The 72,089-nt window shown below is 37.6% G+C and overlaps 5 protein-coding genes and 2 pseudogenes across 5 annotated transcripts; 2 read left to right on the forward strand and 5 right to left on the reverse strand.

The window, feature by feature from the left end:
• Window positions 2,612–3,585, forward strand: LOC102185648 (olfactory receptor 2H2-like). Its single transcript, XM_018038644.1, is given in 2 exon segments — window positions 2,612–3,485; window positions 3,488–3,585. Coding segments are annotated over 2 exon segments (972 nt in total).
• On the reverse strand, window positions 10,955–11,605 carry LOC108633424 (annotated as a pseudogene).
• Window positions 15,445–17,467, reverse strand: LOC102186204 (olfactory receptor 2W1-like). Its single transcript, XM_013976957.2, is given in 3 exon segments — window positions 15,445–16,448; window positions 16,451–16,478; window positions 17,369–17,467. Coding segments are annotated over 3 exon segments (1,131 nt in total).
• LOC102186474 (putative olfactory receptor 2B3) lies at window positions 25,453–26,394 on the reverse strand. The gene has a single exon (XM_005701548.2). It carries the CDS (start codon window positions 26,392–26,394, stop codon window positions 25,453–25,455), a length of 942 nt encoding a protein of 313 aa, XP_005701605.2.
• On the forward strand, window positions 44,710–45,654 carry LOC102186760 (olfactory receptor 2H2-like). The gene has a single exon (XM_005701549.2). The coding sequence runs from the start codon at window positions 44,710–44,712 to the stop codon at window positions 45,652–45,654; it is 945 nt and encodes a 314-aa protein (XP_005701606.1).
• On the reverse strand, window positions 50,603–51,550 carry LOC102187043 (annotated as a pseudogene).
• On the reverse strand, window positions 61,062–61,999 carry LOC102187312 (olfactory receptor 2W1-like). Its single transcript, XM_013976958.2, is given in 2 exon segments — window positions 61,062–61,825; window positions 61,828–61,999. Coding segments are annotated over 2 exon segments (936 nt in total).

Raw genomic sequence — 72,089 nt, forward strand, 5'->3', positions numbered from 1 at the left:
GTCGACAGAGGATGAGATGGCTGGATGGCATCACCGACTCAATGGACATGAGTTTGATGTCAACTCTGGGAGTTGATGATGGACAGAGAAGCCTGGCATGCTGTGATTCATGGGGTCACAAAGAGTTGGGCACGACTGAGTGACTGAACTGAGCTGAACTGATACTGTGTTGTTGTTGTTCTTTCTGGCTTATTTCACTCTGTATAATAGGCTCCAGTTCCATCTACCTCATTAAAACTGATTCAAATATTCTTTTTAATGGCTGAGTAATACTCCATTGTGTATATGTACCACAGCTTTCTTATCCATTCATGGACAATCTGATGGACATCTAGGTTGCTTCCATGTCCTGGCTGTTATAAATAGTGCTGTGATGAACATTGGGGTACACATGTCTCTTTCACTTCTGGTTTCCTCAGTGTGTATGCTCAGCAGTGGGATTACTGGGTTGTATGGCAGTTCTTGTTTCCAGTTTTTTAAGGAATCTCCACACTGTTCTCCATAGTGGCTATACTAGTTTGCATTTCCACCAACAGTGTAAGAGGGTCCCCTTTTCTCCACACACTCTCCAGCATTTATTGCTTGTAGACTTTTGGATGGAGAAGGCAGTGGCACCCCACTCCAGTACTCTTGCCTGGAGAATCCCATGGACAGAGGAGCCTGGTAGGCTGCAGTCCATGGGGTCGCTAGGAGTCAGACACGACTAAGCGACTTCACTTTCAGTTTTCACTTTCATGCATTGGAGAAGGAAATGGCAACCCACTCCAGTGTTTTTGCCTGGAGAATCCCAGGGATGGGGGAGCCTGGTGGGCTGCCATCTATGGGGTCGCACAGAGTCGGACACGACTGAAGCGACTCAGCAGCAGCAGCAGCAGCAGCAGACTTTTGGATAGAAGCCATTCTGACTGGCATGAAATGGTACCTCATTGTGGTTTTTATCTGCATTTTTCTGATCATGAGTGGTGTTGAGCATCTTTTCATGTGTTTGTTAGCCATCTATATGTCTTCTTTGGAGAAATGTCTGTTTAGTTCTTTGGCCCACTTTTTGATTGGGTCTTTTATTTTTCTGGAATTGAGCTGCAGGAGTTGCTTGTATGTCTTTGAGATTAATTCTTTGTCAGTTGCTTCATTCGCTATTATTTTCTCCCATTCTGAAGGTTGTCTTTTCACCTTGCTTGTAGTTTCCTTTGTTGTGCAGAAGCTTTTCATTTTAACTAGGTTCCATTTGTTCATTTTTTGTTTTATTTCCAATATTCTGGGAGGTGGGTCATAGAGGATCCTGCTGTGATATATGTCGGAGAGTGTTTTGCCTATGTTTTCCTCTACGAGTTTAATAGTTTCTGATCTTACATTTAGATCTTTAATCCATTTTGAGTTTGTTTTTGTGTATGGTGTTAGAAAGTGTTCTAGTTCATTCTTTTACAAGTGGTTGACCAGTTTTCCCAGCACCACTTGTTAAAGAGATGGTCTTTTCTCCATTGTATAATCTTGCCTCCTTTGTCAAAGATAAGGTGTCCATAGGTGCATTATCTCTGGGATTTCTAGTTTTGTTTCATTGATCTATATTTCTGTCTTTGTGCTAGTACCATACTGTGTTGATGCCTGTGGCTTTGTAGTAGAGCCTGAAGTCAGGCAGGTTGATTCCTCCAGTTCCATTCTTCTCAAGATTGCTTTGGCTATCCAAGGTTTTTTTGTATTTCCATATGTGAAATTATTTTTCTAGCTCTCTGAAAAATACCATTGGTAGCTTGACAGGGATTGCATTGAATCTATAGATTGCTTTGGGTAGTATACTCACTTTCACTATATTGATTCTTCTGATCCATGAACATGGTATAGTTCTCTATCAATTTGTGTCCTCTTTGATTTCTTTCACCAGTATTTTATAGTTTTCTACATATAGGTCTTTTGTTTCTTTAGGTAGATATATTCCTAAGTATTTTATTCTTTTTGTTGCAATGGTGAATGGAATTATTTCCTTAATTTCTCTTTCTGTTTTCTCATTGTTAGTGTATAGGAATGCAAGGGATTTGAGGAAGAATTCGAGCTCAGAAATCCAGAGAGTGGTAGGAAGGCTGAGTGAGGAAGAGAAAGGGAGAAGGAGGAATGAAGATTGAGGTATGGGAGCAAGGTATTCACACAAATTGCAATACAAAGACACAGAGAAATAAGAGCACAAAATGAATAAAGAAGTTGAAAGAGAATATGGTTGAACTTTAAGGTGTATCGAAACTTTATGATAAATGTTATAAATGTATGATCTTTGAGAGCAAAGATGAAATGATATTATAATATTTAATAAGGTTAATTTTACTAATACATGTTTAATATTTATTTTATACATTGTTTCTAATGCAGAGTTCTAAAAATGCATCATATGAAGAAGACATAAAGGAGGAAGAAAATCATTGAGTGATGAGTATCAAAGATTAAAACAGATCACTAAATCTTGCATTGTGTTCCCAAAATAAGGATGCAAAAATCTCATTATTTAGTAAAAAGAATCAAATAATTCATACTGCCCCTCCTCCTGTTTCTGTACTGGAACATCACAGGTCTTTGAGCAACTTCATTTGAACCATTCCTTGAAGAGACAATTGCTCTAGAGGCTATGTTAACAATTTGCAATGACAGCCACAGTGATTTCATCCTTCTAGGCTTCTCTGACAAGCCATATTTGGAGAAGATGCTCTTTTCAGTAATTCTGATCTCTTATTGCTTAACTATTACAGGAAATATGGTCATAATTCTTGTCTCTGTGAACGATCCAAAACTCCACAGCCCAATGTATTACTTTCTTTCCAACCTATCTCTGCTGGATCTCTGTTTCACCAGCAGCTGTGTTCCACAGATGTTGGTTAATTTCTGGGGTCCAGAGAAGACCATCAGCTACACTGGCTGTGCCATTCAACTCTATGTCTTCTTGTGGCTTGGGACCACTGAATGTGTCCTGCTTGTGGTCATGGCTGTGGACCGCTATGTGGCAGTGTGTCATCCACTAAAATATACCACTATCATGCACCCAAAACTTTGTCTGCAGCTGGCCATCCTAGCATGGGGGACTGGCCTGATTCAGTCTCTGATTCAGTCTCCTGCTACCCTCCAGTTACCTTTCTGCTCCCACCAGAAGGTGGATGACATAGTGTGTGAAGTTCCAGCCCTCATTCAGGTCTCCAGTGCAGACACCATCGACACTGAAATCCAGATACTCATAGCTGGTATTATTCTCCTGGTGGTGCCCTTGCTTATTATCCTTTCCTCTTACATTGCTATTGCTAAAGCTGTGCTGAGAATAAAGTCAACTGCAGGGAAGAAGAAAGCATTTGGTACCTGCACGTCTCATCTTCTTGTAATGTCCCTCTTCTATGGCACTGTCACAGCTGTTTATCTTCAACCCAAGAGTCACTATACTCATGAACAGGGCAAGTTTCTCACCCTTTTCTACACTGTTGTAACCCCGACTCTTAACCCACTCATCTACACTCTAAGAACAAGGAGGTAAAGGGGGCACTAATAAGGCTGGGAGGAGGATCTGGAATATTCAGAATAACTAAAGATGTTGACATATGTTGGATGTTTGCTTAACCTAAGAAAGAAAATAACTTTATCATAAAAAGCTGAAGATATACCTCCCAACCTTAGAGTAGTAGAAAAGGAGCTGCATTTTGCTCAAGCTGAGATTTCAGTCCTATTCATCAATCACTGATTAAGCCTTATTTGCTTCATGGTGCTGATTTAGGCACAGTATATGGTAGAAATGAATATATTTATTAGTCATATTAAATAGCACATAATATAGTTGCATTGGGGCAACAAAAGAAACACAAACTTGCAAAATAAAAGACTAAGTATAACATTTCATGCCTTTCCATTATTTCTCTTTCCTTTGTTCTATTTTCCTCCACTATAGTGTTTCTATTTCCCAACTATTACTTCCATCTAAACACCTAGTCCCAACAAGCCTCCTAACATTTTTAGAGAGTGTTCAAGAAATACTTAGGTAATCTAACCAGTAGTTCTAGTTTTGAGTTACTTCTGCCTTTTTGCCTCAGTCTGTCTTTTGTTGATGTGTGATGTGCCTAGAAATCCCCAGTACACCAATGTTTGCCAAGCAGAGGTCAGTACTTACTGCTGTCTGGTGCTACTGCTCTACAAACCTGTACCCAAGTTTCTTAGTTTGAGCCCCAATATTCTGGGCCTTCAATTATAGGAATTGTCTTCATTTTTCCTCTTTCTGAGTCTCTGTCATAATGAAATGGCTTTCTTTTTATCAAATCCAAGTCCCTTGTGTCTCAGTTGGTAAAAAAATCTGCCTACAATGTGAGAGACCTGGATTTGATTCTTGGATTGGGAATACCCATGGAGAAAGGAAAGGCTACCCACTCCAATATTCTGGCCTGGAGAATTTCATGGACTGTATAGTCCATAGAGTCAGACATGACTGAGCAACTTCCACTTTTCAAGACACAAAAAATCATCCACATCATGGAGCTTATTGTCCAAAGCTGTATAGAGATATTAACCAAAATATTTTTAATTTATTTTCTTAATGGGGAGAGACTTGCTCTTCAACTCCTGCTTTGGTCTGATTACCATGCCTCATGCCTTTTGACCTTTGAATATTATTCACCAAAATTTATTTATTGATTTTTTTATCTACCACTTATAAGTGTTCACTACTCTAGTTTGTTTCACTGAAATCAAGGGTATAAACTTGATTCTCCTGTAAGATTGTCTAATCAACTATACCTCCCATCTGCTGATGCCTGTTGCATGTACAGGTGGAAATAGTATGAGGCTCTATTCCATCCCATTTTCCTATACTAATAAACTGTACCACTTGTTTCTGATTTGGAGATTTCATATCAAATTTTAAAAATGAATTCTTATCTGTGACCTTTTTAAAATATAAATTTATTTATTTTAATTGGAGGCTAATTACTTTACAATATTGTACTGGTTTTACCATACACCAACATGAATCCGCCACGGGTGTGCACGTGTTCCTCATCCTGAACCCCTCTCCCACCTCCTTCCTTAAAAAAGTATTAAGTAACTCAAACCAACATTAAACTTGTAAGAAATAACAATACAATTCTCACTGTTGATAAGATAACAATGGTTGTATAAGCATTTTTTATCTTTCCACTCTATTCTAAGATTAAAGGAAGTAAATGAGAAGGAATCTAAAAGGACAGAGGTTGTTTTGTGACATATTGCTTTAAGATAGTAAAGCTGGAGCAGCTCTAGGGAATGTTGAGGTTTATGATGTGGATATAGTAATGAGTACCTGAAATGAAAAGTGGTATCTACCTTGGAGATGCAAACAGGGATGCTGGCATATTCAAAAGTTCATCTTACTTTTGACATAGGCTGCAATGATACCAGGTCTTTTAGTAAGTGAAAAGTTGTGCATCTGATCCCAAAATGTAAATGCATGGGGAGAGAGGTCATGATACCAGTAAATGACAGCAGTATGAAGGGAAGAAGGTATACCGTTCCTCAGGCTTTAGAATTCATAAGATTCACATGGTGTACTTGTTAAAAGTTAAAGTACTTGTGTTTCATACTCAGAATTTCTGATTTAAAGCATTTGATTGTGCTCTGGGATGAGCATTTTAAATAACACCATGGGTGATTCTGATGCAGGCTGTTTAGGACCACACTGTGGAAAGTTCTAGTCTAGATAGTTGCTCAGCTAAAATGACATGAGCTTCAAATGAATCCATGTATTTTAAAAATAGGAGCAGATGGAATGATCTAGAAATAGAATAAAGCCAATAGCTCAAATCCCACTTTCTGAAGTAGTGAGTGTGGGATTATTTTCTCATAAGGGAGTTGTGGTTGAAATACTGTCTTCAAGAAAGAGTCTCAATTCAATTAACACTAAGAGGTATAAAAAATGTTAAGTAAATTATTTGAGGATACAGGTAAATTATTAATTATGGGACAGGAGATCCCAATGGTACATAGGAAGGATAAGGTTATAGGAAGGATAAGTGCAGATGTATGGAAAGGAAAGAGATTCTACTATGGGTCTAATAGCACAGAAAATGTTTGTTGTTGTTCAGTCACTCAGTTATGTCTGACTGTTTGTGACCACGTGGACTGAAACATGCCAGACTTCCCTGTCCTTCACCATGTCCCAGAACTTGCCCAAACTCATGTCCATTGAGTCAATGATGCCATCCAACCACCTCATCCTCTGTCGCCTTCTTCTCCTCCTCCTGCCTTCAATCTTTCCCAGCATCAGGGGCTTTTCTAATGAGTCAGCTCTTAACATCAGATGGCCAAATTATTGGAGCTTCAGCTTCAGCATCAGTCCTTTCAATGAATATTCAGGATTGATTTCCTTTAGGATTTACTGGTTGGATCTTTTTGCAGTCAAAGGTACTCTCAAGGGTCTTCCAACACCACAGCTCAAAAGCATCAATTCTTTGGTGTTCACCTTCTTTATGGCGCACTCTAACATTCACATATGACTACTGAAAAAAACATAGCTTTGAATATACAGACCTTTGTTTGCAAAGTAATACCTCTGCTTTTTAATATGCTGGCAAAAATACATTCACCTTTTGGGAGATGACTGAAGGAACAGTGATGAGAAGCACTGTGGACTTAGCTATGTCCTGACTTATTAGTTGACATGATTTTTTTTTCCCACCCTAATCACAAATTTTTGTGGAATGTATATTGAGAGCCAGGCATTGTTATAAAACCATAAATAAGTCATAAAATATTGACTCCTTCATAGATATTCTAGATGATAGTCAATGTTTCCTTGGATAAGTGACTAATTCAGGAAAAGGCTGACTATATCATGCATTCAGGCATTCCATTACTTTTAAATCTCTAGAATGGGGAGGGGCAACATTTTCTGGCACATGTGTTGTATATGGTGGCAGATTGAACCTTCTGATGGTTGCAAGGTAAGTTCTGTGTATATATTGGTCTGTAATCCACTCAAGTTCCTGAACATAAGACCTGCCACAAGACAGGAAAACATGTTCACCAGTATAAAACCCATGATCAGTGGTATGTGCATTTATGTACCTATATGTTTGCATGTCTGCCTTTTTTGTGTGTAGCCATGGAAAATGAATCATATATGAAAAAATAACACTTAAAATGTGGCTATTATAAAAGTTATAAAACTTATCCCTTTTCACATGGACAGTGGGAGAATTCAGTAAGAGCAGTATTTGAAAGAGAAAAAAAAACAATAAAAGCAAAAGTCACTAATCATCAGAGAAACATTTATGAGTGTAGAATCCACAGATTTTAAAAATTGGCTTTAAATTTATCTTCTGGATTCTTTTCTCTCTTACCAAGATAACCTATACTTTAGCAGTGACATTATTATTCTATAAAAACACTCAAATGCCTATTCTATCTGCCTTTGAATGTTATTGGATTTTTGTATATGTTATATATTGTTCATACTTAAAACCAGATTCAACTGTTAAGATGTATTATGCCCTTCTCAATACATTTTATTCTTTTATTAATGTACTGCCTAGATAATTTTGTAAAAATTCACATGTTTCTGTGATGCTAGCTTTAGGATAGAATCATCTTACTCATACTGTGTAGCCAGTGCTAAAATGCTTTAGCCTATTGATAAAGTTGTTGAACTGAATGATAAAGAAAATCCTTAAAGAATGGAACATGAGTTCATAGAATAGGAATGATGAATAAAGTTTTTTTTAAATTTTTCATCCATTTTTTAAATTGAAGTCTAGTCAATTTACACCATTGTGTTGATTTCAGTTATATAGCTGCATGAGTGACTGAACTGAACTGAACTGAACTGAGCTGAACCTATATTTTAATAACCTAGAACACATATAAGTTCTTGCCTGGAGAATCCCAGGGACAGGGGAGCCTGGTGGGCTGCCGTCTTTGGGGTTGCACAGAGTCGGACACGACTGAAGCGACTTAGCAGTAGCAGCAGCAGCAGAACACATATACCACAGCTTCTTTATCTATTTTCTGTCAATGGACATTTAGGTTGCTTCCATGTCTTCAGTTCAGTCGCTCAGTCATGTCTGACTCTTTGCGACCCCCTGGACTGCAGCACACCAGGCTTCCCTGTCCATCACCAACTCCTGGAGCTTATTCAAACTTATGTCCCTTGAGTTGGTGATGCCATCCAACCATCTCATCCTCTGTCATCCCCTTCTCCTCATGCCTTCAATCATTCCCAGCATCACGGTCTTTTCAAATGAGTCAGTTCTTTGCATCAGGTGGCCAAAGTATTGGAGTTTCAACTTTAACATTAATCTTTCCAATGAATATTCAGGACTGATTTCCTTTAGGATGGACTGGTTGGATCTTTTGCAGTCCAAGGGACTCTCAAGAGTCTTCTCCAACACCACAGTTCAAAAGCATCAATTCTTTGGCTCTCAACTTTCTTTATAGTCCAACTCTTACAACAATACATGACTATTGGAAAAATCAAAGCTTTAACTAGATGGACCTTTGTTTGCAAAGTAATGTCTCTGTTTTTTAATATGTTGTCTAGGTTGGTCATAACTTTTCTTCCAAGGAGAAAGTGTCTTTTAATTTCATGGCTGCAGTCACCATCTGCAGTGATTTTGGAGCCCCCCAAAATAAAATCTGCCACTGTTTCCACTGTTTCCCCATCTATTTGCCAGCAAGTGATGTCACCAGATGCCATGATCTTAGTTTTCTGAATGTTGAGTTTTAAGCCAACTTTTTGACTCTCCTCTTTCACTTTCATCAAGAAGCTCTTTAGTTCTTTCTTCACTTTCTGCTGTAAGTGTGTTATCTGCAGTGTTATCTGCATATCTGAGGTTATTGATATTTCTCCCAGCAGTCTTGATTCCAGCTTGTGATTAATCCAGTCCAGCATTTCTGATGATGTACTCTGTGTATAAGTTAAATAAGCAGGGTGACATTATACAGCCTTGGTGTACTCCTTTCCCAATTTGGAACCAGTCTGTTGTTCCATGTCCAGTTCTAACTGTTGCTTCTTGACCTGCATACAGATTTCTTGGAGGCAGCTCAGGTGGTCTGGTATTCCCACCTTTTAAGAATTTTCCAGAGTTTGTTGTGATCCACACAGTCAAGGCCTTGGTATAGTCAATAAAGCAGAAGTAGATATTTTTCTGGAACTCTCTAGCTTTTTCAATAATCCAACAGACTGATCTTACACAATTTCGACTCTTCTGTAGTACTATCCTCGTGCTCTGCATTTCTCAACACAATCAGCATTTGCCACAATTTAACAGGTTACATAGCGTCTCGCATGTCTTTGGCTATGTAATGTTTGCTGCTGCAAAGAACAACTTGCCGGTGCATATAACTCTTATTTGTAAATTATCAGAGTTTTTCCCCTCCTGTCCTTCAAATGACCGAAGACAGACTAAAATGGAGTTCTCCAAGGATTATATCAGTAAGACTCTATTTAGCTCTATTTAAAGCGAACCATCCAATACTTTGAAATCTCCGTAGTGCGTGCTCCAGCTAACATTCCCACCAACAAGCGCATGAGGAAGCGTTCCTTTTATAATCGCACGCTCTCTACCGAGCATTATCCATTCAATAATATCTCTAGTCTAGCTGCATCTCTTTATGAAGTGATCTGATGTGAGTAAGGCTGGAGATCACCCGTGTTAATGTCTTTCATCCTTCTCTAACATAGAGTGCGCATAATATTGAGCACAGGATCTTCGTCGTGGTCCGCCATCACTCCAGAGATACGAACTCGTTGTGATCATACAGCCTCATTTAGTGAATGAACCCCAATATCTTATTGCCAATTATAAATATATAGAACCTAGTCCCAAGTATATCGATTATATAACAGCATCTCATTTTCTCACCAGCAAATAATGTATTACACATTTATTTAGGCTCCAAATGGTGGTTAGCTAAAAATACCATAAATTTCACAAATGAACCCTAAACAGGCTTACCACTGGAGCCCACCCGCCATCACTCCATCCTTTATTGACACCTCGGACCTACACTATGACGACCTCCACATTACCTCTTTCTCACTAAGTACATGTAGCATCGTGCCCTCATGTTTTCTCCAGCAACAGGTTCTTCCATACCCTCTTCTTCTAATGTCTATGCGTCCTTCTTCCTTTCATGACTCTCCTCAAAACTACCTTATTTTCACAACTGTCACCCACGAAACCCCTAGAACCAGACGGCCCACTGAGCACATCAGAGCGCCCTGCCATACGATGGAACCTCCCTTCGGCAAAAACGCGAACACTATAGTCCCCCGGCCCCATGCTCTCCGAATCGACACTGTAAGTTTTATTGCCGCGTGGCGTATCTCTATAGGATGAGGGGTCCGGGGAGATATGCGTGCGGTGGTTTGGTGTGTACTTACGTCAGGGCGACTGGTAGATGGGGTGGGTGTGGGGTTGTGCTGTGCGAGTTCGTCGGGAATGCGTGTGTGTGTCGATGCATGATGTGCGAAGGGAGGAGGTCGGAGCGGTGGCTTAGGTGTGGGTGGTGGGAGGGCGTTGTGTGAGAGGTGTGGTGGTGAAGGTGCGGGTGTGTGTGGTGATGCTTCGTCGTGAGGCGGAGTGGTGTGATGACTGTGTATTGTGTTGGTTGGTAGGTGTACGTTGATGGTGTGTGGTGTTTATGGGCGTTTGGTGTGTTATCAGCTGAGATTAGATGAGAGAAGAGGTAGAAGTGGCGGGGGATGGATATGTCTGGGTAGGAAAGTTAACTTCTTACATGGGTGAGGTAGTTTACCTCAGGCGTAAGATAGGACCTGTTTCCTGTTGTAAGACTGTACATGTAGATAACTGTAACCAGTCAACCATACATGAACAACGTCATGATATAGCAGCTGCAAAATGGTAGATGAGTGCTACGGAACAGGTCCAAAATGCTTTTTGTCCCCTGCTGCAGACCTGGAATGACTTGCTAAGGCGCCCCACACGCTTACAGCAATGAAAAGCTTCTAAATGGAAACTCGAGGAGAAATGTGTAGAACAGTGGGGGCGGAGGACATAATGTAAAAAAAAAAATAAGCAAATAAGATTTCTTCCATAACTGTGGTGTCCACACATGCAACTTTGACCACTGCAGATATCTCACAGAAATAGTGATCCAGGCGGTGGTTTTCACATCGAGGAAGACTCATAGCATAGGGAGAGAGGATCATGCAATTAATGATACCAATTATCCAGGTCACGGTCACTAGGCCTTGACAGAGTTGAGGGTTCATTATTGTCATGTAATGTAGAGGCTTGCAGACAGGCATTGAATCTGTCATAGGACATCATAGCCAGGAGCATACATTCAACTGTGCATAATGTCACATCAATGAAACAGTTAAAAGGCACAACCACTGAAAGAGATTTTTTTGTCTTTACCCCAAACATTGGCCAACATCTGTGGGACTATATTTGTGGTATAAGAGAGATCCAAGATGGCCAGATTTCTAAGGAAGAAGTACATAGGAATTTGGAGACATTCATCTAGTAATGGCAGCAGGATGATGGCGATATTTCCCTATCAAGGCAATAGTGTAGAAGAAAAAGACAACCCCAGAGATGATCATCTCCAGTTGAGGCCGTCCAGGGAAACCAAAGTAGCTATCATTGAGCATTTTCTTTATTTTCTTGATATCAACTGTGGAAATAAATATTAAGTATTGGAAGCCATAGTGAGTATATTTTTTAAACAGTATTGCAGATATATATTGCTAAGATAAACATCACACAATTAAAAAATTAGTATTTAAATCTCATAATTATTCTAACTTTCTTGTTTATCCAATTTGGTATAAAATTTATTTAAAGGATACTTTGCCTCCAGAGTTTATACTCTCAATTACTTTGTCTCCTTCTGTGTCAAGGCAAAAAACTGCGGAAGTCTCAGAAGAAAATCCTGAGAAAATTGCTGAATGAAGCCAGATGGGCTTCCCTTACAAATCAAGAAGCTCAAAAGGGAGTTGGGAATCAGCAACAAATTATTACCTCCTTCATCCAAGGGTTCATAAAAAAATGAAGGTTTTATAACTCTTATTCCTTTTCTATTAGTTAAGCTGCAAAGGTTCAATCCTGCTATCCATTTTCACTCTGCTATATAAATTTTCTGATCTTATATTTTAAAATGCAAATTTTTTTTCAGCTAAAAACTTGTATTCCAATCATTATTTTCCCTTTTCCACCCATCCCCAGAAACAGCATTCTCCCTCTTTCATTGCAGATACCGTATTTATTATCTATATTTTTGATTCCAAATTCTATCATTTCCTATGGAGTGATGCTTTTAAACGGACCCATTTCTTAATTTTATGCTCAGTCATTAATATTCACAAATGACTATGTGACTATATGAATTGTCCATATCCTATCCCTTATCTTACAGAAGCTCCAGTTCTACTACTTATGCATTTAAAATGTTAAACCGCTTCAAGAGGGGGAAATGTGTTATTTTTATGTTCATATCCCTAGTGACTTTTCTCAGATTTAGCACAGAAAAAAAATCTGTAAACATTTGATGTTGGTCCAGAGAGACTTTGATGACCACACGTGGATGTTTTTTGTTTTTGTTTTTTTTTTTTCCTGTCTAACAAAATTAGTATCTTTTTACAAACGCAATTCTACTAAGAAAATGTCTGCTGAGCACACTAATGGGTTCTTAGTTTCTAAATCAGTGGTCTTTTCTAAATTATTTTTCTACTTGAATTTTCTATGGCAGGTTCAGTTCAGTTCTCAGTTCAGTCACTCAGTCGTGTCCAACTCTTTACAACCCCATGAACTGCAGCACGCCAGGCCTCCCTGTCCATCATCAATCTCCCGGAGTTCACTCAGACTACGTCCATCGAGTCCGTGATGCCATCCAGCCATCTCATCCTCAGTGGTCCCCTTCTCCTCCTGCCCCCAATCTCTCCCAGCATCAGGCGTCTTTTCCAATGAGTCAATCTTTACATGAGGTGGTCCAAAGTACTGGAGCTTCAGCTTTAGCATCATTTCTTCCAAAGTAATCCCAGGGTTGATCTCCTTCAGAATGGACTGGTTGGATCTCCTTGCAGTCCAAGGAACTCTCAAGAGTCTTCTCCAACACCACAGTTCAAAAGCATCAATTCTTTGGCGCTCAGCCTTCTTCATAGTCCAACTCTCACATCCATACATGACCACAGGGAAACCATAGCCTTGACTAGACGGACCTTAGTAGGCAAAGTAATGTCTCTGCTTTTGAATATACTATCTAGGTTGGTCATAACTTTTCTGCCAAGGAGTAAACGTCTTTTAATTGTGATGGGACCAGATGCCATGATCTTCGTTTTCTGAATGTTGAACTTTAAGCCAACTTTTTCGCTCTCCTCTTTCACTTTCATCAAGAGGCCTTTTTAGCTCCTCTTCAATTTCTGCCATAAGGGTGGTGTCATCTGCATATCTGAGGTTATTGATATTTCTCCCAGCAATCTTGATTCCAGCTTGTGTTTCTTCCAGTCCAGCGTTTCTCATGATGTACTCTGCATAGAAGTTAAACAAGCAGGGTGACCATATACAGCCTTGACGCACTCCTTTTCCTATATCAGACCTGCCCTTTGCCTTCATAAATAATTCTCTTTCAATTTTTCACTAGCATTTGCCCCAGTGCAATTTCCCATTCTTTTCCTCCCTTTCTTCCTGCATTTATAAACAACATTCTCTAATGGAATGCCCTTCCCCTATATTTCCTCTGCCTCTATGGCTTAAGTTACTAATTCTGCACACATAACTAAGCATTCTATTTTTTTATGGCCCGTTCATCTTTTGCAGCTTCAAATTTACAAATTTAGCCAATCTGTGGGGATTTCCACTAGATTTTACTCCCATATCAAGCATATATGCAAAATTGAATTCATTCTGTTTTAAATCTGAAAACAAAAGCTTTTTATCCATATAGCTGCCTCATAAGGTATCTCCTAGGTTCTTAACAAATGTTTGTTAAAATGAATTTATGTGTTTGGGGAATAGAAATTAAAAATACAAATACCCATTTTCATGTGAAATCAATTAGGATTTAATATACAGCTCAAACTTTGAAGAAAAGAAAATTCGCACAAAAGCCAGAAGCTTTTATGCAAATTCTTTAAACTGGAAATCTTATCAAATGTTTTAAAAACAGCATAATTTCTCTCCCAACTTACCCTAATTAAGCTTAGTGAGCTTTTCTGTGGTGGTGATTTAACCAAGGACTTTCTGGAGGAGAAAAATCTAACTCTTCTAAAGTAGGAAAAGTTCCTTTCTCTCTTTCTTTAAATAAGACTGAATATGTAATTCTTCACTACATGCTGCTGCTACAGCTGCTAAGTTGCTTCAGTCATGTCCGACTCTGTGCGACCCCATAGACGGCAGCCCACCAGACTCCCCTGTCCCTGGGATTCTCCAGGCAAGAACACTGAAGTGGGTTGCCATTTCCTTCTCCAATGCATGAAAGTAAAAAGTGAAAGTGAAGTCACTCAGTTGTGTCCGACTCTTAGTGACACCATGGACTGCAGTCCACCAGGCTCCTCCATCCATGGGATTTTCCAGGCAAGAGTACTGGAGTGGGGTGCCATTGCCTTCTCTGTTTTCATTACATAGTTCATACCATTTCCTCCCACTTGCCATTGAGATCCTACATGATAGTGGCAGGAGGCAGCCACTGCTTGTCATCTTTCGCAGTTCATGTACCCATTCAAGAAGAATCTTCCCATTATACATTTCAGAGAAAAAAAATCTTCAGTGTGAAAGATAACAAGTAGTTTTCCCTAACCAGCCAAGGTAAAATTTGGTGAGTCTGGGTAGATCTTGGGGACACTGGGTTATTAAATAGCAATTAAATGAGTGTTGTGTAATTGTCCAAGGAAGAAGATCATTAAAAAAAAAAATCTCCCAGGAGAATTTCCCCTAGTTAACCAATAATATTGATATATGATTAAATAAATAACTACAACAATTTTACAAGTCAGTATACATTTCTTATAAGTGGTTTGATCAATAAAATGCTTTTATTGATGGCTTTATTATCCTATTTTATATGGAAAAACATTGCTTGTCTAGAAGTTATAGATTATCACAAGGTAACAGACATAATGAACAATACAGATGAGACACACAAACCTACATATGATAGTAACGCCAGACCTCCCTGTCCATCACAACTCCTGGAGTTTACTCAAACTCATGTCCTTTGAGTAGGTGATGCTATCCAACCATCTCATCCTCTGTCGTCTCCTTCTCCACCCACCTTCAATCTTTCTAGCATCAGGGTCTTTTCATATGAGTTAGTTCTTCACATCAGGTGGCCAAAGTATTGGAGTTTCAGCTTCAACATCAGTCCTTCCAATGAACATTCAGGACTGCTTTCCTTTAAGATGGACTGGTTGGATCTCGTTTCAGTTCAAGGGACTCTCAGGAGTCTTTTCCAATACCACAGTGTGGGTGCCTCAGTTTTATGTGTCATCATACATTAGTTATTCACTAATGCATCAGATTTGATAATAATTTTTATATATTTCCACAACATAAATTGTCTACATATAAAGGTTGTAAAGGACACATTTCCATAATAGAAATTTCTGGGAGGAAGAATCAGTGTCTTATTGTTTCCACAGAACTTTCTATTTCCCAGTCTCTTTATGGCCCCCTTGAACTCCTTATTCCTTAGCGTATAGATCAGTGGGTTCATGCTGAGAGTAACAGTGGAATGACAGGTACTGAGAAGTTTACCCTCATTTTGATTTGGACTGTTTCCTGGCTGGATGTACATATAGATAACAATTCGGTAGAAGATGGATACCACAATGAGATGGGAGGAACAGGTCCCAAATGCTTTTTGCCTTCCCATTGCAGATTTGATCTTGAGCACAGCTACAGCAATGAAGCCATAAGAAACCAGAATGAGAAGAAGAGGAGCAAAAATGATAATCAGGCACATGGCAAATGTGGTTACCTCCATAGCTGTCGTGTCCACACACGCAATCTTGATCATTGCAGACATTTCACAAAAGAAGTGATCCAGGTGGTGATTTCCACATCGAGGAAGACTCATGGCATAGGGGGAAAGTATCATGCAATTAATAACACCAACCACCCAGGCAGTGCCTACAAGGCCCTGGCAAAGTTGGGAGTTCATTATAGTCATATAGTGCAGAGGCCTGCAGACAGCACTGAACCTGTCATAAGACATCACAGCCAGAAGGATACATTCAACTGAGCAGAGAACCATATCAGTGAAAAGTTGGAAAGCACAGCCACCAAAGGTAGTTCTCTTGTCTTTGCCCCAGATATTGACCAACATTTGAGGGACTATGTTTGTGGTATAACTGAGATCCAAAGTGGCCAAACTTCTAAGGAAGTAGTACTTGGGAGTTTGGAGATGGTCATCGAGAAAAGATAGCAGGATGATGGCCATATTTCCAATCAGGGCAATGATGTAGAAGAAAAATACCACCCAAGAAATAATCATCTCATCTGAGGCTGGCCTGTGAATCCAAGGAGTAGCTGTCAATGATCATTCTTTTTCTTCTTTCTTAATAGCAATTCTGAAAGTAGAATAATCAATATAGTAGAAATCATATGGGTATATTTAGAAACTTCACTATCAGATTCAAATCAGAATTATATGAATGATATAGATAACAGCTTTATTATCAAACACATAAGTGTATTTCTTCAATGGTACAAATAAAATAAAATTTAAGGTATAATAGTTAAGTGATAGATCATTATATAAATTTTTGAATATAAAATGAAATGTCCAAATGTAGATTATAATGGAGAAACTGATAAAACCTAGAAATCTACATCAATGACTAGAGTGTATAAAAGAGAACTTTGCTCAATTTAATGTCATTTAATGTGATTCTTCACTGGAAGAATTTTCTCTGTGCCCATAATATAGCATAGCAGTGCATGCCAGAAGATGAAGAATTGAAATCAGTAACTTTGTTTTATCTTTGAAAATATAGTTATTTTTATATAGATTTCATTAAGAAACAAAGAGATTAATATTAAATAAAACAATAACTTCTGATTCTGTCTGATTTTAACATCTATATTTTAATTTTGTCAGTTTTATTGAGATATAATTGACATAGAGCATTGTATAAGTTTAAGTTGTACAGCATAATGATATATCATGAAATGATGACCACAGTAAATTTAGTGTACATTCACTATCTCACAAAGATACAAAATAAAAGAAATTAAAAATATTTTTTCTTGCCCTTAGAACTCTGAGGACTTACTCTCTTAACAACTTTAATATATAACATACAGCAATATTAATTATATTAATCCTGTTGTGCATTACATCCTTATAACTTATTTATATTATAATTGGAAATGTGTACATTTTGAGCACTTTTATTCAATTCTCTTCTACCCCACACCTTGCCCCTAATAACAACAAATCTGATCTCTGTTTCTATGAGTTTGTTGTTGAAATATAACTGAACTACAACACTGAATGCGTTCTTGGTGCACAGCATATTTTTATGTATTTCAAAATGATCACCACAGTAAATCTAGTTACCATTTATCATCATATGAAGCTATTACACAGCTATTGACTATAGGCTTCACATTGTACATTTTATACCCATGATGCATTTATTTTGTGCCTTAATTTGTGCCTTAATTTCCCTCAGCTACTTTTTCCTCCCTCCAACCCCCTCGCATCTGGCAACTACCTATTTGTTCTCTGTATCTTGGACTCTGTTTCTGTTTAGTCATGTCTGTATATTTGTACTATTTTTTAGATTCCACATATCAGTGAAATCACACTGTCTTTCTCTATCTGATTTGTTTCACTTTTCATAATATCCTCTAGGCCCATCTATGTTGTCACAAATGGCAAGATTTTATTCTTTGTCTAAGTAATAGTCTATTGTATATATATTCTATATCTTATTTATCTATCCATCTACTGATGGGCATGTAGGCTGATTCCATGTCTTGGAAATTGTAAATTAATCTGCAAATGAACATAAGGGAGCATATATCTTTTTTGGGGGGTGGGGTGGTTGGAGGTACTTCTTTAGTTTTTAATTTTTAAATTAACTTTTATTGGATTTCCAATGTTATGTTAGTTTCTACTGTAGAGCAAAGTGAATCAGTTTTACATATATCTTTTTGAATTAGTGATTTTTTTTTCCTTTGGATAAATACCCAGGAGTAGAATTTCTGGATTATATGGTAGTTCTATTTATTTTCTGAGACAATGTTTTGCTCTATAATTTTTTTTTAATTTTAATTTTCTGGTTTTAAGTTTCTGAGGAATTTCCCTATGTTTTTCACTGTGGCTAAACCAACATACATTTCCACCAACAGTGCATGAAGGTTCCCTTTTATCCACATCCTCACCAACATTTGTTATTTGTTGTCCATCTGATAATAGCCATTCTGATAGGTGTGAGGAGATATCTCATTGTGGTTTTGATTTGCCTCTATCTGATGGCTAGTGGTTCTGAGCATCTTTTGAGTGTAAGTCATCTGTATGGAGTTTTTTTGAAAATGTCTATTTAGGTTCTCTGCCCATTTTTTAAATCAGATTTTTTGAGTTATGCTTTCTTTGTAAATTTTGAGTATTAACTTCCTGTCACATATATTGTTTGCAAATATTTTCTCCCATTCAGTAGGCAGTCTTTTTGTTTTGTTGATAGTTTCCTTTGTTGTGGAAAGGATTTTTTTGTTTGATGTAGTCCCCCCTTAAAAATTTTGCCTTCGTTTCCCTTGCTTGAGGAGATATAGCAAAAAGAATTAAAATTTGCCATCTCCAGCAATATGGATGGACTTGGAGGGCATTATGTGAAATAGGTCAGATAAAGAAAGGCAAATATTGTATGATATCACTTATGTGAGGGATCTAAAAACACAAAAACTAGTGACTGAGGCATAAAAGAAGCAGTCTCACAGATACAGAGAGCAAACTAGTAGTTATCAGTGAGTAGAGGAAAGTGGAAAGTGCAATATAGGCATAGGGATAAAAAGGGTTTCTATGTGATTTTATGGAATGATGTATTTGTGAAACTTTTGAAAGCTATAAAGTACTACAAAATTTAAAGAAACTTTATTTTAATAAAAAGAATCTAGGTATACTAGTAACATATAATGCACATAAAAAGAAACAACAAACATTATTCCTAGAGGGATAAACTAATATGCCAACAATGATGAAGTTAAATATCATAAATTTAAGGATGAATTCTCTTCCATAAAACTGTTTGCTTTCCCCAAAATTGAGGTAATGCATTTATGTAATTTTTAAAAGAGAAAAGTGTACTAATAACTATATGTGACAATCACTAGATTTTCATTTTCTACAGAGAAATTCAATTTCTTTAGCCTTTGAGAATTTAAGTTTATATCCCACCATGGAATTTCATATGACCATTTTCCTCACCCCAGAGAGTTTTATATCTCTGAAAATTGTTTTAAAAGAATAAGTGAAAATTTGGATATTAGCTAAAATTATCCATAGATTTAACAACTGATATTTTAATTTTTGTCTCCAAAATTAAGTTTTGTGAGGGTCTTGGTGAGGAAAATCAAACTTTTCTCTTTGTTACAGTCTAGTAGTAGGTAAAAGTAATTATCAAATGATCACTTAGAGGGATAAATGCCCCAAATGAGAGGTTTGGTGAGCAAGTAAATTTGTGGGTATTTGATTAAATCAGGGAGACCACAAAAAAGATTTTCTAATAAATGATGAGATCTGAGCAATTAGTAATTAGATACAGATGGGTGGGAAGAGTATTTTAGGTGGAAGGATTTGTTGTAGTTCAGTTGCTCAGTTGTGTCCAACTCTTTGTGACCCCATGGTCTGCAGCATGCCAGGCATGGCAAGATAAGAATGCTCAAATATTCTGTGCTTTGAGGAAAAATGCTCAGTGCAAGACAGAAGGCTATATGGCTGGGAAATAAATCTTTATGTTTAACTCATGAGCAATGGAAAGCCATGGATAATCTCTAGTGCAAGTAGGAAGAGTGGAATGATCATATGTGCATTGAAATGGTGGCCCTGGCTGTATTTCCTAAAGTGTGTTGCAGAGTTGGCAGGAATGCATAAAGATAGACTGGGTAATAAGGTGAAAGTGAAAGTGAAGTTGCTCAGTCGTGTCCGACTCTTTGAGACCCCATGGACTGTAGCCTACCAGGCTCCTCCCTCCATGGGATTGTCCAGGCAAGAGTACTGGAGTGGGTTGCCATTTCCTTCTCCAGGGTAATAAGGTAGGTCTAGATAAAAGAGGATGGAACCAGGAGTGTGAAGATGGAAAGGAATGGAGGGGTGGGAGGTACAAAAGAGGAATGACTGATTTGTCTTGGTAATGGTTTTGATGTGGAAAATTATGCAGGGGATGGTTTAAGATATGGCTAATGGTTTCTGATTTGCAGATTCACAACAAGTGAATCCATTTACTAAAATAGTGAGCTTTAGAAGAAGGCTTTGTGGTGGAGAGAGCAGGTGTTCAACTTTTGGTTGTGTTGAGCTGGAAATGTCCATCATGTATTCAAAAAGTGATGGCAGTGATACAAAATGGTTGGGAAATTTTTTAAAATGCACCTATACTGAAATATAATGGTATTCATTCGTTTATGGTGTCTTGAAATGCTTATTGCTTTCCTTTTGTGCTAAACAAACATTTTAAACTCCATATAATTAAAATTTTCCCTTTCCCATTTATTGGAAATGTCACATTTAGTAAACACATGCTTATTATATATTCTGCCGTAGTCTTTACTTGTGTTTTTAGATAGTTTGTGCTACTGCTACCTTCTGTGCTCTAAGTATTCTGCTTTCACAACTGGATAAAGTCCAAACTTTTCAGCTATCATCTCCAGCCTCTTGTTGTATGTGTTTTGTAACCTATTCTCTGTTGCCTAAAATGTTTTCCCATCTATGCCCTTACATTACTAACTGCAAGTAATCATTTAAGTATCTGAGTTTAAGAGTTGTTTCCTCTGCGAACTAGAATATTTTTTAGTAGAGGAACTCTGATTGTTTTCTCTCTGGTCTAGTGCTACCTAGTGATCAATAAATACTTACTGAGTGACTATCCACGTTGAAGGTCAGGAATGGCGGCAGTAAGGAGATACCCCTCGTCCAAGGTAAGGAGCAGTGGCTGTGCTTTGCAGGAGCAGCTGTGAAGAGATACCCCACGCCCAAGTTAAGAGAAACCCAAGTAAGATGGTAGGTGTTACAAGAGGGCATCAGAGGGCAGACACACTGAAACCATGCTCACAGAAAACTAGTCAATCTAATCACACAAGGATCACAGCCTTGTCTAACTCAACGAAACCAAGCCATGCCTGCAGGGCAACCCAAGATGGGTGGGTCATGGTGGAGAGGTCTGACAGAACGTGGTCCACTGGAGAAGGGAATGGCAAGCCACTTCAGTATTCTTGCCTTGAAAACCCCATGAACAGTACGAAAAGGCAAAATGATAGGATACCAAAAGAGGAACTCCCCAGGTCACTAGATGCCCAATATGCTACTGGAGATCAGTGGAGAAATAACTCCAGAAAGAATGAAGGGATGGAGCCAAAGCAAAAACAATACACAGTTGTGGATGTGACTGGTGATAGAAGCAAGATCCAATGCTGTAAAGAGCAATATTGCATAGGAACCTGGAATGTCAGGTCCATGAATCAAGGCAAATTGGAAGTGGTCAAATAAGAGATGGCAAGGGTGAACGTTGAGATTCCAGGAATCAGTGAAATAAAATGTACTGGAATGGGTGAATTTAACTCAGATGACCATTATGTCTACACTGCAGGAAGGAATCCCTCAGAAGAAATGGAGTAGCCATCATGGTCAACAAAACAGTCCGAAATGCAGTACTTGGATGCAATCTCAAAAACGACAGAATGATCTCTGTTCGTCTCCAAGGCAAACCATTTAATATCACAGTTATCCAAGTCTATGCCCCAATCAGTAACGCTGAAGAAGCTGAAGCTGAACGGTTTTATGAAGACCTACAAGACCTTTTAGAACTAACACCCCAAAAAGATGTCCTTTTCATTAGAGGGGACTGGAATGCAAAAGTAGGAAGTCAAGAAACACCTGGAGTAACAGGCAAATTTGGCTTTGGAATGCAAAATGAAGCAAGCAGGGCAAAGACTAATAGAGTTTTGCCAAGAAAATGCACTGGTCATAGCAAACACCCTCTTCCAATAACACAAGAGAAGACTCTACACATGGACATCACCAGATGGTCAACACTGAAATCAGATTGATTATATTCTTTGCAGCCAGAGATGGAGAAGCTCTATACAGTCAGCAAAAACAAGACCAGGAGCTGACTGTGGCTCAGATAATGAACTCCTTATTACCAAATTCAGACTCAAATTGAAGAAAGTAGGGAAAACCGCTAGACCATTCAGGTATGACCTAAATTAAATCCCTTATGATTATACGGTGGAAGTGAGAAATAAATTTAAGGACCTAGATCTGATGGACAGAGTGCCTGATGAACTATGGAATGAGGTTCGTGACATTGTACAGGAGACAGGGATCAAGACCATCCCCATGGAAAAGAAATGCAAAAAAGCAAAATGGCTGTCTGGGGAGGCCTTACAAATAGCTGTGAAAAGAAGAGAGGCAAAAAGCAAAGGAGAAAAGGAAAGATATAAGCATCTGAATGCAGAGTTCCAAAGAATAACAAGAAGAGATAAGAAAGCCTTCTTCAGTGATCAATGCAAAGAAATAGAGGAAAACAACAGAATGGGAAAGACTAGAGATCTCTTCAAGAAAATTAGAGATACCAAGGGAACATTTCATGCAAAGATGGGCTCGATAAAGGACAGAAATGGTATGGACCTAACAGAAGCAGAAGATATTAAGAAGAGGTGGCAAGAATACATGGAAGAACTGTACAAAAAAGATCTTCACGACCCAGAAAAATCAAGATGATGTGATCACTCATCTAGAGCCAGACATCTTGGAATGTGAAGTCAAGTGGGCCTTAGAAAGCATCACTATGAACAAAGCTAGTGGAGGTGATGGAATTCCAGTTGAGCTGTTTCAAATCCTGAAAGATGATGCTGTGAAAGTGCTGCATTCAATATGCCAGCAAATGTGGAATACTCAGCAGTGGCCACAGGACTGGAAAAGGTCAGTTTTCATTCCAATCCCAAAGAAAGGCAATGCCAAAGAATGCTCAAACTACTGCACAATTGCACTCATCTCACATGCTAATAATGTTCAAAATTCTCCAAGCCAGGCTTCAGCAATACGTGAACCATGAACTCCCTGATGTTCAAGCTGGTTTTAGAAAGGGCAGAGGAACCAGAGATCAAATTGTCAACATTCGCTGAATCATGGAAAAAGCAAGAGAGTTCCAGAAAAATATCTATTTCTGCTTTATTGACTATGCCAAAGCCTTTGACTGTGTGGATCACAAGAAACTGTGGAAAATTCTTCAAGAGATGGGAATACCAGACCACCCAACCTGCCTCTTGAGAAATCTGTATGCAGTTCAGGAAGCAACAGTTAGAACTGGACATGGAAAAACAGACTGGTTCCAAATAGGAAAAGGAGCACGTCAAGGCTGTATATTGTCACCCTGCTTATTAACTTATATGCAGAGTACATCATGAGAAACGCTGGACTGGAAGAAACACAAACTGGAATCAAGATTGCTGGGAGAAATATCAATAACATCAGATATGCAGATGACACCACCCGTATGGCAGAAAGTGAAGAGGAGCTAAAAAGCCTCTTGATGAAAGTGAAAGAGGAGAGTGAAAAAGTTGGCTTAAAGCTCAACATTCAGGAAACGAAGATCATGGCATCTGGTCCCATCTCTTCATGGGAAATAGATGGGGAAACAGTGGAAACAGTGTCAGACTTTTTTTGGGGGGCTCCCAAATCACTGCAGATGGTGACTGCAGCCATGAAATTAAAAGACGCTTACTCCTTGGAAGAAAAGTTATGACCAACCTAGATAGTATATTCAAAAGCAGAGACATTACTTTGCAGACTAAGGTCCATCTAATCAAGGCTATGGTTTTTTCTGTGATCATGTATCGATGTGAGATTTGGACTCTGAAGAAGGCTGAGTGCTGAAGAATTGATGCTTTTGAAGTGTGGTGTTGGAGAAGACTCTTGAGAGTCCCTTGGACTGCAAGGAGATCCAACCAGTCCATTCTGAAGGAGATCAGCCCTGGGATTTCATTGAAAGGAATGATGCTAAAGCTGAAACTCCAGTACTTTGGCCACCTCATGCGAAGAGTTGACTCATTGGAAAAGACTCTGATGCTGGGAAGGATTGGGGGCAGGAGGAGAAGGGGACGACAGAGGATGAGAAGGCTGGATGGCATCACAGACTCGATGGACGTGAGTCTGACTGAACTCTGGGAGATGGTGATGGACAGGGAGGCCTGGCGTGCTGCGATTCATGGGGTCACAAAGAGTGGACATGACTGAGCGACTGAACTGAACTGACCCAAATAAAGTGAATTAATTCAAATCAATGTTAGAAAAATTTCCTGTTAACATTTTTATAAATAGCGTCATAATTTCGGGCAGAACTGTGTGCTTGGTGCAGAGCTTGGGACAAGTAAGATTTGGGGAGTGAAGGAAGAAAGGAGAAAAAATATAATTAATCAGAAATAAAGGAATGAATTAAAAAGAAGGTTGGAAATAAAATTCAACTGAGGGCTTCATTGATGGCCCAGTGGTTAAGAACCCACCTTGCGATGCAAGGGATACTGGTTTGATCCCTGACCCAGGAAGATCCCATTTGCCACAGAGCAACTAAGCCTGTGTGCCGCAACTACTGAAGCCCACATGCCCTAGAATTTGTGCTCCACAACAAGAGAAGCCACTGCAATGAGAAGTCCTCTCATCGCAACTGCAGTGTAGGCACTGCTCGGTGCAACTAGAGAAAGCCTGTGTGTGGCAACAAAGACCCAGCACAGTGAAAAATAAATATTTAAAAATTCAACTGATATGTCCAGTTTCTAGGGTGAGATGCACACACTTAGCTAGTTTAAAGCTATTACTAGATTTGAGACAGACTACATGCTTGGAACATTTCTGAAGGGAGCATATGAGGACTTCTGTGCAATGGGAAAACTTCTTGCTTATGATTGCTGGTTATTTAGTCAGAAAGACGTGGAAATCCCTAACCAAGGTGATAGACAAGATAGTTCTCTAACATGTAGTATATAAGTGGGAAGGTAAACCATCCAAGTGTTCTGAATAGTCAGGCATTGACAGGAGGGAATTAGCATGACTTGGCCTCAAAAACAAAGTACACTGAGGAACCTTATAGAAAGCAAAGGAATTTTTAATTAAAAAAAATTATTTATGGTCCAAGCATTACTTCCTGAAGCAAGGAAGACTACTTTAACTGTTGGCCTAATTCCATAAACTTGTAAGAGCCTGAAAAACATAAAATTCAGTTTGAACATTATTACTATTTTCAAGAGAAAATGAGACTTGAAGATTCTCATCATGATGGAACACTTCTTACTTCTTATAGTAAAATGTTAACAGCATCAGCCTCTTGAAGGCCTCCTTCATATCTTTATTTCTAAGGCTATAGATGAGGGGGTTTAACATGGGTGTGAATATCCCATAGAAGAGGGAAATGATTTTCCCCCAGTCCTTAGAGGTAGAAGAAGGTGGTTGTAGATACATGTATATGCTTGTTCCAAAAAAGAGAGAGACTACAACCATGTGAGACCCACACGTCCCAAAAGCTTTCCGTCGTCCTTCTGCCGATTTGATTCTCAATACTGCTTGAGCTATGAAGCCATAGGAGATGAGGATCAATGTCACTGGAATTAGCAGAATTAACACGCTGAAGAAAAAAAGCTCAGCAACAATAGGCTTTGTGTCAGCACAGGACAACTTGAGAAGGGCAGGAACCTCACAGAAAAAGTGGTCCACTTCTTGACGACCACACCGTGGCATGTTAAGGGTCAAGGAGGACTGCAGCACTGAGTTGCTGAAGCCAGTGAACCAGGAGAAGGCTATCATCCTCAAGCAGAACCAAGGGTTCATGATGACAACATAGTGGAGGGGTCTGCAAATCGCCACGTACCTGTCAAAGGACATAACAGCAAGGAGGAGACACTCAGTCGCACCCAGGGCCAGGAAGGTGATGAGCTGGGCCACACAACCAGCATAGCTGATGGTCTTCTTGTTGTGAGAAATATTCGTCAATATATGAGGGACTGTGCTTGTGGTGTAACAGAGATCTAAGATGGACAAATTAGCAAGAAAGAAATACATGGGAGTGTGAAGCTTAGGATCCAGAATGCACACCATCATGATGGACACATTGCCAAAGATGGTGGTTGTGTATGATATTAATAGTAACACAAAAAGGGGCTTTTGCAGCCAGGGCTTGTCTGAAAAGCCCAGTAGTACAAATTCTTTCAGGGAGCTCTCATTTGCCCAATTCATGATGATGCGCTTATTTTCATTCCTAAAAAATATAAAATGGAAAAGTGGTCAATAGATAATTATTGACTACTCTTATTGAACAGGACTGAATTTAGGATAATTATAGTGAATCATTCAATGCCAAATATTTAGTCAATTAGATAGAATCCTGTGAAATATAATATGTGTATCATATGGTTAGAAAACATGTCTTCTATATTTGTATTTATGTTTGACTTTATGAAGCAAATCATCACATTTAAATGCCAACAATATGAACTTGTATTGTAAAACATGGACAGTTACATGTGCTCAATTCACTCAATTCTTCCTTTCCTTAACTTCTGACTTAACTTAATAAGTATTTTAAGAATAAATGCTGTTTTAATCAAATAATTTTTAATTCAAGCTCAAAATGCGAGTAATATAGAAGTTATAAGAGTATCATGTAAATCTTAACTTGATCTAAAGAAATTATACTTGTTTTATTAGTAATTTCTTGGTATATTTTGAGTTGCCTCTCTTAAATGACATATATGAACATCCATTCCCACAAAGAGCTATCATGAGTATGAGATGCTTTGATTCATGGTAAAAAAAAATTATGGTTAATTTGTGATTTATAATGATATTCAGAGTTGACTTCTCCCAGCACCTTCAAATACCTTGATTAAAACTGTAAAATACATAAGCTAATTGTTGACTTACTACCATGTGACAGGCATTGCTTAGTAACTGATATAATTCTAATTCTCACCAAAACCCTACTAATAGATATGATCTACAATTTACTGCTACTGTGACTCATTGAGGATAAATAATTTGCACACTCTGTAATCTTGAAGCCAAGACTCAAAACCAGGATTTAAAGGCCATTCTCTTTTTTATATATACCTTAATTCCACCTAAATATAGAGAAAGCACAAAAGGAAGCCACAACAGTGCTAGTCAATGGAATCGAGGAATGAAAACTCAAATAAAGTTGATTTTCTTCAGTCTGTGGAAGTTTTCAGTTATTTAGTTATATAACCCAAGGGCACCTAAAGTCTTTCATCCTACTTTGCGAGTTTAAATTGTCATTAGACTCTTGAGAGTCCCTTGGACTGCAAGGAGATCCAAACACTCCATTCTGAAGGAGATCAGCCCTGGGATTTCTTTGGAAGGAAAGAAAGCTGAAACTCCAGTACTTTGGCCACCTCATATGAAGAGTTGACTCATTCGAAAAGACTATGATGCTGGGAAGGATTGGGGGCAGGAGGAGAAGGGGACGACCGAGGATGAGATGGCTGGATGGCATCACAGACTCGATGAACGTGAGTCTGAGTGAACTCCGGGAGATGGTGATGGATAGGTAGGCCTGGCGTGCCGCGATTTATGGGGTCGCAAAGAGTCGGACACGACTGAGCGACTGAACTGAACTGAACTGAACTGAGACCTATCCCATTTGAATTTAGTGGGATAGTGCTAAAATAGATAGTGCTGCTAGATTGACTTAAGAAAGAAGATAAAATAAGAAGAATTGACATATTTTATACCAGGATGGAATACTTTCCCCCCCAAGTTAGTAACACTGATATATAAACTATAACTTTAGCATGGGATGCCTACATGAGAATAGAGATGGTGCTAAGATCTATAGTTCTTTCCATTAGATGTAGTTTTAATTTTGGCTTTTTAGCTACAGATACATTGTTATTTAGTAAATACCAATAATACACTTTCAGTGGAAAAATAGAAAAATATGTAAGACTTAACTTATTTGTGTGTACATTTAAATTTTCACATGAATAAGTTGATGCAGTGATAAAGGATAAATGCAAGATGAAAAACGTGCAGTGCTTATGGCAAAGATGGTACCTAATAATTATGAGAAAAGACTAAAACTCTAGTAAAAAAGAGCAATGTATATAAATAAGCATGTTGGAGAAGAAAAAATATGATGCAAAGGTGAAATTAGAAAAGATGTGCAACTTTTTCATCAATGAAGAAAAATCAAAATAGGGAAACGCTACAATGTCTACTCACTAGGTAATGTTTTTTAAAAAAATCGCCTTAAAAGTTAGCTTTTTAGAACATTGCCTCTGTAGCTAGAATCTCCCAACATTTTATATCTGATCTGTATAAGCAAAAGTGAAAATGTTAGTTATTCAGTTGAGTCCAACTCTTTGCAACCCCATGGACTGTAGCCCGCCAGGCTCCTCTGTCCATGGGATTTTCCAGGCAAGAATACTGGAGTGGGTAGCCGTTCTCTTCTCCAGGGGATCTTCCCAACCCAGAGATCGAACCCAGGTCTCTGGCATTGCAGGCAGATTCTTTACTGTCTGAATATGGTTCTGGGCAAATTGGTGAATATCCTTGTGGTCAAAATTCAAAGATTCTGTATTGATAATGAGAGTTATTGTATATCTAACACAACAGTGCCTACACATCTGAACTTAGGACAGCTCTGGAACATAGTAAGCATTTAGTGAATGTGAACTAGTTATCACTAATAGCATCAAGAGCATTAATCATTATCAGTAAGTATTAATAGAAGTAATATATCATTATCTCCACTTTTCATGTATATGAAAAAACAGACAACCAACTTACTATTGGTGGAACCAAAACTTATTATAATTTTATAATATTATAGTATGAAATGATTAAATGTACAAGTCATTTTTTCTTTGTTTCTAGTGTAATACTGCAAACATCATTTCCATTTAAATGATAGTCAAGTCAACAGTTAGTAGGAGATATTGAGTTGCCTTTGGGCATGGGAGATAAAAATGCTTTACTCATCAGCTGTCTTTTTCCTATTTCTGTTTTTCACATCTTCTACTCAATACTCTTCCCCACATTTTGTATGACACTAATGTCAGCTCATTCATTAGTTCCCTTTTTACATTATCAGAAAAATGAACTTGCCCTTTGAAAAGAATATTTTCATCCCACTGTCATCATAACACTTCTCCTATTTCTATATTCTCTACTAATTAAAAGAATCCTGAAATACTCCTAATTTTATTTATTTTTTTGCTTAAAAATCCTGCTGACTCTCTCTCTCTCTCTCTTTGTTTTTATGACAATATAATGGGCAAACATTCATTCAAAGGAGTGAAATGATAGCAAGTATTTTTGGAGCCACAGAAAATATTTGACCTTTATTTCAAGATTCCCAAGAAGCAAACTGAACTCTGGTCACTTAATGTGAAGCAACCTAAAGACAGGGAAGTATATGAAATGATCTTGAGAGATCTTTCCCACTCAATGGTAATAACATAATTCTCGTCAGTAGACATCACTCACCTTTTCTTTTTTCTTGTGTTGAAAAGATGTCTGCCCCATTCTTTGTGCCATGTTTTGAAGGAAGTTTAGCCCAAAGACAAGATGAAAAATGCAGTGACTTTTTGACATTTCACCTCTTGTGAATTTCTTATTCAGCTACATATTGCCCACAGACTCAGAATGAAATTAGCACATAATTGGACTGCTTCAAAAACATATGAGAAAAGTTCATATGTTGAGGTAAAAGTATATTAGATATAGTGTCTTCAGTCATTCAGGTGTTTTTGATTGAGCCTGGCTCTTCTCACCAAATTCCTAATACAATGAGAAGCTGATTTTATAAATACCAGCAACACTGACAGAGTCATGGAGAGAGGGTTTAACCTTTAACTGAAGGGCTTACCGTTCATACAATGCTCTGTGCTCTTTTAGCCCTAGGGATTCCAGAGTCCCTCAAGTTTAATTGGTCATTGTGTCCAGAGTGAAACCATGTGAACTCTATTCCCACCTGTACAGGTAGCATAATACTGGCCCATAGGTGGTTCACACATATTAAAAACTAGATTGAAAATAAATCATGAGGCATAATACTAATCATGAAAAATAAGCTTGGAATTGTTTAATCAGAAAAACACAAGTCTACATGAACTTTTAATCCATTCTTTTAAATAGTCTCAGGGTAAAATACCGAGACCACAAATGGTATATATAGGATAATAGTATTTCTATTGTTATTGGTTTTGTGATGAATGTGTTTGGTCGAAACCTGCTAGAGAGCTCCACGTTAAAAAAAACTACATCATACAAAGTTCCAACATAAAAATTAACACATAAATTTAAGGTTAGCATGAATTCACTGGAGCAGAATTACAGCTGACTCTCCAACAACATGGGCGTGAGCTGCAAAATCCACTTATGCACAGATTTTTTCAATAAATATATAAAAATATAAGTATAGAGCATTGTGTGTAAGACTTGTGTGGAAGAGGATAGCATATCCTCATATAGGTGTGAGTGATACTTAATATAATATTAATAATTTAGTTTTTTTATTGCTTGTAACTTTGCTTTCAAAGAATTACATTATCATACAGTAAGCCAACTTTTTCACTCTCCTCTTTCACTTTCATCAAGAGGCTTTTTAGTTCCTCTTCACTTTCTGCCATACGGGTGGTGTCATCTGCATATCTGAGGTTATTGATATTTCTCCTGGCAATCTTGATTCCAGCTTGTGCTTCCTCCAGCCCAGCATTTCTCATGATGTACTCTGCATAGACGTTAAATAAGGAGGGTGACAATATACAGCTTTGATGTACTCCTTTTCCTATTTGGAACCAATCTGTTGTTCCATGTCCAGTTCTAACTGTTGTTTCCTGACCTGCATAAAGGTTTCTCAAGAGGCAGGTTAGGTGGTCTGGTATTCCCATCTCTTTCAGAATTTTCCACAGTTTGTTGTGCTCCACACAGTCAAAGGCTTTGGTATAGTCAATAAAGCAGAAATAGATGTTTTTCTGGAATTCTCTTGGATCCAGATCATGAATTTCCATGATCCAGAGGATGTTGGCAATTTGATCTCTGGTTCCTCTGTCTTTTCTAAAACCAGCTTGAACATCTGGAAGTTCACAGTTCACATATTGCTGAAGCCTGGCTTGGAGAATTTTGAGCGTTACTTTACTAGTGTGTGAGATGAGTGCAATTGTGAGTTAGTTTGAGCATTCTTTGGCACTGCCTTTCTTTGGGATTGGAATGAAAACTGACCTTTTCCAGTCCTGTGGCCACTGCTGAGTTTTCCAAATTTGCTGGCATATTTGAGTGCAGCACTTTCACAGCATCATCTTTCAGGATTTGAAATAGCTCAACTGGAATTCCATCACCTCCACTAGCTTTGTTCATAGTGATGCTTTCTAAGGCCCACTTGACTTCACATTCCAAATTGTCTGGCTCTAGGTGAGTGATCACACCATCGTGATTATCTTGGTCATGAAGATCTTTTTTGTACAGTTCTTCTCTGTATTCTTGCCACCTTTTCTTAATATCTTCTGCTTCTGTTAGGTCCATACCATTTCTGTCCTTTATTGAGCCCATCTTTGCATGAAATGTTCCCTTGGTATCTCTAATTTTCTTGAAGAGATCTCTTTGAGTGAACTCAGAGTTGGTGATGGACAGGGAGGCCTGGCGTGCCGCAGTTCATGGGGTCACAAGGAGTTGGACGCGACTGAGCGACTGAACTAAACTGAACTGAACTGATACTTTTTTCTCTCTTTCACAGTTAAAGAAACTATGTTTCAGCCTATCATCACAGGTAAGTAGTTTTTTTTTAAAAAAATACTGTATTATGACTATGACTGTATAACATATACCAAAAACATTTTATAATGATTCACTTATTAGTGTATAAGATAGGCTACTGTGCAGCAATTATATCAGTTATTTATTTATAAAACATAAAGTAATTATCTAGCTCCTTTTTTATCAATGTATGTCATTATACCTTTAAATAAATATGAATTTATTTTTTGAATTCTTTTTATTTTTTGATTTCTAGTAATACATGTATACAGTGTTTTGTATCATATAAGGCAATATTAATGTAGGTACTGACAGATGATTCATCTTGTAAACAGAGGATGTAAACTTATGGTATCGATATATACAGTACATACTGTAAATGTATTTTCTCTTCCTTATGCTTTTTTGGGGCTTCCCTGGTGGCTCAGATGGTAAAGCATCTGCCTGTAATGAGGGAGACTTGGGTTCGATCCCTGGGTCTGGAAGATCCCCTGGAGAAGGAAATGGCAACCCACTCCAGTATTCTTGCCTGGAAAATCCCATCGATGGAGGAGCCTGGCAGGCTACAGTCCATGGGTTGCAAAGAGTCAGACATGACTGAGCGACTGAACTGAACTGAACTGAACAATGCTTTTTAAATATCATTTTCTTTTCTCTAGCTTCCTTTGTCATAAATAATACATTATAGAATACACATAACAGGTGTTAATAAACTGTTTATATTATCAATAAGTCAACAGTAGGCTAGTAGCACTTAAGTTTAGAAAGTCAAAAGTCATGGATTTTTGCCTGAGTGTGGAGTCAGCACTCCTAACTCTTGCATTGTTCAAGGGTCAACTGTAGTAGAAATGTATGGAACTGGAACAGCAATAGTTTTTGAAAATAAGTTGATTTATAACTTGATATGTGCTCATCTAAGATGGGGTGATGAAATTGAACTGAACATCAGCATAGATATAATCTCAAAGACACCTTTTGCTAGTAGTTTAATGTATTTGTTTTCACTTGTTTCTCTTTTGTATAATGCATTTTTTATAAATTGTAAAATCATCCGTGTAGAATATAATCATTTTCTTAATTATTACACTTTTAATACTTGTCCCTATTGTTCACTTCAGTCTCTCAGTCGTGTCTGACTCTTTGTGACCCCATGGACTGCAGCATGCCAGGCTTCCCTGTACTTCACCAACTCCCAGAGCTTGCTCAAACTCATGTGCAGTGAGTCAGTGATACCACCCAACCATCTCATCCTCTATTGTCCCCTTCTCCTCCTGCCCTTTCCCATCATCAGGGTCTTTACCAAAGAGTCAGTTCTTCGCATCAGGTGGCCAGAGTATTGGAGTTTCAGCTTCAGCATCAGTCCTTCCAATGAATATTCAGGGTTGATTTCCTTTAGGATTGATTGGTTTGATATCCTTGCAGTCCAAGGGATTCTCAAGAGTCTTCTCCAACACCACAGTTCAAAAGCATCAGTTCTGCACTCAGCTTTCTTTATAGTCCAACTCTCACATCCATACGTGACTACTGGAAAAACCAAAGCTTTGATTAGACAGACCTCTGTTGGCAAAGTAATGTCTCAGCTTCTTAACATGCTATCTAGGTTGGCCATAGCTTTTCTTCCAAGGAGCAAGTGTCTTTTAATTTCATGGTTGCAGTCACCATCTGCAGTGATTTTGGAGCTCAAGAAAATAAAGTCTCTCATTGTTTCCATTGTTTCCCCATCTATTTGCCATGAAGTAAAAGTTGTGACCAACCTCGATAGCATATTGAAAAGCAGAGACATTACTTTGCCAACAAAGATCCGTCTAGTCAAGGCTATGGTTTTTGCAGTGGTCATGTATGGATGTGAGAATTGGACTGTGAAGAAAGCTGAGTGCCGAAGAATTGATGCTTTTGAACTGTGGTGTTGGAGAAGACTCTTGAGAGTCCTTAGACTGCAAGATCCAACCAGTCCATTCTGAAGGAGATCAGCCCTGGGATTTCTTTGGAGGGAATGATGCTGAAGCTGAAACTCCAGTACTTTGGCCACCTCATGCAAAAAGTTGTCTCATTGGAAAAGACTCTTATGTTGGGAGGGATGGGGGCAGGAGGAGAAGGGGATGACAGAGGATGAGATGGCTGGATGGCATCACTGACTTGATGGACGTGGGTGTGAGTGAACTCCGGGAGTTGGTGATGGACAGGGAAGCCTGGCGTGATGCGATTCATGGGGTCGCAAAGAGTCAGACATGACTGAGCAACTGAACTGAACAGAATGGGACTGGATGTCACAGTCTTTGTTTTTTCCAATGTTGAGTTTTAAACCAGTTTTTTCACTCTTTCTTTTTCATTTTCAACAAGAGGCTCTTTAGTTCCTCTTCACTTTCTGCCATAAGGGTGGTATCATCTTCATAGCTGTGATTATTACTATTTGATTCTGGCTTGTGCTTTATCCAACCCAGCAGTTTGCATGGTGTATTCTGCACATAAAATAAATAAACAGGGTGACAATATACAGCCTTGTTATACTCTTTTCCCAATTTGGAACCAGCTCGTTGTTCTCTGTCTGGTTCTAACTGTTGCTTCTTGACCTGTATACAGTATTCTCAGGAGGCAGATCAGGTGGTCTGGTATTCCCATCTCTTTAAGACAGTTTGTTGTGATCGACACAGTCAAAGGCTTTGGCATAGTCAATAAAGCAGAAAAAATATTATTCTGGAACTCTCTTGCCTTTTTGATGATCCAACGGATGTTGGCAATTTGATGTCTGGTTCCTCTGACTTTTCTAAATCCAGCTTGAACATCCGGAAGTTCATGGTTCATGTACTGTTGAAAGCTGGCTTGGAGAATTTTGAGCATTGCTTTGCTAGAGTGTGAGATGAGTGCAATTGTGTTGTAAGTCCTGAAATTTTTTTTTTTTTTGCTCCAACATCTGGTCATTTGGGGATCCTCATGAGGCCATAAAGTATAGTTTAAGAGTGAAGCACTGATAACAGAGGTAGGTGATTAGTATCTGTGCCATTAGTTCATGTAATTTATGTCCTCTGGACATGCTCTGGTCAGATCCAAATGTTTGGTTTCCAGTTGTATGTTGAACTTTTATTGCATGAATCCAACCCTATGCAATGGTGGATCTGACAATATCTAGCTTAATAGGAAGCCCCAGTTGCATAATCACTTGAGGTCTATACTACATCAGAATAGGAGCTTTGAAAGTATTAGCTTAGTGCAAAAGCAGTTATGGTTTCGGACTGTAAATATTTTTAAAGCATTATAACCAGGCTTAAACATATCTTCATTAATCAAAATAGGAGCCATTACAAGCAACACATTCTTGCCAACAACAAATAAGTCTGTTTAGTGAAAGTGAAAGTCGCTCAGTTGTGTTCGATTCTTTGTGACACAGTTTCTGGAATTCTCCAGGCTAGAATACTGGAGTGAGTAGCCTTTCCCTTCTCCAGGGGATCTTCCCAACTGAGGGATTGAACCCGGGTCTCCTGCATTGCAGGCGGATTCTTTACCAGCTGAGCCCCAAGGGAAGCCCAAGAATACTGGAATGGGTAGCCTATCCTGTCTCCAGTGGATCTTTCCAACCCAAGAACCAAACAGGGTGTCCTGCATTGAAGGCAGTTTCTTTACCAACTGAGCTATCAGGGAAGTCCAAGTCTGTTTACTTCTGTAGCATAAAAATCTGTGCTTTGGGACTCAGTGTATTGGAAATCATTTTCTGTCTCCTGCTCGTTGTGACAGTGGTTTCCTTGCAAAAGGTTGTCAAAATCTTGAGGAAGTGGTATTCGATTGGTAAGAGGTCAGGTGGTTATGGCAAATGAGGCAAAACTTTGTAGCCCAATTCCTTCAACTTTTGAAGTTTGGTTGTGTGATGTGGGCATTGTCTTGGAGAAGAATTGGGCCTCTTCTGTTGACCAATGCTGGCTGCAGGCATTACAGTTTTTGGTGCCTCTCATCGATTTGCTGAGCCTGTTTCTCAGATGTAATAGTTTCACTGAGATTCAGAAAGCTATAGCAGTGGATTAGATCAGCAGCAGACCACCAAACAGTGATCATGGCCTTTTTTTTTTTTTTGGTGCAAATTTGGCTTTGGGAAGTGCTTTGGAGCTTCTTCTCAGTGCAACCAAGAGCTGGTCATCGTCCATTATCACATAAAATCCATTTTTTGTTGCACATCACAATCTGATTGAGAAATAGTTTATTGTTGTGTAGGATAAGAGTAGATGACACTTTAAAACAATGATTTTTTTGATTTGCAGTCAGCTCATGAGGCACCCACTTATCGAGCTTTTTCACATTTCCAATTTTTCTCAAATGTCAAATGACCACAGAATGGCCGACATTGAGTTCTTGGGCAAATTTTCATGTAGTTGTAAGAGGATCAGCTTTGATGATTGCACTCAATTTGTTGTTGTCAACTTCTGATGGCCAGTCACTTTGCTCCTCATCCCCAAAGCTCTTGTCTCCTTTGCAAAACTTCTTGAACCACCACTGCACTGTACGTTTGTTAGAAGTTCCTGGGCCAAGTGGGTTGGTGTTGTGAGTTGTCTCCACTACTTACAACCCATTTTGAACTTGAATAAAAAGAATTGTTCAAATTTGCTTTTTGTCTAACATCATTTCTATAGTGTAAAATAAATATAAAGTAAACAGCAAGTAATGTCATTAGCAAAAATCATAAAGTGAGAAATGCCAATTAAAATGATGTATAACATAACCACATTTATTTAAGAATGTATTTCAATATCAAACAACTGAGTTCAACATTGAAAAACAGCAATTACTTTTACACCAACATAATACATTTAATTTTCTCTTGTGTGAGGCATTTCCCTGGTCCAAGACTCTAAAAGTCTGTATGCCACTCTTTTTTTGGCTTTCAGAGATACCATATGAAAAGTGCTTACCTATTACAGATACTACTAGCATCACAAATATATTTTGTTACATGTTTCAAGCAACATGATAGCTTTCCGCACTGCTTTACCTGCTAGAAATCTCTCTCTTGCTCTTAGCTCCATTTATAACTTACAGCCTTCTCAGTCACCTGACAGTTTATAGCAGAATATCCCATGTGGTATGTGCTGCCTCCAGATCCACTGGATTCCATCAAACATTGAGCCTCTTTGTGTTAAGTAGCAAAAATTAAATACATTTTTCTTAATATCAGAGAGAATGTACAAGCACACCTTATAGATGTGATGACTGAACTTCTGAAACTTCACTTAATGTGGAGGGCCCTAAATCTTTGTAAGGTTTGTCTTCTACCCTTTGACATGCATGCCATAGTATATTCAGACTTCTTGCAATTTCTTGCTCTTTATATCTGATTTAGGGCTTCCCTGGCAGTTCAGTTAATGAGAATCCACCTGCAATAGAGGAGACCCCAGTTTGATTCCTGGGTTGGGAAGATCTGCTGGAGAAGGGATAAGCTACCCACTCCAGTATTCTGGCCAGAAGAATTCCATGGACCGTGTAAACTAAGAGTTGGACACAACTGAGCAACTTTCACTTTCACTTGGATCTGATTAGGATGCTGTCATCAATATTGTGGAATAATTATGTTCTGTGAAATATCAGGACAGTCAAGATTTTCACGGACTGTATTTTATCAGAAAAGGGAGAGTTGATTTAGATCCAAGGTGGGACAGTGAGTATGTCCTGTTGTCCTCACATATATGTAAATTGCTTTTAATTCTCTGTACTGATGGGGATTGAAAATGATACACTTAATAGATCAACCATATGCTAGAGACTATATTAATCTTTTCTTGTTAAGATTCTACAACAGATACACAGCTGCAAATGGGGCAACCACGTTTTAGGTTTAAGGTTATGTACTTTCATGTGCCTTAGTACCTCTGATACTAAGTAGATGGGAGGCTTTATCAATTTATTCTCCATCTTCTGGTTCAAAGTCTGAACTAACCCATGCATTTTATTCAGGACACAGTATTGCTTCTGATTTTGGCTGATGACAGGCAGGTCTATGGATTTTCCCTTGGCTTTTATTCCATTAAGGCATCAATAAGAGAATTCTTCCATTGGCTAAATATATCTGTCCTCATTATGCATTAAGAGACCATTAAATACCATGGAGCAAGTCCACAAGCCTTCTGGACTAATTATAAACTGAACTTAGGCCAAGACTCCATTTATCTCCTATGCCTCTAAGCCTTTGCTATCATTGGGGGTCATTATGACATTTTTCATGTCCTGTATCAAAATAAGACTCGATATTGGATGGCCCTCACACTTTGGTCTCAGTACTTGTCTTTCCCCTTGTTCAGTTAATTTGGTAAATGGCCATAGGTTGCATTTAAAAAGTGAAAGTGAAAGTCGCTCAGTCGTGTCTGACTCTTTGTGACCCCATGAACTATACAGTCCATGGAATTCTCCAGGCCACTATACTGGAGTGAGTATCCTTTCCCCTCTCCAGGGGATCTTCTCAACCCAAGGATCAAACCCAAGTCTCCTGCATTGCAGGTGGATTCTTTACCAGCTGAGCGATAATGGAAGCCTTAGAGTGCATTGGAGAAAAGCTAAGTAGAATATTTACTGTATATTCTTGAAGTGGCATTTCAAAGTTCTTTCTTAAGGGACCTTTAATTGATGGAATCTAGGTCTGAGAACAGACTAGATATAAGAGCTGGGTGAAGGATCATTATTTTTATTGCCGTTCCTATTTCCATTTCACCAACTCAATATTTTTGACGTATCTACTCCAGCAAATTTGTAATTTTCTCTACATATGTCTCAACCCTAGGAAAATTATAATGTATTAGCCATCACCACAGATATTTGTGTATTAAGGTTCTCTCACTGCTGAGCCAGCCCGCTGTCCATTCTGTTAATTGTAGCTGGATTTGGGTATTGAAGAGCTGCCATTTTGCTTCTGCTTATTTGAAATTTTTTCATTCACATTCTTAGCAAGGATCTCCTATTGTTAACCTTGGTCTGCAAAGGACATTAAGCTTCCCCAAAATACTTTGCCCCTTTACTAGTACATTGTCTAGTCACTTAATAGAGTGTGTCTTCTGTAACATCACAGAAAGTGTGGTTAGATGATAGATTCTCTGTTGGTACATTATAAATCCATTCTAACATTCCTAACTCTAAGCCATGTTACACCTTATTATTCTGTCAAGGCAACTATAGCAATGCTATCATATTCACTGTACATCAGTTAAGTTCAGTTGCTCAGTCGTGTCCGACTCTTTGCAACCCCATGAACCACAACACACCAGGCCTCCCTGTCTGTCACCAACACTTGAAGTCCACCTAAACCCATGTCCATTGAGTCAGTGACTCCATCCAACCATCTCATCCTTTGTCATCCCCTTCTCCTCCTGACCTCAATCTTTCCCAACATCAGAGTCTTTTCAAATGAGTCAGCTCTTCTCATCAGGTGGCCAAAGTATTGGAATTTTAGCTTCAACATTAGTCCTACCAATGAACATATAAATTTATAAAAGTTTTATACTACATCACTGAAGTATTAATATATTAGAACTGAATCCAGCATTCCTTTCAAGAAGTTGAATTCCTAAGTACTACAAAAGTGTTCTAATGTCTATAAACTTTTCCATACCCAGGTTTGTATTCTGTTTCTCCTCTAAGAGAGGTTACTGATAGTACATGTTAGCCAGATACAGTAGATTTTAGAATACTCTATTCTCTCTTATAGTTGGATCACAGTTATTGCTCTGGAGTTGTTGAGTAAGGACAATGAGAGACCATGAGAAGGTCTGAAGCATCTTGCAAGGAACAAGTTTACATGATCTCTGGCAAGTGGAGTTTCCTCTCCTCTAACAAGAGGGAAGAGACTGCTTTTGTCAGTTTTAGAGGTTCAGAGAAGTCTGAATGGAAGTTCATGTTTTTGAGGTGCAATTGTATACAGATCCACCATCTTAGGTGTAAAGTTATGGCTTCATCCCTTTCAGAGTCCTGACTTTAATATAAACAGTCTGTTGAGATGTGCATTTTTTCTTCTTTGCAGTCCTGTCAGTCTTATAATCAAGTCCTGGGTCTGATTTTCAACACTCTTTCCTATGTAGGATATGAGAATCTTTTTAAGTGCTTCCATGGAAGTTTACTTGCTTTTATAGCTTTCCCTAGTTAGGGTTTTCAAAGTTGCTCCCTGGACCTGCTTCATTATCATCAACTAGGACTTTATTAGAAATGCCAATTCTTGGGCCTTACTCCAAACCTAAGGAATCATAAACTCTGGATGTGGGGCCCAGACATCTGTGTTTAACCAACAGTTTGAGAACCATAGCCTTAGGCTATAATTGGCTGACTGACTGGAGCATACTACTCTTTGTGTGTGTGTCTTTTTTTCCCAAGGCTTCCAAGATAGTCAATGAAAGCCAGCAGTGTTGACAATTATCTAAGTATCATTACCCTCATATCTTTCAAAGGCTCGATGTACTCCAATGTTCCCTTCTATCTGTATGCCAAACCACAACATGTAAGACTATTAGTAATAGTAATGTTAGAGCATGTTGAGTTACCACTATTCCATTTACCCCTATCAGTGGAAGGCTTGTCACAACTTGACTAGTGAGTGACTTATTGCCTGAATACTCTTCTAAGAGTCTGCTTTCAAATACTGCTTTCAGACCAATTCCATTTAGGTCCTCCAGAAGGCAGAGCTTGAGAATAGAAATTAGATTCAAGCAACTAACTTCAAGAATAATGAGTGAAGGACAGGAAAATTGAGACAGGTAAGAAAAACAGACAATATTAGGGCATATTAGTCAATGTGTGCAATGGAAGATCAGTTCTCCCAGGACCTCCTGGAAAACATAAGATTTTTTCACATGAAGGAAGGTTTGCTGGAACACTTATCCACTTGCTACCATTCTCCCTTGTTTGAAAGTTTCCTCTTGGGTCATTAAATCTCTTGCATTTGGGGGCAGCACTTGTCTTTGTGCCAATTAAACTCCCAGTGTTATACAAGGCCTTGGGGCCAACTGGGAAGGCATATGCAGCATGCTTGAGCTAAGACACTGTCAGGGTAGATGAGATGAATCTGAGTTCACACAGAACTGTCCCCTAAAGTTCTGCTGAAATCAGAGATGGGCTGTGCATTGAGATATACTTCACGAGAGGCATCTGTTTTAGAAGGTGAGATGTAAATATTGTATTCTACGTTTGTAACCACATTAATTGGGATGCATTGGCTCTCCACAGAATCTCCTCTAGATGCTGTCTCAGAAGCAGAGGAGATGAGCTAAAAGAAAAGCACAGACAAAATTGATGTTTGTGAGAAGACAATCTCAACAGAAATAAATATAAAGAGAATTCTTGTGGTGTTTTGCATAGTGAATATGAACTAAACTAAGACTCTCTCCTCCTACCCAAGAATCTTTTGAGAATATTTGATCCAGAACAGGGCAGGGGATACCTCTTCCAATGATTTGTAATTAGACAAGAGCTTAGATAGATGCACGGAAACACAAATGTATTAGATAGAAATATAAATAGATATGTACATACAGAGAGTATCTTTTAAAAGACAAAGAAAACCAGGAAAAGTAGAACAATCTAGATTTATACAAGGAACACAAGCCAAAAGTTACTGGAAGCAGATAAAAGTCATAGGATGGAACAGGAGGTATTTTGATTTTGGAGATGGGAAAATTATCAACTCAGAGTTTTTAAAACATTAACTTGTTTCTTCTACTAAATATTGAACTCAGATTCATAATCAAAGTGGTAACATATCAACTCTAGTTTGCAAAAGTTTACAAAAATAAAGGAACAATGGCACAGAAACAAGAATAGAGGCTCAGAGGGTATATACGGATTTTCAAAAATGGATATCATTTTAAAGAAAAAAAGCTAAGTAAAATATATGAAGGATCTTGTGCATCTTAATTCCTTTAAAAATATTTGTGTTTGTGAGTTCTTGTAGATTACTATCCCGTAAGAGATACTAATGAGAACTATTGATTGAGAGAACTTCAAATAAACCTACTTCTAGTATTTCGATAAAATAAAATGTGATTCATGATAGGTGGGTAAGAGTAGGGTGGATAGATAGAAAACAATAGGACCAGAATATTCAGGAAATATCTTCCATCAGCTGTGTAAAAGTAAAAATATGTACTGATGTAAAAAGCTGCATGATATTATGTTGTTGAGACTATATTAGACTGAGATTAAGAATTCACCCCTATGAATTCATATAATAGATTGTAAATATCAGGGCATATCATAATTTTTCTTAGAATCTTGGCTTGAGTTGTCCATTTGACACAATGTATTATTTTTGAAAAGAAAGTGAAAATATTAGTCATTCAGTGGTGTTTGATTCTTTGTGACCCCCATGGACTGTAGCCTGCCAGGCTCCTCTATTCATGGAATTCTCCGGCAAGAATATTGGAGTATGTTGCCATGCCCTTCTCCAGGGGATCTTCCAACCCAGGGATTAAACTTGGGTCTTCTGCCTTGCCGGCAGATTCTTTACCGTATGATTTTAAATGTTTTCAACACATTTCATTTCCATGCATTTGATTTCCTCTAGTTCACATTTTCATTTTAAAAATTATTTTAAAGTGATAAAAATATATAGCACAATTGCTGACAAAATATAGGAAGATGACTGAGACATATTTCATCACCTGATACATTTTTGTATGTGTGAGGATTAAATAAGATAAAGCCACTTATCAAATTATCAAGTTACATGGTAAGAACTCAGTCAAGCAGAGCTTTGCTGCTGCTACTGCTTAACAATGTCTGTTTAGTTTATGGATCTCTGATTAAAATTTCTTTCTATCCATTGATTATATGTACATTTTCTTAAGTCTATGTTTGTGAAATGATTTGGTATATAAGGAATAAATTATGAATAAAGTGATAGATACAGTGCCTGAAATTTGCCATGAGAATTGTGATAATTTAGTTTGTGTGCTTAGTTGCTCAGTCATGTCTGACTCCCTGGCTCCTCTGTCTATGTGGACTCTCTAGGCAAAAATACTGGAGTGGGTTGTCATGCCCTCTTCCAGGGGATCTTCCCAAGCCAGGGATCAAACCCAAGTCTCCTGCAGTACTGGCAGATTCTGTACCATTTAAGCCACCAGGGAAGTAACTGTTTTGGAAAAGGAATACTTTTATTTAAATGTTGTCATAAATAATACTTTATCAAACATTGATTTGGATGAGAGAATGGAGTCCAAGATTTTACATTTCTTGAAGGACTGGCAGCTAAAGGGAGTCACTGAAAGGCATAGACTCGTAAAATCTATTTCAAATCTTTAACTTTGATTATTTTCCTTCTGTATGTCTTGTTGGGAGACTCTCTTGGCAAAAGCTTATTGTAAATGAAAATACTTAGAAATGTAAAAAGTATGTCAAGCGTTAAGTGTATTAAAGTTGAAGAGCTGACAGATTTTGTTATGCTACACAAATAGGAAAACTGGTAGGGAACAGGAAAGCATGAAGGTGAAGGAAAAGAGTGCAGAATCTTTAAAAATTAACAACAGAAAAAGGGAGAAAGAAGGAAAAGGCACAAAGGCCCGTCATCTTTCTTTAGGACGTTAAGAAAATACCACCAGTGATTGAGTGGAAAGAATATTTCCCCAAAGCTTCTTTTAATCTGCTGGAAAGATAAATAATAGATAGTACATATTTCAAATTTGTTTTGTAACCTCAGGTTTTGTGGGAAGAAAAGCATATTAAAAACTGATAGGTCTGTACTGCAATATAAAGATAGATTATTTAAAGTAATGAGAAGTGGGTCAAATCACTTTTCAAGGGAGAAAATGTAGACATATGACATTTCTTTTTTCTAAATGAAATAACTTATATTCTCTGTAAAACTTTGCTTCTATATTTTGATGTTTTGCTTCTGCAACAATCAACCGAAAAGTATCATCATCAGGATTATGATGCGTAATAAACACTGAGCAGTTACTATGGGCCAGGAACTCTCTTCACATTACTTTATTTTTTTGGCACATCCCACACATGGCATATGGGGTCTTAGTTCCCTGACCAGGCATGGAACCCACACCCTGCCTTGGGAGGGCAGAGTCTTAACCACTGAATGACCAGGGAAGTCCCCATATTTAGTTTCTCCAACAGGCATTGGGAGGTTCTATGATTCCTCCACCTCCTCTCCATTTTTCAAAAGATAATCTAAAGAAATAAATAAGAACAGTAAGTTTAAATAACTTCCTTAGATAACATATCATAAAGTGTCTGAGGAATAATTCAAGCTCAAAAATCAAGAGAGATAGTGGAAAGGTGGAATGAAGAAGAGAAAGGGAAGATGAAGAGAGAGGAATGAAGACTGAGGGATGGGAGAAAGGTATTCAGACAAATTGAGATACAAAATCACAGAAATGAGAACAAAAGGAAAAAAGAAAAAGAGAATATTATTGAACAGTAATTTATATAAAAATCCATGCAGAAAATGTAATAAATGTGTAGTCTTTGAGAGCAAGGATAAAATAATCTCATAATACTTAGCAAAGATATTTTGAGTAGAAGGTGTTCAGTATTTATTTTATGTAATATTTATAATATAAAGTTCTAATCAGATACAAAATATGAACAAGTTGGGAAAGAAAAATAGAGAAAATAAATTATGGGTATGAATGATTAAAACAGATTACTAAACTTTGTATTTTTTTAAATATAGAAGGGAAAAATCTCACCCTTGAGCCCCTGAGTAGAAAGTAATCAAATAATTCATACTGCCCTTCTCCCTGTCTCTGTGCAGGCCTTTGAGCAACTGCTTTTGAACCATTGCCTGAAAAGACAATTGCTCCAGAAGCTATGGTCACAATTTGTAATGACAGCCATAGTGATTTCATCCTCCTGGGCTTCTCTGACAAGCCATATTTGGAGAAGACACTTTTCTGGGTGATTCTCATCTTTTATTGCTTGACTATTACAGGAAATTTGGTCATAATTCTTATCTCCTTGAAGGATCCAAAACTCCACAGCCCGATGTATTACTTTCTTTCCAACCTATCTCTGCTAGATATCTGTTTTACCAGCAGCTGTGTTCCACAGATGTTGGTTAATTTCTGGGGTCCAGAGAAGACCATCAGCTACACTGGCTGTGCCATTCAACTCTATGTCTTCCTGTGGCTTGGGGCCACTGAATGTATCCTTCTTGTCATCATGGCTGTGGACCGCTGTGTGGCAGTGTGTCATCCACTGCAATATACCACTATCATGCACCCAAAACTTTGTCTACAGCTGGCTGTCTTAGCATGGGGGACTGGCCTGATTCAGTCTCTGATTCAGTCTCCTGCTACCCTCCGGTTACCCTTCTGCTCCCACCAGAGGGTGGATGACATAGTGTGTGAAGTTCCAGCCCTCATTCAGGTCTCTAGTGCAGACACCATCCATAATGAAATCCAGATGTCCATAGCCAGTATTATTCTCCTGGTGCTGCCCTTGATTATTATCCTTTGCTCTTACATTGCTATTGCTAAAGCTGTGCTGAGAATAAAGTTAACTTCAGGCAAGAAGAAAGCATTTGGCACCTGCACGTCTCATCTTCTTGTAGTGTCCCTCTTCTATGGCACTGTCACAGCTGTTTATCTTCAACCCAAGAGTCGCTATGCTCATGAACAGGGCAAGTTTCTCACCCTTTTCTACACTGTTGTAACCCCGACTCTTAACCCGCTCATCTACACTCTAAGGAACAAGGAGGTAAAGGGGGCACTAATAAGACTAGGGAGGAGGACCTGGGATATTTGGAATAACTAAAAATGTTGGACTTTTGCTTAACCTGAGAAGAGAGAATGACCTTGTTCTCTCTGGGTCTTCAAAAAATCTGAAGATATACCTCCCAACCTTAAAGTAGTAAAGAGCTGCATTTTGTTCAAGCTGAGATCCTTATTTGCTTCATGGCGCTGATTTAGGCACAGTATGTGGTAGAAATGAATATATTTATTAGTCATATTTAAAGAGCACATAATATAGTTGAATTGGGGCAACAAAAGAATCACAAGGTTGCAAAATAAAAGACCAAGTAAAATGTCTCATGCCTTTACATTTATTTCTTTTTGCTTTGATCTATTTTCCTCCAAACCCAACCACTACTTTCATCTAACCATCTAGTCCCAACAAGGCTCCTAACATTTTCAGAGATTGTTTAATAAACACTCAGGAAATCTAATCAGTGGTTCTTGGTTCCGAGTTACTTCTGCCTCCTTGCCTCAGTCTGTCCTTTGTCTATGTATAACGTACCTAGAAATCCCCAGTGCCAAAGTATTTGCCAAGCAGAGGTCAGTACTTATTGTTCCCGGTACTGCTGCTGATCTACAACCCGGTGTGTCCAAGTCTCTTAGTCTGAGCCCCAATAGTATGGGCCACCAATTATGGGAATAGACTTCTTCTTTCTTCATTCTGAGTCTCTGTCATAATTTTTATCAGATCCAATTCTTATTCATTCATCTCAGAGATATTTATTGATTTTTAAAATTAGGCTTCTATTTTGTACTAGATCCTGGGTATATAATGCTAGATAAGATAGAAAAATTCATGAATGTCACGGAACTTACTGTCCAATGGTATGAAGAGATATTAAGCAAAGTATTTTTAATTTATCAGCTTAATATAGAGAGACTTGCTCTTCATCTTCTGCCTACATCTGATCACTATGCCACGTGCCTTTTGAATATTATCCACCAAAATTTATTTATTTGCTTTTTTAGTGACTGTTTATAAGTGTTCACTACTCTATTTTATTTCACTGAAATCCAGGTATAAATTGTTGATTCTCCTGTAAGATTGTCTAATCAAATATGCCTCCTATCTGCTTATGCCTAATTCATGATAGATGGAATTAGTATTAGGCTGTATTCCATCCCATTTTTCTGTACTGATAAACTGTACCACTTGTTTCTGATTTGGAGATTTCATATCAAAATTTTTTAAAAACTTAAATTCTTATCTGCAAACTTAAAAAGCGATTGCTGCTCAAACCAACAGTAAACTGGTTAGAAATAATATTTCTCACTGTTAATAAGAGAACAATGGTTATATAATAATTTTGTTATCTTTTCACTCAATTCAAAGATTAAAAGGCGTAAATGGGAAGAAATCTAAAAGGACAGAAGTTGTTTTGTGATATTTTGCTTTAAGATTGTACAGCTGGAGCAGCTCTAGGAGTGATGAGATTTATGATGTGGACATAATAATGAGTTCCTGATACTGAGGAGTAGTATCTACCTTGGAGAGGGAAACAGGGATGCTGGCATATTCGAAAGTTCATCTTACTTTGGACACAGGCTGAAATGATACCAAGGCCTTTAGTAAGAGGAAAGCTGTGCATCTGATGCCAAAATGTAAATGCATGTGGAGAGAGGCCATGATACCAGTAAATGATAGCAGTAAGAGGGAAGATATATAGTCCTCAGACTTTAGAATTCATAAGATTCACATGGTATACTTGTTAAAAATTAAAGTACTTGTGTTTCATACTCAGAATTTCTGATTCAATGCATCTGATTGTCCCCTGGGATGGACGTTTTGAATAACACCATGAGTGATTCTGATGCAAGCTGCCTAGGACCAACTGTGGGAAGTTCCAGTCTAGATCGTTGCTCAGCCAAAATGACATGAGTTTCAAATGAACCCATGTATTTTAAAAATAGGAGCAAAGGGAAGAATGGTCTAGAAATAGAATAAAACAAATAGCTCAAATCCCGCTTTCTGAAGAAGTGAGGGTGGGATTATTTTTTCATAAGGGAGATGTGGTTGAAATATTGTCTTCAAGAGAGGGTCTCAATTCAGTTAACCTAGGAGGTACAGAAAATGTTAAGTAAATTATTTTAAGATATAGGTGAATTATTAATTATGGGACAGGAGATCCCAATGGTACCTCAGAAGGTTTTAGGAAAGATAAGGGCAGGTATGTGGGAAAGGAAAGGGATTCCACTATGGGAATAACAGCATGGAAACTGTAGATGATCAAATGCATTTACGTTTTGGGAGATGAGTGAGGAAATAGTGATCAGAGGCACTGTGGACTTAGCTTTGTACTGTCTTCTTTGTTGATATGATTTTTTTTTTCGCTCTAATCACAGATTTTTATGGAATGTATACTGAGATTCAGGTACTGTTATAAAACCACAAAAAAGCCAAAAAATATTGATTCCTTCATAGATATTCTAGATAATAATCAATATTTCCTTGTATAAGTGACTAATTCAGGAAAAAGCTGGCTATATTATGGATTCAGGCATTCTATTCCTTTGAAATTTAGTGTCATATTCTGGCACATGTGCTGTAGATGGTAGTAGATTGAACCTTCTGATGGTTGCATGGTAAGTTCTGTTTATATATTGTCCTGTAATCCACTCAAAGTCCTGAACATAGGACCTGCTAGAGGGTAGGAATATATGTTCACCAGTATAAAAACCATAATCAGTGGTATGTTCATATATGTACCTGTGTTTGTTTGCATGTTTTTTAGTGTGTAGCCATAAAAAGTCAGATATACATGAAAAAAGTAGCACTTAAAATGTGGCTATTATAAAAGTTATAAATCTTGCCCCTTTTCAGGTGAACAGAAGGAGAATTCAGTAAGAACAGCATTTGAAAGAGCAAATAAGAACAATAAAAGCAAAAGTCACTAATCATCAGAGAAATATTTGAGAATATAGACTCCACATTTTTTTAACAATTGGCTTAAATTTACCTTTTGGATTCTTTTCTCTCTCTACCAACATAGCCTATACTTTAACAACAATATTATTATTCTGCAAAAAACATTCAAATGCCTATTTTGTCTGCCTTTAAATGTTACTGGCTTTTTGTGTTTACTAAAAGAATAAAATGCATTGTTTATACTTAAAACCCGATTCAACTGTTAAAATGTATTATGTCCCCCTCAATGCATTTTATTCTTTTATTAATGAACTGCCTAGAAAATTTTATCAAAATTCACATGTTTCTGTGATACTAGCTTGAGGATCGAATCATCTGACTCATACTGTGTGGTCAGTGCTGAAATATTTCAGCCTCTTGATAAAGCTTGAATTGAACTATAAGGAAAATGCTTAAAGAATGGAACATGATTTATAGAATAGGAATGGTGAGTGAGGACTTTTTCTTTTACTTTTCATCCATTTTTTAACTTGAAGTATAGTCAGTTTACACTGTTGTGTTAGTTTCAGGTATACAGCCAAGTGCTTCAAATATATATGTATGTATATACATACATGAATATATATATTTTTTTCAGATTATTTTCCATTATAGGTTATAGGCTGTTATAAGATATTGAATATAGTTGCCTGTGTTTTACAGTAGGCCTTTGTTTATCTATTTTATATATATTAGTGTATATATATTAATCCCAAATTCTGATTTTAGCTCCCCACACCCACTTTGGTAACCATAAGTTTGCTTTCTATGTCTGTGAGCATATTTCTGTTTTGTAAAAAAGTTTGTTTGTGTCATTTTTTAGATTCCACATATAAGTGATATCATATAATATTTATCTTTGTCTGACTTATTTTCTTAGTATTATAATGTCTAAGTCATCCATGTTGCTGCAAATGGCATTATTCATTTTTTTACTCATTTTTTATGGCTGAGTAATAACCTATGGACTGCAAGGAGATCAAACCAGTCAATCCTAAAGGAAATCAGTCCTAAATATTCATTGGAAGGACTGATGCTGAAGTTGAAACTTCAATACTTTGGCCACGTGAAGCAAAGAACTGACTCTTTGGAAAAGACCCTGATGCTGGGAAAGATTGAAGGCAGAAGGAGAAGGGGATGACAGAGGATGAGATAGTTGGATGGCATCACTGACTCAATGGACTTGAGTTTTAATAAGCTCTGGGAGTTGGTGTTGAACAGGGAAGCCTGGTGTGTTGTACTCCATGGGGTCACAAAGAGTAGGACAAGACTGGATGACTGAACAACAACAAGAATAACCTATGCTCACCTATATTATAATAACCTATAACACATGTACCAGAGCTTCTTTATCTGTTTTGTTAATGGACATTTAGGTTGCTTCCATGTCTTGGCTATTGTAACTTGTGCTGCTGTGAGCACTGGTTGGTGGAGCAGGAAATGGCAACCCACTCCAATATTCTTGCCTGGGAAACCCCATGAACAGAGGAGCCTGGAGAACTGCAGTCCATAGGGTTGCAAAGAGCCAGACATGACTGAGCGCATACACACACATGAGCATTGGGGTGTGTATATTTCTTTTTTTGAATTAGAGTTTTCTCCAGATACATGTCCATATAATAACTCTATTTTTAGTTTTTAAAGGAACCTCCACACGGATTTCAATTGTGGCTCCTCCAATTTACATTCCTATCAACAGTGTAAGAGAGTTCATTTTTCTCCACATCTTCTCCAGCATTTATTATTTGTAGACTTTTAAATGATGACCATTCTTACTGGTGTGAGGTGAAACCTCATTGTAATTTTGATTTGAATTTCTCTAATAATTGATGATTTTGAGCATCTATTTATGTGCCTCTTGGCCATTAGCTAGTGACTTTGAAAGGCATTTTTAGTTTAGAATCAACCCTTGGCATTATAGGACACTGACATTAAAATATAAGCACATATTTCTAGGTATTATTTTCACTTTTAGGTAAAGGCTGCTACTAAAATAATTTCACAATGAACTAAAGGTTACATGAGGCCAACTTCTTTATTGGAAATGCCTTGTGAAAAGATGTTAGTGTCCTATTGTTTCTTCAGAAAGTTTTTCTTTTCTAATCAGCCTCTTCATGGCCCCCTTGAACTCCTTATTCCTTAGTGTATAGATCAGTGGGTTCAAGCTGAGAGTAACAATGGAATAAAAGATACTGAGTAGTTTACCCTCATCCTGAGATGGACTGTTTCCTGGTTGTATGTACATGTAGATAACAGTCCCATAGAAGATGGAGACCACAATGAGATGGGAGGAACAGGTCCCAAATGCTTTTTGTCTCCCTGCTGCACACTTGATCTTGAGCACGGCTACAGCAATGAAGCTATATGAAACCAGAATGAGAAGAAGCGGTGGGAGGAAAATAAAAAAACACAGTGCAAATAAGATTTCTTCCATGACTGTGGTGTCCACACATGCGATTTTGACCATTGCAGATATCTCACAGAAATAGTGATCCAGGTGGTGGTTTTCACATCGAGGAAGACTCATAGCATAGGGAGAGAGGATCATGCAATTAATGATACCAATTATCCAGGTCATGGTCACTAGGCCTCGACAGAGTTGAGGGTTCATTATTGTCATGTAATGGAGAGGCTTGCAGACAGCATTGAATCTGTCATAGGACATCACAGCCAGGAGCATACATTCAACTGTGCATAATGTCACATCAGTGAAAAGTTGAAAGGCACAACCACTGAAAGAGATTTTTTTGTCTTTACCCCAAACATTGACCAACATCTGTGGGACTATATTTGTGGTATAAGAGAGATCCTAGATGGCCAGATTTCTGAGGAAGAAGTACATAGGAATTTGGAGACGTTCATCTAGTAATGGCAGCAGGATGATGGCGATATTTCCTATCAAGGCAATAGTGTAGAAGAAAAAGATAACCGCAGAGATGATCATCTCCAGTTGAGGCCGTCCAGGGAAACCAAGGAGTATAAAACCACCAAAGTAGCTATCATTGATCATTTTCTTATTTTCTTAATATCAGCTGTGAACATAAAATATTAACATATTGGAAACCATAGTGAGTATGTTTTTAAACAATATTACAGGTATATATTGCTAAGATAAACATCACACAATTAAACAATTAGTATTTAAATCTCATAATTATTCTAACTTTCTTGTTTATCTGACTTGGTATAAAATTTATTTAAAGGATACTTTGCCTCCAGAGTTTATACTCTCAATTACTTTGTCTCCTTTTATGTCAAGGCAAAACAACTGCAGAAGTCTCAGAAGAAAATCCTGAGAAAAATGGTTGAACAAAGCCAGATGGACTTCCCTTTACAAATCAGGATGCTGGAAAGGGGGTTGGGAATCAGTAACAAATTGTTGCCTTCTTCATCCAAGGGTTCATAGAAAATGAAGGCTGCATAACTGTTACGACTTTTCTAATAGTTAAGCACAAAGGTTCAATCCTGCTGTCCATGTTCACTTTGCTATATAAATCTTCTGATCTTATATTTTAAAATGCAAACTTTCAACTAAAAACTTGTATTTCCAAACATTATTTTTCTTTTTCCATCACTCCGCAGAACAGTGTTCTCCCTCTTTCACTGCAGACACAACTTTTTTCTTTAAAAAAAAATGTTATTTATTTTAATTGGAGGCTACTTACTTTACAATATTGTGGTTCAACTGTACTTTTGATTCCAAATTATATCATTTCCTATGAAGTAGTTCTTTTAAAATGTACCCATTTCTTAGTTTTATCTCAATCATTAATATTTATTTATGTCCTATCCCTCATCTTACAAGAGTTCCAGTTCTACTACTTATGCATTTAAAATGTTAAACAACTTCAAGAGGGGGAATTGTGTTATTTTTATGTTTATATCCCTAGTGACCTTTCTCAGGATTAGCACAGAAAAAAAAATATGTAAACATTTGATGTTGGTCCAAGGAGACTTTGATGACCACACATGGACATTTCTTTTCCTATCTAACAAACCTAGTGTCTTTGTTCAAACTCATTTCTGCTAAGAAAATGTCTCTCAAGCCCACAAATAAATTCCTAGTTTCTGAACCAGAGGTCTTTTCTAAATTATTTTTCTGCTTGAATTCTCAATGGTAGGTTAATATCTTCTATATTAGACCTGCCCTTTGCCTTCATAAATAGTTCTTTTCAATTTTTCACTAACATTTCCCTCAGTGAAATTTCCATTCTTTCCCTCTTTTCTTCCTGCATTTATAAACCACATTCTCTAATGGAATCCCCTTTGTCCCATATTTCCTCTGCCTCTGTGACTTCAGTTACTAATTCTGTACACATAACTTAGAATTCAATTTTTTCTGGTCCCTTCATCTTTTGCAGCTTCAAACTTACAAATGTAGCTAATCTGTGGGATTTCCACTGGGTTTTTACTCCCATATCAATCATATATGCAAAATTGAATTCATTCTGTTTTATATCTTAAAACAAAAGCTTTTGATCCATATAGCTGCCTCATAAGGTATCTCCTAGGTTCTTAACAAATGTTTGTTAAAATGAATTTATGAATTTGGGGGGTAGAAATTAAAAACACAAATAGACATTTTCAAGTGAAATCAATTTAGGATTTAATGTATGTTTCAAACTTTGAAGTAAAGGAGATTGCTATAGAAACCAGAAACTTTTATGCAAATTCTTTAAATTGGAAATCTTATCAAATGTTTTAAAAACAGCATAATTTCTTTTCCCACTTACCCTAATTAAGCTTAGTGAGCTTTTCTGTGGTAGTGATTTAACCAAGGACTTTCTGGAGGAGAAAAATCGAACTCTTCTAAAGAAGGAAATGTTTCTTTCACTCTTTTCCTAAATAAGACTGAATATATAATTCTCCATTACTTATTTCATTATACCATTCCTCCCACTTGACATTGAGATCCTATGTGATAGTGGCAGGAGGCAGCCACTGCCTGTCATCTTTCACAGTTCATGTACCCATTCAAGAAGAACCTTACCATTATACATTTCAGAGAAGAAAATGTGTTCAATGTGAAAGATGACAAGTAGTTTTCCCTAACCAGCAGTGATAAAATTTGTTGAGTCTGGGAAGACCTTGGAGAGGATGGGTTACTCATTAGCAATTAAATGTGTCTTGTGTAATTATCCAAGGAAGAAGATCATTTAAAAAAAAATAAAACTCCCAGGAGAAATTCTCCCAGGTAATCAATACTATTAATATAAGATTAAATAAGTAACTACAATTTTACAAGTCAGTATACATTTCTTATATGCACTTTGATCAATAAAATACTTTTATTGATGGCTTTATTATTCTACTTTATATGGGAGAACATTTGCTTGTCGACAAGTTATAGACTATCACAAGGTAACAGACATAATGAACAATACAGATGAGACACACAAACCTACATATGATAGTAACTGTACTTTTTATAGTTTCTATCACCTCTAATTTGTATAACCTAACTTTCAAATATTTTTTCATAACAATGAAATACCCAATTTTGGCAAAGAAGGACAATTTCAGCAACAGGCGTACCTCACAGAAGTGTACCAGACTCACTACCACAGAGAGAAAGGGTGAGAAAACTATGGTGGCAATCATTGGATAGCTTTAAGTTTGAAAACCATAATTTATTATTTAGACATTTGCCTGTTACTCCCATTGAGGGCACACTGATCAATTACACACTCCCTGGAAATTGCCATTTTATATGTATGTAATTCCAAACATGAGAAACATTGGGCTGGAGAAGCACAAGCTGGAATCAAGATTGCCGGGAGAAATATCAATAACCTCAGATATGCAGATGATGCCACCCTTATGGCAGAAAGTGAAGAGGAACTAAAAAGCCTCTTGATGAAAGTGAAAGTGGAGAGTGAAAAAGTCGGCTTAAAGCTCAACATTCAGAAAATGAAGATCATGGCATCCAGCCCATCACTTCATGGGAAATAGATGGGGAAACAGTGGAAACAGTGTCAGACTTTATTTTTGGGGGGCTCCAAAATCACTGCAGATGGTGATTGCAGCCATGAAATTAAAAGACCCTTAGTCCTTGGAAGGAAAGTTATGACCAACCTAAACAGCATATTGAAAGGTAGAGACACTACTTTGCCAACAAAGGTCTGTCTAGTCAAGGCTATGGTTTTTCCAGTAGTCATGTATGGATGTGAGAGTCAGACTGTGAAGAAAGCTGAGTGCTGAAGAACTGATGCTTTTGAACTGTGGTGTTGGAGAAGACTCTTAAGAGTCCCTTGGACTGCAAGGAAATCCAACCAGTCCATCCTAAAGGAGATCAGTCCTGGGTGCTCTTTGGAAGGAATGATGCTAAAGCTGAAACTCCAGTACTTTGGCTACCTCATGTGAAGAATTGAGTCATTGGAAAAGACTCTGATGCTGGGAGGGATTGGGGGCAGGAGGAGAAAGGGATGAAAGAGGATGAGATGGCTGGATGATATCACCGACTCGATGGCTGTGAGTTTGAGTGAACTCCGGGCGTTGGTGATGGACAGGAAGGCCTGGCATGCTGCAATTCATGGAGTTGCAAAGAGTCGATCATGACTGAGTGACTGAACTGAACTAAATTCCAAAAAATATTCAGCAGCTTTTGCTGTTGAATAGTTTTAGTAATGACATCAGAAAATGTAAGCCTTGTCAGTGATCCTAAGATTATTTGTAATGGCAGATTAAATTTCTATTACTAGTATGATGAAAAATCATTAATTCTCCTTCTCTGAGAAACTGCCTCAAAAAGGAAAATAATAAAAGCATGAAGGCAAATTTCATTTTAAAATCTGACCTCTGAAACATACATAGGTCATAAAATAGAAAAATATTTTGGAATTAGAGAAGACCAGACAGGTGTGGAACAATGCAGGAAAAGGATGCCCACTACTGCAAATAGCTGACAGAACCCCTATCTCTCTGTGAATATGGCCTGCGGCGAACCATCTGACTCTCATTAAAACAACAGGAACAGGAAATGAGGCATTATCAATGGAAGAGTTCTTAACCCTGAAATGACTTTTAGAAGAAGCTAAGAAGAAACCACTGAGCTAAATGATATGTGAAAGATATAGTTTTTTGTTTGTTCACTGGACATGAGTGAGACTGCACTGTGAAAAAACATAATGCAGAAAATCTTAGTTGACAACATAAAATTATAGCCTAAAAAGCTCACTTCTACACACAACCCTGGGTCTGAAGAAACATTCATTTCTTAATTTAATTTGCATTTTATATTGGAGTAATTTACAATATTGAGTAGAATTCCCTGTGCTGTATAGTAGGTCCTTGTTGATTATCTATCAGTGTTCTTGCCTGGAGAATGCCAGGGATGGGGGAGCCTGGTGGGCTGCCATCTATGGGATCGCACAGAGTTGGACATGACTGAAGCAACACATCAGCAGCAGCAGCAGCGGCAGCAGTGTATATACATTAATGCCAAACTCCTATTTATTCCTCCCCCTGCTTTTCTGTTTGGTGACCATAAGTTTGTTTTCTCTGTCTATAGGTCTGTTTCTACTCTGTAAATAAGTTCATTTGTATCACTTGTATGTAGAATCTTAAAAAAAATGCATACTATTAAATAGATTCCTGACATCATTTAGACTTCACCAATTATTTCCTTAGTGTCCTGGTTCTGTCCCCGGATCCAAGCTAGGATGCCACATTGCATTTACTGTTATATCTCACTATCCTCTGGTCTGTGACAGTTTCTGCCTCCTTTTTCTTTCCCATTTTAAAAATGACATTGACAGTTTTGAGGCATACTGTGAGGTATTTTACAGGATGTCCCTCGGTTTGTGTCAATTTAGTATTTTTCTCATGATGAGAGTGGGGCTGTGGATTTTTGAAAAGACCGCTGCAGAATGCCACCTGTCTTGGTATTCTTTTCACATCATCTCAGGGATACATGACATAACAACACACTTATGGAAATGTGTAGAATAGTGAGGAACCAGAAACACATGCTCAGAAACAGGAATAAATTTAGTATCTTTTGTTATATCTGTATACAGGGATATTTCATAGGCATTTTAAATTATGATGTAGGTTAATATTTTTAAGTATAAAAAGTAGATTGCAAAGCAGGAGACATAGTAAGATTTCATTTAGTAACTACAAAATATCTTTATGAATATGTGGTTTAAAAACTCTCCACACTGCCTCAAAACAACCCTACAGGAAAAACGCTGTGGTCCCAGAACCTGCCTCCGAGGGCCCTGAGGCCCACGACTGTAATAGCTGTGTACCGTTCCCCAACAGGAGCCAGTGTCCACACCCACATGGAGGTTGACCCTAGGACCTGGGAAGCAGAAAAACATTCTCCATCAGAAGGAGTATGTGTTTTTCAAGATGTGATCTACGTGGTGGGGCCAATAATGTCTCCTAGATTTACTGCAAAGAGTAAAGAAGATAACAGGTGTGAAAATAGAAGACTGATAAGGTAATTGTAGATGTTGGCCCTGGGAAGAGCGGTTCTATAGGGGAGGGCATTCTGCTGAGAAAAATCCTGTTTTTCCTTTAAATCTTTTTTGTGGACACATGGACTCACTTTTTCAGATTTAACCCTCTGCATGTTCATTGCCTGAGCTCATACTCTAGAGGACTTCCTTTCCACGATGGGACCTAACTAAATTTAAAAGCTTTGCACAGCAAAGGAAACCATAAACAAGATAAAAACACAGCCCTCAGAATGGCATAATATATTGGCAAATGAAGCAACTGACAAGGGATTAATAACCAAAATATACAAACACCTCATGCAACTCAATATCAAAAAACAGCCCAATCAAAAGTTGGGTGGAAGACCTGAATAGATACTTCTCCAAATAAAGAAAAGAGGACATTTCAGTGACCAGTAAAGTCACATTTATTTGTGGCAGTTTTTCCGAATGCCAGAGCAAGAATTTTACCTTTTCTCAAAAGAGGTGCCGTGGTAATACCCCCATCAGTTTAGTTCAGTCGCTCAGTCATGTCCAACTCTTTGTGACCCCATGAATCGCAGCATGCCAGGCCTCCCTGTTCATCACCAACTCCCGGAGTTCACCCAAACTCATGTCCATCGAGTCCGTGATGCCATCCAGCCATCTCATTCTCTGTCATCCCCTTCTCCTCCTGCCCCCAATCCCTCCCAGCATCAGTCTTTTCCAATGACTCAACTCTTCACATGAGGTAGCCAAAGTATTGGAGTTTCAGCTTTAGCATCATTCCTTCCGAAGAATACCAGCGACTGATCTCCTTTAGAATGGACTGATTGGATCTCCTTGCAGTCCAAGGGACTCTCAAGAGTCTTTTCCAACACCACAGTTCAAAAGTTACAATTCTTAGGTGCTCAGCTTTCTTCAGAGTCCAACTCTCACATCCATACACGACCACTGGAAAAACCATACCCTTGACTAGATGGACCTTTGTTGGCAAAGTAATGTCTCTGCTTTTCAATATGCTGTCTAGGTTGGTCATTATTTTCCTTCCAAGGAGTAAGCATCTTTTAATTTCATGGCTGCAGTCACCATCTGCAGTGATTTTGGAGCCCCCCAAAAATAAAGTCTGACACTGTATCCACTGTTTCCCCATCTATTTGCCATGAAGTTATGGGACCAGATGCCATGATCTTCGTTTTCTGAATGTTGAGCTTTAAGCCAACTTCTTCACTCTCCTCTTTCACTTTCATCAGGCGGCTTTTTAGTTCCTCTTCACTTTCTGCCATAAGGGTGGTGTCATCTGCATATCTGAGGTTATTGAGATTTCTCCCAGAAATCTTGATTCCAGCCTGTGTTTCTTTCAGCCCAATGTTTCTCATGATGTTCTGCATATAAGTTAAATAAGCAGGGTGACAATATACATCCTTGACATTCCTTTTCCTATTTGGCTCCAGTCTGTTGTTCCAGGTCCAGTTCTAACTGTTGCTACCTGACCTGCATATAGGTTTCTCAAGAGGAAGGTCAGGTGGTGTGGTATTCCCATCTCTTTCAGAATTTTCCACAGTTTATTGTCATCTACACAGTCAAAGGCTTTGGCATAGTCAATAAAGCAGAAATAGATGTTTTTCTGGAACTCTCTTGTTTTTCGATGATCCAGCGGATGTTGGCAATTTGATCTCTGGTTCCTCTGCCTTTTCTAAAACCAGCTTGAACATCTGGAAGTTCACAGATCATGCATTACTGAAGCCTGGCTTGGAGAATTTTGAGCATTACTTTACTAGCATGCGAGATGAGTGCAACTGTGAGAGTACTTTGAGCATTCTTTGGCATTGCCTTTCTTTGGGATTGGAATGAAAACTGACTTTTTCCAGTCCTGTGGCCACTGCTGAGTTTTCCAAATTTGCTGGCATATTGAGTGCAGCACTTTCACAGCATCATCTTTCAGGATTTGAAGTAGCTCTACTGGAATTCCATCACCTCCACTAGCTTTGTTCGTAGTGATGCTTTCTAAGGCCCACTTGACTTCTCATTCCAGGATGTCTGGCTCTAGGTGAGTGGTCACACCATCATGATTATCTGGGTCGTGAAGATCTTTTTTGTACAGTTCTTCTGTGTATTCTTGCCACCTCTTCTTAATATCTTCTGCTTCTGTTATGTCCCTACCATTTCTGTCCTTTATTGAGCCCATCTTTGCATGAAATGTTCCCTTGGTATCTCTAATATTCTTGAGGAGATCTCTAGTCTTTTCCATTCCATTATTTTCCTCTATTTCTTTGCATTGATCGCAGAGGAAGGCTTTCTTATATCCCCTTGCTATTCTTTGGAACTCTGCATTAAGATGCTTATATCTTTTCTTTTCTCCTTTGCTTTTCACTTCTCTTCTTTTCACAGCTATTTATAAGGCCTCCCCAGAGAGCCATTTTGCTTTTTTGCATTTCTTTTCCATGGGGATGGTCTTGATCCCTGTCTCCTGTACAATGTCACAAACCTCCATCCATAGTTCTTCAGGCACTCTATCTATCAGATCTAGTCCCTTAAATCTATTTCTCACTTCATCATAAGGAATTTGATTTAGGTCACACCTGAATGGTCTAGTGGCCCCAGTGATTTCCCCTACATTCTTCAATTTAAGTCTGAATTTGACAATAAGGAGTTCATGATCTGAGCCACAGTCAGCTCCCAGTCTTGTTTTTGCTGACTCTATTGAGCTTCTCCATCTTTGGCTGCAAAGAATATAATCAGTCTGATTTTGGCATTGACCATCTGGTGATGTCCATGAGTTGAGTTGTCTCTTGTATTGTATTGCTATGTCCAGTGCATTCTCTTGGCAAAACTCTATTAGCCTTTGCACTGCTTCACTCCATATTGCAAGGCCAAATTTGCCTGTTACCCCAGGTGTTTCTTGACTTCCTACTTTCGCAGTCCAGTACCCTATAATAAAAAGGACATCTTTCTTGGGTGTTAGTTCTAAAAGGTCTTGTAGGTCTTCATAGAACTGTTCAACTTCAGCTTCTTCAACCTTACTGGTTGGGGCATAGACTTGGATTACTGTGATATTGGATGGTTTGCCTTGGAAACGAACAGAGATCATTCTGTCATTTTTGAGATTGCATCCAAGTACTGCATTTTGGACTCTTTTGTTGACTATGATGGCTACTCCATTTCTTCTAAGGGATTCCTGCCCACAGTAGTAGATATAATGGTCATCTGAGTTAAATTCACCCATTTCAAATACCCCCATGCTGACCCCTAAAATAAGAAATTTGGAAAATCTGTGGGAAAAATAAAAGCATTCATATTGATATCTTAAAGATGGTTACTCATGTATGACATAAAATATTTTTCATTTTGTGCTCACATTTACTTTTTGGAGTAATAATATGGGTAGAGGAAAATATCGAAAAAAGAAATTTTTGATGTGGTCAATTAACATTGCATCACTGTGAAGATGATTGATAATTGGAACTCTTGGTCTTCTTGGTTAATAGTGTTTTTACTGCTGTCAGTAAAAAGCAGCTTTTAACCCCTTAAAATTATGAGAATATCTAGTTAGCATAATGAAAGGAAAATATTACAGTTAACCGAGGAATGTAAGTAAAATTTGCACATGTATAATCTAAAAGAATCAGTGCGTATTGTAAAATATTTTTAGTTTCGGTGCCTCAGTTTAAAACTTATTTTAAATATTTTTTTTTGTACATGTATCATAATACATTAGCTATTAAATAATGCATTATATTTGATAATAATTTTTTGTATATTTCATGAGTACTTCTGTCAGGTGAGAAGTGACTTCTCTGGTAGCTCAGATAGTAAAGAGTCTGCCTGCAATGCTGGAGATCTGTTGGACCCCTGGGTAGGGAATATCCCCTGGAGAAGAAAATGGCAACCAACTCCACTATTCTTGCCTGAGAATACCATGGACAGAGGAGCCTGGCAGGCTGCCGTCCATGGGGTTGCAAAGACTCAGACACGACTGAGTGACTTCACTTTCATGTACTTTATCTCAGGTGATGACGCAACATAAATTGTCGACATATAAAGGTTGTAAAAGACACATTTCCATAATAGAAATTTCAGGGAGGAAAAATCAGCGTCCTATTGTTTCCACAGAACTTTCTTTTTCCCAATCAGTCTCTTTATGGCCCCCTTGAACTGCTTACTCCTTAGAGTATAGATCAGTGGGTTCATGCTGGGAGTAACAATGGAAGAAAAGATACTGAGAAGTTTACCCTCATTTTGATTTGGACTGTTTCCTGGCTGGATGTACATATAGATAACAGTTCGGTAGAAGATGGATACCACAATGAGATGGGAGGAACAGGTCCCAAATGCTTTTTGCCTTCCCATTGCAGATTTGATCTTGAGCACAGCTACAGCAATGAAGCCATAAGAAACCAGAATGAGAAGAAGAGGAACAAGAATGATAATCAGGCACATGGCAAATGTGGTTACCTCCATGGCTGTCGTGTCCACACAAGCAATCTTGATCATTGCAGACATTTCACAAAAGAAGTGATCCAGGTGGTGACTTCCACATCGAGGAAGACTCATGGCATAGGGGGAAACTATCATGCAGTTAATAACACCAACCACCCAGGCAGTGCCTACAAGGCCCTGGCAAAGTTGGGAGTTCATTATGGTCATATAGTGCAGAGGCCTGCAGACAGCACTGAACCTGTCATAAGACATCACAGCTAGAAGGATACATTCAACTGAGCAGAGAACCGTATCAGTGAAAAGTTGGAAAGCACAACCACCAAAGGTAATTCTCTTGTCTTTGCCCCAGATATTGACCAACATTTGAGGGACTATGTTTGTGGTATAACTGAGATCCAAAATGGCCAAGCTTCTAAGGAAGAGTACATGGGAGTTTGGAGATGGTCATCGAGAAAAGATAGCAGGATGATGGCCATATTTCCAATCAGGGCAATGATGTAGAAGAAAAATACCACCCAAGAAATAATCATCTCCATCTGAGGCTGGCCTGTGAATCCAAGGAGTATAAATCCACCAAAGAAGCTGTCATTGATCATTCTTTTTCTTTTTCTTAATAGCAATTCTGAAAGTAGAATAATCAATATAGTAGAAATCATATGGGTATATTCAGAAACTTCACTATCAGATTCAAATCAGGATTATATGAACGATATAGATAAGTTTTATTATCAAACACATAAATGTATTTTTTCAGTGATACAAATCATATAAAATTTAACATATGATAGTAATAGATTATTATATAAATTTTTGAATATCTAGTGAAATGTCCAAATGTGGATTATAGTGGAGAGTTTGATAAAACCTAGAAATCTACATCAATGACTGGAGTGTATAAAAGAGTACTTTGCTCAATTTAATGTCATTTAATGTAATTCTTTATTGAAAGAATTTTCTCTGTGCCTATAATATAGCATAGCAGTGCATGCTAAAAGATGAAGAATTTAAATCATTGACTTTGTTTTATCTTTAAAAATATAATTATTTTTATATTAGGAAACAAAGTCATTAATATTAAATAAAACAGAATAGTTTCCGATTCTGTCTGAAGAAAAGATTCTTGGAGTTATTTTCAAATATGGAGATTCCTGGTACTTCTCTAAAATGTTTAATTAACTTACTGATTGATTGACTGGGAGATAGGTACATTAACCATTCTTATTATTCTAACAGTCACAGGAAGGTAGAAATCTGTTATCGGCCTGCTTCTTTTACCTCATTGTTGTAATATAATTACAATAAAGTTTGAAATATGTGTTTATACCTCAAGAACAGGATACCCTAGAATGAGGGAAATATAATAATATAACTTATATCAACATTATTACCTATTCTGTCACTTTGTTTTAGTGAGCACTAAGATTTATAAGGACTGATGCTAAAGCTGAAACTCCAGTACTTTGGCTACTTCATGCAAAGAGTTGGCTCATTGGGAAAGACTGATGCTGGGGGTGATTAGGGGCAGGAAGAGAAGGGGATGACAGAAGATGAGATGGCTGGATGCCATCACTGACTCGATGGATGTAGTTTGAGTGAACTCCGGGAGTTGGTGATGGACAGGGAGGCCTGACATGCTGCAATTCATGGGGTCACAGTTGGACACAACTGAGCTACTGAACTGAACTGAACTGAACTGAAGATTTATAACCAGGTCTTTCTTTCTCAAGGGCCTTCTCTTCACCACCATGCATGTCTTTTTTTGCAGATAACCTCCCACTTTCTTTCTCAAAAAAGCAAGTCTCATCTAGTTCCGTATGTACGACAGTGAATTCAAGTCTTAAATAAAATCAGGAATAAAAGGACTGGAAGACACTTGATATATCATGACGGTCAGGATATTGGAAGTTAGGAGTGTAGAGCATTTGTAACAATATCTGTTTTTTTAAAAAAATATTTGCTCCGAACCTCTTATTTTTTTAAATTTAATTAAAAAATTTTAACATCAAATGCATTTTTTGGGGGGGTATAGCTGATTAACAATGTTGTGATAGTTTTAGGTGAATAGCGAATGGATTCAGTCATACACATACATGTATCCATTCTCCCCCAAACCCATCTCCCATCCAAGCTAGCACATAACATTGAGCAGAGTTCCCTGTTCTATACAATAGGTTTTTGTTGGCTATCCATTTTAAATATAGTGGTGTGTACCTGACCTTCCCAAAGTCCTTAACTATCCCTTCCCCGCAGCAATCACAAGTTCGTTTTATGTGTCTATGAGTCTGTTTCTGTTTTGTAATTAGGTTTATCTGCCTTCCCTGGTGGCTCAGAGGTTAAAGCATCTGCCTGCAATACAGGAGACCTGGGTTCAATCCCTGGATTGGGAAGATCCCCTGGAGAAGGAAATGGCAACCCACTCCAGTATTCTTGCCTGGAAAATCCCATGGACAGAGGAGCCTGGTGGGCTACAGTCCATGGGGCCACTAAGAGTCGGACATGACTGAGTGACTTCACTTTCACTTTCATCTGTATCATTTCTTTTTAGAGTCCAGATATGAGGGATGTCATATGATATTTCTCCATCTCTATCTGACTTACTTCACTCAGTATGAGACTCTCTAGATCCATCCATGTTGCTGCAATGGCTTATTTCATTCTTTCTAATGGCTGAGTAAGATTCCATTGTATGTATGCACCACATCTTTTCCATCCATTCCTCTGTCAATGGACATCCAGATTGCCTCCATGTCCTGGCTATTGCAAACAGTGGTGCAATGAACACTGGGTGCATGTATCTTTTTGGGCCATGTTTTTCATTGGATATACTCTCTTCTAAAGCAGGATGTTATATCACTACTATTACTTCTTTTCAGTTCATTCTTTACCTTCACTTTTCTTCACTGTATCTTCTCATTCATTTCTCCTCCCCTCCAGTTAGCTCCAATGTTTTCTAACCAATTTCTGCTTTTCTCTTTGCTTCATTGATCCTTTATTCCTATTAGCTTCAGTTACTAGCTCTGAACAGATAACACTGCCAAATATCTTTATTAATTCAACTTTCCATCTCTTTCAGATAGACAATTTTACCAGTGTACTCAACATCAACACAGGGCTTTAAATCAATACCACACAGGTTTACATCTCATTTCACAGCATCATAGTTCAAAAATGAGTTCATGATTTTTATTCCTACAACAAATCTACTGCTTCTTTTGTGTGTTGCACATTAATTTTATTAGGTGAATTCTCCCTAAAGTAACTAGTATGTTCTTGATAAATATTTGCTAAAACAGATTATGGGACTCATTAGAAAAGACCCCAATGCTGGGCAAGATTGAAGGCAGGAGGAGAAGGGGATGACAGAGGATGAGGTGGTTGGATGGCATCACCGACTTGATGGACATAAGTCTGAGCAAACTCTGGGAGTTGGTGATGGACAGGGATGCCTGGCGTGCTGCAGTCCTTGGGGGGTCACAAAGAGTTGGACACAACTGAGTGACTGAATGGAACTGAACTGACGGGATAAATATTTAATCATGAGAACATGAGTAGAAAGGTATAGCAATTTTTATTTATAGGATCTCCATTTCAACAGATATTAGTTTAGAGATCAATAGATGTTCTAGATGATGTGGTGAGGAGAACAACTGGTGTGAAAGCCAGAGGTTGTATGCAAATCATTTTGATTTTGAGAAACACCTTATAATATTACCCAAGACAAATTAATTTCTCCTCCACTTACCTTAATTCAGCTGAGTAAACTTTTCAGTACTGATGATTCAGTCAAGAAAAATTTGGAAAAAATGTTATTTTATAAAATAAAAATGAATATTCATTATTAAATCTAAATAGAGCAGAACCATCCCTAGGCTTCCACTACTGCTGCCCGGTTCTCACTCTGAACCTTTATGCTTGTGGAAGGAGGCTGCCCCTGCCCCTCACCATTCCCAGTTCATAAGCACAGTTAATAAGAATACTTTTGTCTCCTCCAGTGAAGAAGAATCCAACAAGGAGACACATGTGTGCTGTGAATAATAACTAATTAGATTTCCCTTAAGAGCAATGATGAAATTTGTTGAGCAATGATAAAATACCTTGGGATCTGGAGTATCTCATAAGCAATTAAAGTATATTAATAATTGTTCAGAAACACAAAACAAAGGAAAACAAAACAAATATCCTTAAGAGAATTTATCAATTTCAAAAGTCAGCTCCTTTTGTCCATTTTGGATTGAGACTAACATCATCATTACTATTACTCTTATAAGAGAGGCTAATAGGAGTGAAAATAATTATAGTGGTTTTATATTGTGCTTTACTAGTCATATACATTTTTGGTATGTTATGTCTTATTGATCCTTAAAAACTTCTAATGGATGCTACTTCTTTTTTTTATGTGGATGGAAACTGGGTATAATAGAAGTTTTGTGATAAGCCCTGCATGACCAAGTGAAGCACTCGTCTAAATCTTCTGACTCCATGATTTGTTTTTTAGTTGAATGTATAAGTAATCTAATAGTTTGAAATAAATGTAATTGACAAATATATTTATGATTTCAGCATTGAATAGCAATTTATCAAAATGAAGGAGAGGAGAAAGAAATATAATGGATATAAAAGTAACAGACATACCTATGATAATGATCGATAGAGGTAAACTTAGAAACATAGTGTAAAATTTAGAAATGTTGCTTCTTCCATTCATAATACATTTTACAGTGTAACCTACTGTAACTACCACTAGACATGGGTTATGAAAACAGCTTTGCCTTGTTTTCCTTCCTGAAGGTTTATTTTGTAGGAGCACATGTATCAGTCCTGTAATGATCTTAGAGGCTGATCATCAATGAAAGTAAAAATTTCAGTGATCTTCTAGTTAAATAAGAGCTTCCCTGTTCTTCTCTCAGAAATAAGCCCAAAATTAATAAATAGAATAAAATACAAAAATCTAAGATACATCTGAAAATTAAAACAATTAAATAATGGTTTCTGAAACTAGAACAATCAAAGTGGGATGCTTAAGATAATGTCCATCATCAGTGAACTCAAAACTAACTGAAAAACCAACTTCCTCTAAACAAATGGGAAGGTCTGGAGAAAACAACACCACCACCAAAAAAAGGAAAAGAAAATAGTACATCTATCTGTCTCTTGTTATAATAACAGGAATAGAGAATGAAGATTGGCAATATCAATTATCCTGGATCTCTTTATGGAGTCTATGAAAAGCAAAAATAGAAATCATGATTTAAGTCTCTTTTGAAACAAGTAGTCTATTGTTGAAAGAGTGAATAGAACAGACTTTGCATTATAGCAGATCTAGAGTGGAAAATCTCAACTATCTTTCAGCTGTACAATATTTGTATGTATTGTAAAATGTTCACCACATAAGTCTAGTTAGCACCTATCACTACACATGGTTACAATTTTTTCCCTGTGATGAGAACTTCTAAGATCTACTTTCTTAGCAACTTTTATTTATTTATTTATTTATTTTTTTGCTGGTTTATTTCTTTTTAATTTTATTTTTACTTTATTTTACTTTACAATACTGTATTGGTTTTGCCATACATTGACACGCAGTATAGTATATTAACTGTAGTCACTGTGCTGGACATTATGTCAATATTTCCATGATGTTGATTTTATGACTGGAAAAATCTCAATTGATTGAGGAAAAGTAAAGGCCAAACCTGGTGGCTCAGATAGTAAAGAATCTGCCTGCCATGTGAGAGACATAGGTTCTATTCCTTGGTTGGCAAGATCCCCTGGAGAAGAGACTAGCAACCCACTCCAGTATTCTTGCTTAGAAAACCCTGCAGACAGAGGCGCCTGGCAGGCTACAGCCCATGGGGTCACACAGAGTTGGACATGACTGAGCAACTAACGCACACACACATACCAAAGGCCAGAGTAGCTCTCATACACGTTTAACCTGTGTCATGGTGTTTTTGCTGTCAACAAAGATTGCTATGAGCAAGGTCTAGGCCAAGGATTAACCTCTTCTCCAACATGGACCTCCTATAAATAGTTGGTCTAGAAAAGTAAAAACTGATATAGTTAATGATGAATAATCAAAAGAAAGTCAAGGTTTTATCCAAAAGATTTATTACTGGCCATGTGCAAAATACTAAAATATGAAACCAAGAAAGTAATGAGAAAGGATTGACAGATGAGAAATATTCATTACAAAATACTGCATTGGAGGTAAGAACTCTAACCAAACATAATGTCATTATTGCTAAAAAGCCAGCCATAAAATTGTGACTGACAGTATGAAACTATAACACAAAATAGAAGAGCAAAAAGTCATGGCAAATAAATGGCAAAATAGCAAAGTTGAGATTGTATCATGAACCGGCAGAACTCAGGTCAGAAATAGAGGGGAAAATTGAAAATCAAAAAGAAGAAATAAAAGTTAAAATTATAAAAATAGAAAGGAGACTAGGCACTGAATCATAGAAATAAATAAATAACAGAGTATTGTTAAAACCAAGAAAAAATAACCAACAAAGTGCACAATCAAAATTATAATAAACTGTGATTTACAATTATAAAGGAATATATAGATCTACAGACTAAAAAATTCTCACTTTATTTCAGCTAAAAAAGACATTTACTGGTTAAAAACCCTACTAAGACTACTAGATTTCAAAGATAATAATCTTTTTAACAAAAAGTTGAAGCATCATTGATTTAAAATGTGTTAGTTTCAGGTGTACAGCAAAATTATGTCTTTAATAAGCTTACACGCTCAGTTGTGCCTGACTCTTTGCAACCCTTTGGGCTGTAGCCTGCCAGGCTCCTCTGTCCATGCAATTTTCCAGGCAAGAGTACGGGAGTGGGTTGCCATTTCTTATTCAAGGGAATCTTCCTGACCCAGGGATTGAACCTGCGTCTCCTGTGTCTCCTGCATGGCAAGCGAATTCTTTACCCACTGAGCCAACAGGGAAGTTATATATATATATATATATATATATATATATATATATATATATATATACTTTTTCAGTCTTTTCCATTATAGATTATTACAAGACAGTTCCCTGTACTATACAATAGGTCCTTGTTTATTTTATATAGTAATGTGTATCTGTTCATCCCAAACTCCCAGTTTATTCCTTCCTCCCACTTTCACCTTAGTTTATTTTCTAAGTCTGTGAGTCTGTTTCTATTTTGTAAAGTTCATTTGTATCATTTTTTTAGATTCTACGTGTAAGTTATATCATATATTTGTCTTTGTCTGATTTACTTCAGTTAGTATGATAATCTCTAGGTCTCCAGGTCCATCCTTGTTGTAAAACTGGCATTATTTCATTCTTTTTTATGGCTTAGTAATATTCCAGTACATATATATAGTAATATTTCATTATATATATACATACATATATATATATATATATACACACACACACACACCCCACATCTTCTTTATCCATTCATCTATAGGCAGACATTTAGGTTACTTCCATGTCTTGGCTATTATAAATAGTGTTTCTGTGAACATTTAAGTACATGTATCTTTTCAAATTGGCATGTTTGTCTTTTTCAGATTTATGCCCAAGAGTTGGATGGCTGAATCATGTGGTAACTATTTTTAGTTTTTTAAGGAACTTCCATAATGTTCTCCTAGAGAAGGAAATGAAAACCCACTCCAGTACTCTCGCCTGGAGAATTCCATGCACAGAAGAGCCTGTTGGGCTACAGTCCTGGGGTCACAAAGAGTCCGACACGACTGAGTGACTAACACACACAACACATCATGTTCTCCAAGTGGCTGCACCAGTTTACATTCCCACCAACTGTGTAAGAGGGCTCCCTTTTCTCCACAATCTCTCCAGCATTTATCCTTTTTAATAATAGCTATTCTGACTGGTGTGAGGTGATACCTCATTGTAGTTTTGATTTGCATCTCTCTGATAATTAGTGACATTAAGCATCTTTTCAGGTACCCATTAGCCATGTGTATGTCTTCTTTGAAAAAGTGTTTATTTAGGTCTTTTGTCCATGTTTTGATTTGGTTGTTGTTGTTGTTTTCAGCTGAGCTGTATGAGCTGTTTGTATATTCTGGAAATTAATCTTTTGTCAGTAGGATCATTTGCACCTATTTTCTCCCAGTTTATAGGTTGTCTTTTTGTTTTGTTTATGGTTTCCTTTGCTATGCAAAGGCTTATAGTTTTAATTAGATCTTATTTGTTTATTTTTGCTTTTGTTTCCATTACTCTAGGAGACAGATCCAAAAATATATTTCTACAATTTATGTCAAAGAGTATTCTGCCTATGTTTTCCTTTAGAAGGTTTATAGTATCTGGTCTTACATTTAGATTTTTAAACCATTTTGAGTTTATTTTTGTATACAGTGTTAGAAAATGTTCTAATTTCATTCTTCTACAGGTAGCTGTCCAGTTTTCCCAGCACTACTTATTGCAGAGACTATATTTTCTTCATTTTATATTTTTGCCTCCTTTGTCATAAATTAATTGACCATATATGTATGGCTTTATTTCTGGACTTTCTATCCTATTTCACTGATGTATGTGTCTGGTTTTGCTCTAGTACCATACTGTTTTTATTACTGTAGCTTCCTGAACAATCAGATAAAAGGAGTTATCATTGGAAAGGTACAAGTCAGGCTGGCCCCAGTCTTCTTTACAATAATACTTACAGGAAGTAGAGCAAATCTTGCAAGTATTTAAATGAAAATGTGTGAGTTTAATTTTATTCTTGTAAATACTCTCCTTTAAACATAGAAAAAACAATACTAGCAGAAACAGAACAGCACAATTACTATGAAATTCATCAAGATAATGGAATAGAAAATTAATATACAGAAATCCAATTTTTTCATATACATTAACAACATGTTAGGGAAGATAATGTAAAAGAAGATTGCATTAACAGTAGCAAAACAAAAACAGCACAACTTTATAGCAAATGTAGAATCCATTAATAATGAAACCTTTAATTAAACTATTGAAGGAAACAAAACAAAAACTGAAAAACTGGAAAAATTACACTACACTATATTCTTACAGAAGAGAAATTCCTTTAGAAACTTGAAATAACTGAGATTATTTATCTATGAGTCAGAAACCAGAAGCCATAAAATGAAAAAAAAAAAAAAAACACCCAAAACTAAGATCAACTTGTAATCGTACTGAAACAAACAAAAGACAAATGACCAACTGGGAATTACAGTTCTATAAATAACACCAAAACAAGTAAAATTGATTGCCATTTATATCAAAGATAAAGCACCAATTTCCATCAGAGATAAAAAGTTCGTAAAATTGATAAGAAAATCCACCCCATCCCTCAATAAAGGGTAAAGTACACAAACAGGTAGCTTTGAGGAAAGCAAATAAAATAACTTTTAAAATTACATATTCCTCAGTCACACTCAAGAGAAATGAGAAATAATACTGTCAATTCAGTTCAGTCGTGTCTGACTCTTTGCAGCCCCATGGACTGCAGCATGCTAGGCTTCCCTGTCCATCACCAACTCCCGGAGCTTGCTCAAACTCATGTCCATCAAGTTGGTGATGCTATCCAACCATCTCATCCTCTGTCATCCCCTTCTCCTCCCACCTTCATTCTTTCCCAGCATCAGGTCTTTTCAAATGAGTCAGCTCTTCGCATCAGGTGTTCAAAGTACTGAGCTTCAGCTTCAGCATCAGTCCTTCGATGAATATTCAAGACTGAAGAAAAGAAGAGAAGCTAAAGGCAAAGGAGAAAAGGAAAGATATACCCATTTGAATGCAGAGTTCCAAAGAATAGCAAGGCGAGATGAGAAAGCCTTCCTCAGTAATCAATGCAAAGAAATATAGGTAAACGGAATGGGAAAGACTAGAGATCTCTTCAAGAAAATTAGATACCAAGGGAACATTTCATGCAAATAAGACTATCAGTTCAGTTCAGTTCAGTCGCTCAGTCGTGTCCAACTTTTTGTGACCCCATGAATCGCAGTACGCCAGGCCTCCCTGTCCATCACCAACTCCCGGAATTCACTCAGACTCACGCCTATTGAGTCAGTGATGCCATCCAGCCATCTCATCCTCTGTCGCCCCCTTCTCCTGCCCCTAATCCCTCCCAGCATCAGAGTCTTTTCCAATAAGTCAACTCTTCAAATGAGGTGGCCAAAGTACTGGAGTTTCAGCTTTAGCATCACTCCTTCCAAAGAAATCCCAGGGCTGATCTCCTTGCAGTCCAAGGGACTCTCAAGAGTCTTCCTCAACACCACAGTTCAAAAGCATCAATTTTTCGGCCCTCAGCTTTCTTCACAGTCCAACTCTCAGGTCCATACATGACTACTGGAAAAACCAAAGCCTTGACTAGACGGACCTTAGTCGGCAATAGAGAGAGACAAATTTTTTGACTCTAGGTGGGAAATTTTCCACACTCATGTGTTTGGTGAAGGCTAGTGCAGCCACTGTGTAGGGCAATTTGCCAACATTTCTCTAGTGTAAAATTCATTTGCATAAGTTTGGGCCATTTTCTTTTTTCTTAAATCATTTTTTCTCTTGGAGTTCTTATTTATATATTCTGAGAACTCATCTTTTATTAGTGACTTGTAATGCAAAAATCTCCTATTTGGGGGGATTGTCTTATTATTGTAATATTTCATAAATGATTATAATAAATAGAATTCTATTTATTATAGGTGAATGTATCTATAGTATTCTTTAT

This window comes from Capra hircus, chromosome 23 (genome assembly GCF_001704415.2).
Source record: "Capra hircus breed San Clemente chromosome 23, ASM170441v1, whole genome shotgun sequence".
NCBI lineage: Eukaryota > Metazoa > Chordata > Mammalia > Artiodactyla > Bovidae > Capra > Capra hircus.

What these genes read in the sequence shown, in the direction of transcription:
- LOC102186760 (XM_005701549.2), top strand. Translation starts at nt 44,710, where the DNA reads ATGGTCACAATTTGTAATGACAGCCATAGTGATTTCATCCTCCTGGGC.
- LOC102186474 (XM_005701548.2), bottom strand. Translation starts at nt 26,394, where the DNA reads ATGAATTGGGCAAATGAGAGCTCCCTGAAAGAATTTGTACTACTGGGC.